Source organism: Nicotiana tabacum, chromosome 20, assembly GCF_000715075.1.
Source record: "Nicotiana tabacum cultivar K326 chromosome 20, ASM71507v2, whole genome shotgun sequence".
NCBI lineage: Eukaryota > Viridiplantae > Streptophyta > Magnoliopsida > Solanales > Solanaceae > Nicotiana > Nicotiana tabacum.
Genome location: NC_134099.1, coordinates 118,737,413 through 118,809,501, shown reverse-complemented (window position 1 = coordinate 118,809,501; position 72,089 = coordinate 118,737,413). Strand labels below are relative to the sequence as shown.

General features: G+C 37.7%; 2 protein-coding genes across 9 annotated transcripts; one reads left to right on the top strand and one right to left on the bottom strand.

Moving 5' to 3' along the window:
* The first annotated feature begins 3,664 nt into the window (after window positions 1-3,664).
* LOC107827895 (sulfate transporter 1.3) lies at window positions 3,665-17,047 on the top strand. Of its 8 annotated transcripts, none has more exons than XM_075239878.1 (14): window positions 3,665-3,977; window positions 6,306-6,659; window positions 6,749-6,797; window positions 6,884-7,091; window positions 7,177-7,351; window positions 7,450-7,515; window positions 7,602-7,715; window positions 7,811-7,927; window positions 8,014-8,140; window positions 8,417-8,703; window positions 8,796-8,986; window positions 9,073-9,158; window positions 9,249-9,351; window positions 16,751-17,047. In XM_075239878.1, the coding sequence occupies exons 2-14, from the start codon at window positions 6,330-6,332 to the stop codon at window positions 16,764-16,766; spliced, it is 1,869 nt and encodes a 622-aa protein (XP_075095979.1). In that variant the 5' UTR covers window positions 3,665-3,977; window positions 6,306-6,329; the 3' UTR covers window positions 16,767-17,047. The 8 variants fall into 8 exon arrangements, with proteins under 8 accessions (XP_075095979.1, XP_075095980.1, XP_016510605.1 ...); XM_075239879.1 differs by having other exon boundaries at window positions 7,602-7,719; window positions 7,815-7,927; XM_016655119.2 differs by lacking the exon at window positions 16,751-17,047 and adding an exon at window positions 10,678-11,175 and having other exon boundaries at window positions 9,249-9,325.
* Window positions 17,048-26,645: 9,598 nt separating this feature from the next.
* Window positions 26,646-46,770, bottom strand: LOC107793469 (acetyl-CoA carboxylase 1). The gene is made up of 32 exons (XM_075239873.1): window positions 46,497-46,770; window positions 45,466-45,850; window positions 45,024-45,230; window positions 44,779-44,940; window positions 44,541-44,633; window positions 44,342-44,437; window positions 44,006-44,179; window positions 43,688-43,781; window positions 43,413-43,600; window positions 43,274-43,324; window positions 43,156-43,195; window positions 36,890-37,014; window positions 36,688-36,804; window positions 36,506-36,580; window positions 36,360-36,416; window positions 36,060-36,164; window positions 35,787-35,873; window positions 35,511-35,702; window positions 35,254-35,442; window positions 35,003-35,113; window positions 34,826-34,912; window positions 34,525-34,701; window positions 33,852-33,929; window positions 33,638-33,760; window positions 31,684-31,953; window positions 31,244-31,587; window positions 30,784-31,021; window positions 30,311-30,660; window positions 30,019-30,232; window positions 29,428-29,604; window positions 27,196-29,343; window positions 26,646-27,102 (listed from the first exon to the last, which is right to left on the bottom strand). Exons 2-32 carry the CDS (start codon window positions 45,838-45,840, stop codon window positions 27,046-27,048), a joined length of 6,801 nt encoding a protein of 2,266 aa, XP_075095974.1. The 5' UTR covers window positions 45,841-45,850; window positions 46,497-46,770; the 3' UTR covers window positions 26,646-27,045.
* Window positions 46,771-72,089: the final 25,319 nt, after the last annotated feature.

The following is a 72,089-nucleotide window of genomic DNA, read 5'->3' as shown; positions in this document are numbered from 1 at the left end:
GAAATTAGAAAGTAAGTGGCTACAAAAAATTATTTAATAAGAGTATATGACCAATAGGCAAATGTAAGAAACAAACTCTGAAGGCTTTCATTTATATTTTTTATACTTCAAATTAATTTGCAAGTTCTTTTTTGATTTTTTATTTATTTTTGAACTTGCAAATTAAAACTTAAAGGTTTACAATAATTATAAAAAATAAGAAATAGTACATCACATGCTTTGCATCATTTTTGTAAGTTCTTCCATGTTAACATGAAGTTCTTGGTTTCCGGGATTGGTTGAATCGGAACCATAAACCATTATATCTCCAATTTCTTGGTCCTCCTCTTCGTCTACCTCGTCACGCCCTTGATTTCGTTGTTCTGATCTTATCCAATCTCTGAAGCACACTAGAATTTCCAAAGCATTGCTGACCAATGATGACGGGTATCTCCTAGCTGTTGCCTTGCTTGGCAAAATGTGCTCTCTGATGCGACTGTTGAAATCGGCACATTTAGCACGTCTCGAGCCATGGCCGAAAGAACAGGAAATTGATTTGAGTTACTCTTCCACCAACTCAGCGGTAGAAAATTCTTTGTGAGGGGCTCTGGTGACTTTTGCAAGTAGAATTGTAGTTCATCAATATTCCTGCTGCTAGTTTGTTGATGCTCTCCTAGTGTAGACCAAATCTGATAATCTTGAACACAATTATCATCATCCATAGTTGTTCCAGATGTTGAAGGATTAGTTGAAGGAATATTTGCATCTACAACCGAAGAAGCATCAACAATGTTAGCATAATAATTATATAAAGTTTGTAAATGTGTGTGTAGCTCAGAAATACAAGTGTCAATATCAGGAGTTTAAGTTGGGCCAATATCCATATAAGTATATAAAGCTCTAATTAATTGGCGATACTTTATCATTTTGACAGTAGGGTTTAAAATAACACCAATTAGGTAAATATAGGGAATTGGATAGAAATACTTTTTAAATTTATCTAGCATAGATTCAACAACAGTAGCATATCCTTCTTTCTGCTTCAAATTATGTAGTAAAAGAGAAATTTCAGCAATATAAACTAAACCATTTGAAATGGTAGGATAATAAGCTCCAGAAAACTCAAGTGTAGCCACATAAAATTTTTGTAAAAATTGTATAACATCATGAATGACTCAAGTTCTAGATGTTAACAAACGGTTAGGACCAGTACAATGAGAATTAACAACTTCAGTTATAGGCATTCTATATTTATAACAACATATTAAGAACAAATAAGTATAATTCCACCTAATAACTATTTCTTCAGGCATGAGTCTTGGTTTTAGTCCATAGTGTACACATTTTTCCTTAAATGCATTTAATCTAGCACTTCTATTATTTCCTTGAATTACACCAACAGCTCTCCTAACTAAAGTAATTTCATCTCTAAATAATTCAAGGTCACTCTTCACAATCAAGTTATAAATATGACATGCACATCTAACATGAAATATTTCAAGAATTGGTGGGTGTAGATGCAATTTTAATATTGTAATAGCAGCAGTATTATTAGAAGCATTATCAAATGACATACACAAAACTTTTTCTGCAAGATTATAAAATATAGCAACTTCATGTATAGTATTACTTATAAATGCACCAATATGACTTTGATCTTCATCATATTTAAAAGCAATAATACGTTTTTACATACAAAAATTATCATCTATCCAATGGCATGTAACAATCAAATAATCATTACCATTCACAGCACGACCAATATCAGAAGTAAGAGAAACTTTACAAGGAAGACGTGCGAACAAATAACGTACATATGTCTGATATTGTCCAAAATGCCTAAATATATCAGCTCTAGAAGTACTTCTAGGAATACCTTTAAACATAGGGTTATAAATTCTTTAAATATAAGTAGCAAGATATGGTGAAGAAGCAAAACTAAAAGGTAAACAACCTAAAACAATCATTTTAGCTAATTCTTCCCGATCTTTCTTAATATCGTATTTCCCCAATAACCCCCAGTACTCGGGTTAAGTTTTTGTTGCCCAGATTCCTCATCTATTCCTCAATCAAGAGGGTGTTTCTCTTCTATATTCCTATGAAGTTGACCCGTTCCCCCTCCTTTACCGGGTTCATGTTTATAATGTTCACTACAAATTTTACATTTTACATAATTTTTTTGATCTTCTAGTTTTTCAAAAAACATCCAACACTTACTTCTTAATTGTCGATTCTTCTAATTTGGGAGGGGTTTAAAAGAAATAAAAAAAATTGTCGATTCTTCTTAATAGGGAGAGGAGGCCTATTTGTTGCACCCCTAATATTTTGAGTTTGACTAGCATTATCAGATGTAGGTGGTGATGTTTCAAGATTATCAGGTGATTGAATATCATCTAACAAAGCATCTAATCATCATCTATACCAAAATTTTCTTGCATTCGATCATAATCTACATTTAAATTCTCAAGTGAACTTTCAGAAATATGTGTAAAGCTACTAGAAGAACCAACACCACCTCTTGTTCTTTTTGAAGTTTTCTTACTACCACCTCTACTAGTGCACGCTTTTTTGGCCGTTGTAAGTAAATTCATTGTATAAATTAAAGTAAGAAATTAAATTAGGAAATTCAAGTAAGAAATTAAATTAAGAAACTAATTAATAAAATAAGTGTACACCAAATAAGAGAAAGAGATGGAACGAGTGTACCGGGATTCCTTATGCCGCACTAATTTTGAACTTTTTATATCAAAATTCAAACTTTAATTGAAAGACCGAAACTTGATAGTTGATAATATTTGAATACTTGATAATTGATACTACACTTCACTTGAACAATTGTTATTTGTAATAATAATTTTGTAATGGCTAAACTAAATAATTGATGAAACTTGAAATAATAAATAATTGAGAATTTGAGATTTGAGAATTTAAGAACTATAATATCAAGAGAGAATTGAGAGTTTGATACTTGAGAGAGAATTAGAGTAGTAAGTGAATGAATTTGTGAGAAAAAAATGAAGAAGAAGGGGAACTATTTTAGATTTTAGGGTGGGAGGGCTATATTATTAATGGGGGGGGGGGGGAAATTGGCCATTTCTGCAATTTTTGGCCATTCCCCAACGGTCATTTCTGAATTTGACCGTTGGGAACGATCCAATTTAATTAAAAAAAAATAATTCAAACGGCAACCAGGCTGCAGCCCGGGTTTAAGCGATTTCGAGTTCAACGGGTTCGGGGCATCGTTAATCTAAACGTGAACGTACACAACCCCCCCCCCCCTTAACAACCCGTCCTAATATGAATAGTAACAGGCTGAACTGGGTTGAAGCAGATTGAAAACGGATCAGCCCAGCCCGATTAACACCCTTGAGTAAAAGTGAACGGATGGGAGAATAACTTGATAAATTAAAAAATCACTCTATTTTATAAAAATAGTGGCAAATTTTTCTGAAGAAAGTGGGCTCCAGAAAGCTCCACAGTGGAAGACCCAAAGTCCCAAACTCCAAAACCGAAGACTTTTCCAACGTAAGACTTTTCGTCAAATAAGAACAAGGTCGTCCTTTTCCCTTTTTTGTTTTTCTCCAATGAACCGGGACGCTACTACGTCAGGATCCATTAAAACTCTAGACCCCACATTCTGTGGAAATTAATTAAGTAAATCTCATACAGATGACGAATGACTTCTATGGTATGAAGTTTACTTTTTTCCCCTCACACACGTTGAATAAAATATATTAAATTAGTAGTATCTTCTTTTCCCCTTTTGACACAAACAATGCAAATAATACTACTTTCGAGCAGTCTCTCATTGTGCTTTTTCCTCCACTTTCTGAAAATGCATTTATCTGGATATCCAAACAGAGGATAGCAAATCTCCAGGTTTTCCGTTTTCCCTTCTGTCATGATTAGAGGGCAAAGTAAAATAATTAAAAAACAATTCCAGGAATAAAGTGGATACATTGAACCTGGACAGTACTTGGTTTCTTGATTCTCTTCAGGTCAGTTGTTTTTTCTTTTTTTTTCTTTTGTTTTTAGCTTCAGAATAACTGGAACTTAATTTTTGATCCCTGAAGTATGAGGACCATTGAGTGTGCGTACCTTGCTTTTTTATCTACATTTTACTTTTTGAAAGAGATTGATTCAAAATTTTAAGTTAATGATCCTATTGGAGAAAAAATACTACCAGGCATTTGTTCAAGTCTTGGTAGTGAAACCTGATATTTGTGCCACTAGAGGTAGCAGATACCTCGTGAAATTAGTCGAGATGCGCACAGGCTAGCCTCAAAACCATGGTTATGAAAAAAAGAATTTTAAGTTAATGAATTATAAAATGTGCTTACTTCCATTTTTTTTTTCGTCTGTCCAAATTTTGGTGGCCACAGAGGTACCGCTACTTGTGCTAGTAGGGTAACAAATATCCCGTGGAATTAGTCGAGATTCACTCAAGCTAGTCCGGTGATCATAGTTATGAAAAAGAATTTTAAGCTAATGAATTATAATGTGCTTACTTTCATTTTTATGTGCGAATTTAATATAGATATATGTATTAAAAAATTTGGACTATATACCAAATAAAGAGAGTTGGAGTTGAAACTAATTGATGCCTCAATAACCCAGAAAAGTGGGACACTATCCTCTTAAGGCATTATGATTTTTGATTTATTATTTGCTCTGACCAAATATGTGCTTCTTTTGTAAAAATGGACAAAAGTTATGAAACACATAACTGCACTTTTACCCTTTTGTAGTTTTTTATAAGTAGAATTATATGGGACCTAAGGCTAAGTGGATGTACGTTTTATGGTTATTTTATTAGGTGCTAATGTGGTCCACTATCAATGGTTTCTAAATAAGGCGTATGGAAGTTGGCTTTAGTCTAGCCAATGCTTGTTTGTTTTGCTAAAATTAGAATAACAAACTTTATTATATTAAGTTATTCCAATAAATTAATCTGGACTTCAATTTTTTAGTCAGTTCATGACTTCTTTTACTTAAATTAGCATTTTCATCATCCTCCGTCAAAACACATTTGATGGAAATACTTGGACAAATTCTGAGACGGTGGGAAATAGAGAGAAGTTAAAAGAGAACGAGCATAACCTTGGAAACGTACCATGAGTTTAGTGTCAAGTCCAAAATTTAGACGATGTGTTTGAGTTGTGAGAGTATGTTTTGAAATGTATATCTAAAGTTAAAAGAGAACGAGCATAACCTTGTAAATATACCATGAGTTTAGTGTCAAGTCCAAAATTTAGACGATGTGTTTGAGTTGTGAGAATATGTTTTGAAATGTATATCTAACTTTATCAGTACTTGTTTTTCGCACATGTATATAGGTTCGTTCCGCTTTTAAAATCGTTTTGAGTCTCATTTTGTGGTGCTTTATTCATCTCTACTTAGTTCTTTAACTTTTATAAAGCACTCAAGTAATTTCAACAAGACATTTTAAGTGAGCTTTGTCTACCTTCACAAGGTAGGGATAAAGTCTGCGTACACTCTACCCACAGACCCTACTTTTTGGGGTTACATTGGGTTTGTTGTTGTATTTAATGTGAGCTTTAATAGATGCCTGCATTAGAAGAGGCATGAATAAGTTCCTCAAACAGAATAAAATCAATGCCTGATAAAATCTTAAAGCCCCTTTTGAGTTGAAGAAAGTATTAGGTTCTCTTTCATGAACTTAAAACTAGAGAAACATTACAACATTTAAGGTTCTATATTCCTCCTGGTGAAAAGATATGTCCCATGTTAGGAGAATGACCTGCCTAATTCTGATAACATACCAAACTGTAGATGCTGTTACTTTGTGTTGTCAATTGTTCAAGCTTTTCATACCAGCTTTATTCAAATTATAGCGGTCATTAACAAATCGTACTTTCTTTAAATCAATGGTTATCAATGATCCATTTGTCTATTGGTGAGAATATAAAATTGTGCTGTAGCTTCTAAAACCAGAATGTGCTAAGCAAAAGCTTACTTTTTGACCACCACTAATACTCTTATAGATTGAAAAACTTTAACCTGTAGTTTCCTGATTATCTATATAATGGACAAGCACGAACTTTCTAATGTAGTACAAAGTTCAACAAGATTTGGAACTTTATTAGCACTAAAAGTCTCCCTCTGCATTGATCTAATTTGAAAGATTGGTGTAACTTCTTAATTTATCACATGGTTTCACTTCTTATTATGGCCTTGATTGTTTTACTAATGAAATCCCAATGATTGTTAATCTAATATCTTGATTTGGCTTGATTAACAAGCTTGAATTTAGTGGAGCATTTCATTTGGTGATATAACTCAGTTGTATTTCCGCTGCATTACAGGTGAATTAGCTGTTCTTATCTAGTATGGGTCATTCTAGTGTTGAGGCAGAAGAAACCAAAGAGATGGATATCAGAAGTTTTTCATCCTCGCGACACAACCAAACGCCCTATATTCACAAGGTTGGAGTCCCCCCAAAACAGGACATATTCAAGGAGTTAAAGACTACTGTGAAGGAGACGTTCTTTGCAGATGATCCACTGCGTTGCTTTAAGGATCAACCGAGGTCTAGGAAGTTTGTCCTTGGTTTACAGGCCATATTTCCAATATTAGAATGGGGTAGAAGCTATAACTTTGCTAAATTCCGAGGTGATCTTATTGCTGGTCTCACCATTGCAAGCCTTTGCATTCCTCAGGTAAAGAGAATGTGTTACTGTGCTAATGAAATCAAGATTGTAAGGATCTTTACAAATCTCTTATCAAAAACGTTCAACTGTAATGACAGGACATTGGCTATTCCAAGCTTGCAAATTTAGCTCCTCAGTACGGATTATGTGAGTTTCCAGCATGTTATTAACTTTATTTGAGTTACTAGACTATGAAAACCCCTTTTAAATATTTTCTTTGTTTGAAATCCCAGACTCCAGCTTTGTTCCGCCTCTGGTTTATGCCTTCATGGGCAGCTCGAGAGATATAGCCATAGGGCCTGTGGCTGTTGTCTCACTCTTGTTAGGTACTCTACTCCGGAATGAAATTGATCCGACTACAAATCCACATGAGTATCTGAGGCTTGCATTTACAGCTACCTTTTTTGCTGGCATTACTCAGGCTACTCTTGGGATCCTAAGGTGATTAATACAATAAGTACCAAGTTTAGGACTTGTAATCTTGTCCATTCGTTTCTTTGTTTCATTTGCTTCGCTTTCTTGGCAGATTGGGCTTCTTAATTGACTTCCTATCTCATGCTGCTGTTGTTGGATTCATGGGTGGTGCTGCCATTACAATTGCCCTTCAGCAACTTAAAGGGTTTTTAGGCATCAAGAAGTTTACTAAGAAAACAGATATCATATCTGTAATGAAATCAGTGTGGCATTCAGCCAACCATGGAGTAAGTTTTCTTGCCACTAAAGAGCATTTTACATAAGATGTGTTTTATGGATAACTTGAAATTTATTCCTTTTTGTTTTATTTTTCAAAAATTTGCAGTGGAACTGGCAGACAATTCTCATTGGAGCAACCTTTTTAACTTTCCTTTTGTTCGCCAAGTACATTGTAAGAGTCCTAAGTTCTGTGGACTAAATTATATAAGAATTTGGTAGCCTTTAATTTCCTTGGTTCTAAAGTAACTTGGCAACCAGGGTAAGAAGAACAAAAGGCTGTTCTGGGTACCTGCAATTGCGCCGTTGATTTCTGTCATTCTTTCCACCTTCTTTGTCTACATTACTCATGCTGAAAAAAAGGGAGTCGCGATTGTAAGTGCTTGTTTTAGGTGCCTCCTGCTTTCATTAAAATTTTCTTTTGGAGCATATTGATCTATTTTTAATCATTTCTATGACAACCTTACCAGGTAGGACACATTGAGAAAGGAATAAATCCTCCTTCCGTCAAGGAAATATATTTCACTGGTGACTATCTCTTAAAAGGGCTTCGGACTGGTATTGTAGCTGGCATGATTGCATTGACGGTAAGCAAATTATTAAGGGAAATGTCGAAACAGGAACCTTCACATTTTTCTAGTAAATATCGGATCTTTCACCTTCTCTTTTATAGGAAGCTGTTGCAATTGGAAGAACCTTTGCTTCAATGAAGGACTACCAGTTGGACGGAAACAAAGAGATGGTGGCGCTTGGAGCTATGAATATTGTTGGCTCAATGACATCCTGCTATGTAGCTACTGGTAAGACAAATTAATGAGCAAATGGAGTATAAGTAAAGATATAATGTGTTTTACTTTCAGCACCTACGCTTCATTTTTAATCAGCCAAAAGAATCAATGCCAAATAATCTAATTATCTTTCATCTTATACACTATCATTCCTGAATTTTTATGTTCTATTATCAGGGCAGCAAAATAATGTGAAAAGAACTCATTTTTAATATAAATATTATTCAGTTATTTTCTCTTTCATGTATAAAGGTTTGTCCAAATAGTTGATCAGTTCACCTCGTGCAGGCTCCTTCTCTCGCTCAGCAGTAAATTACATGGCTGGCTGTCAAACTGCAGTTTCCAACATTGTCATGTCTGTCGTTGTGTTCCTAACTTTGGAATTCATAACCCCTCTTTTTAAGTATACTCCGAATGCAATCCTTGCTGCCATCATCATCTCTGCTGTACTCGGCTTAATTGACTATGAAGCAGCAATTTTGATTTGGAAGATTGACAAATTTGATTTTGTCGCTTGCATGGGGGCATTTTTTGGCGTGGTTTTTGCCTCTGTTGAGATTGGTCTTTTAATCGCGGTAAGGGCATCCAGCAACTTAACTGTTTACTTGAGAAAAATTATCATCATTCAACAACCAGAGCTGATCGATAACATTTTATCATTAAATAGGTCACAATATCATTTGCTAAGATTCTCCTCCAAGTCACAAGGCCGCGAACAGCTACTCTTGGTAGGATACCCCGGACAAATGTATATAGAAACATTCAGCAATACCCCGAGGCAACAAAAGTTCCTGGTGTATTGATTGTGAGAGTAGATTCAGCTATATACTTCTCAAACTCTAACTACATAAAGGAAAGGTAGGACACTTGTCTTACTTTTAATCTGAAGTTTTTTATATTGACAAGAAATAGCTAGGAACTTAACAAACTAACTTGTTATTCAGGATATTGAGATGGTTAACGGATGAGGAAGAACAACTAAAAGCAGCTGGCCTTCCTAAAATTCAATTCCTGATTGTTGAGATGTCACGTAAGTAGAGTTTACCTTAATTTGTCGCTGAAATTAAGAGCATGTTATCCTACTTAGCGACTCCCCGTGTTTCTTCTTTTCTACTTGCAGCTGTTACTGACATTGACACCAGTGGCATCCATGCCTTGGAAGAGTTGCTCAGAAGCCTAAAAAAGAGAGGTGTTCAGGTAATGATCTTAATTAACTTCATAATGTAGAAAATGTTTGATCGCGTTTAGAGCTGTCAATATGGGTCGGGCCGGGCTAGCCCAGCCCAACCCACGTAGGCTTTAGCAATTGACGGGCTGGGCTGCGCTAGCCCACCATTTTGATGAGCCTTAAAATGGTCAGCCCACCCCAGCCTTATGTGGGCCGCGGGCCCCACGGGCCGGCCCATCATTTTTAAAAATATAATTTTATATTTTTTCTTTAAGTTCTGACCTAAAAAAATAATAAATATTTAAAAGTTGAAAAATATCTTATTGGAAAAAATTCGCAAAACTTAATAACTTTTTATATTATTCCACTATATCACAATAAATACTAAAAAAAGTAAAAGACATGACTATATTTCATTCACTAATAGTCAAAACTTAAAACAAACTATTCAAGAGAACGTTCACGATGCTTATGAGATATGCAACAAATCATCTTCATCAAACACATTTGAATCCGTTTGTGACAAGGTTATCTTCACTTTCATCTACAATTCATACGCAATATTAATTAGTTAAATATTAAAAATAACTAAAGTTTAAAGATTAATAATATTTAGATTCACATAAAAAAATATTACCAGTTTGAGTTCGGGAAAACCTGTGCAGCCAATTTCGAGCAATAACAAGTGTTTGGACATTTTCATAATAAATGCAACTTCTGTACTTTGTAAGAACATGCCACTAATGCTAAATGTTGATTCCGATGGTATAATGGTAATAAGATGCTAAGTACATCATGCACCATCATTGAAAGATCAAGATAATTTCTAGAATGGTCCTTCCAATACATGACAACATCATCTCTTGAAACTTCTCAAGATCAAGTTTTGGTTCCTCTTAGTAAAGATCCAATTCTGACTTTCCATCTCTAAAGACAGTATACTTTTTATTTTTTATATATTTTAAATAAATATTTTATTAGGCCCACGGGCCGGGCAGGCCCAGCCTCAGTCAAGTCTCACGGGCCATAGACTTACTCGGGCCGGGCTTAAAAGCCTCGTTTTTAAACGGGCTCCAAAAATTCTAGCCCAGTCTTGCTAAATCATGGGCTGTGCTTGGCGCTCTAATCGCGTTCTAGCATAATGGCTATTTGACTAAATTACTCTTTATCTTTTCCTTAAACCAGTAATTAATCACTATAAGCCTTTTTGGAGTAGTGAGGTCAAAACCAACAAGTTAATGCCTTCTTGGATTTTCAAAATGACAACTTGGAATTTTTTTTTGGTAAATCGACAGATAAGAGGACCGTAGGGAGTAGTATTTTAACCTCAACAACTACAATTTTGTGTCTAAAAACCTTACCTTGTTCATTTCTTGAATAGCTTGTTCTCTCGAACCCGGGAAGAGTGGTGATTGACAAGCTACATGCATCCAATTTTCCAAGTCAAATCGGCGAGGACAAGATATTTCTCACAGTTGCAGATGCTGTGCTAACCTGTTCACTAAAATTGCCAGAAGAAGTTTAACAATGTAAAGAATGGATGCAAAAGAAAAAATCAACCAGAACCAAAATTGAAAAGAGTACACATATAGAGTGGTAGATAAAGGGACTGGATTCTATTTTTAGCGAGTGGTGGGATCCTCAGAAAAGTGATATATGATATGATATACTAATCCCAAACAGCCAATTGCGATAAGGAGTTGTTATTTGGTTTTTAAAGTTAGTACATGTTAGCCATGCTTTTAACTTTTATGGTTAAAATACAGTCGTCCATAAGAATTCCTTGTTTTTGCTACAGGCAATTATGTACTAATTAAACTCCTCTTGTGATCATAATCTGTAAAATATATGAGATGGTTTGCTGATAACATCTACAAAACGCTGTGTTTTTAGTTTTATAGTTGCTTTTTTTGGGGTCCTGTCCTTGTATAATAGATTGTGTCAGTGTTGATTATTTTCTCTAGCAAGTAGCAGACATATCTACAAAACCAAATATGTTACGGATAACATAACTATACTAGACATAAGACATTAATATGTTTTTATTTTTTATTTTAAGTGTTTAACTTCTATATATCAGGATTCAAGTCATCTAAGGGATAATACTGTACATACTAGGCGGAATTAATTACTTGGAATTAAAACACTCTTTATCATTTAAGACATAGCCACCATATCTATCTCCTGTGTTTTTGTCTAGAATGTTGTATTATAATATTTATTGATTTTTTTACTCGGTCAATCTAAAAGTTCTTGCCCTCGTCCAGCAGCTTTGGTCTCACAAAATTATGGTGTGGGTTTTTTTGAAAGTAAAGATAAACGTGTGAATCGGAAATGGATGGAAAAAATTAGAGAAAAATAAAAATTTGAATTTTTTTTTTTTTACAAAGGAACTTTGTCCCCCATTAGGTAGGAAGAGGAAAATTGTTGTGCTTACATATAATAATACTTCTTCTAGCTCTTAAAAATTTCAGAAGAGAGCAAGCGCGATGTCATCGTAGATCAGTTTCAAATTCAAATTTATTTTTTGCGCGGGATTTTAATTTAATTATGAGTGAATTAAATTCCTTAAGTAAACATAGTTTTTTGTTGGGCTCAAAAAAATTTATTGTTTTTTTTGTTTTCACATTTTTATTTGGGAAAGTTTACTATGAAAAAAGAATTAAATTTACCCTCCGTTATATTTTTTGTACAATGAATCGAATCTCTCTTCCATTAAGGTTGTTCAAAGGTGGACATCTAATCCTACACGACATTGACATTTTGGCCACGTGGCATGCTACCTTACTACACAAACCCATTTTATTCCTCTCATTCACTTCTTCTTCCACTACTAACACCTCCTACCCATTTTATTCCTCCCATTCACTTCTTTCTTCCACTACTAACACCTCCTACTCTTTCACCATTAGTACCACCATCAACACCATCATGATCACCATTTTCACCATCTCCACCTTCACTTTCTAGACCGAACTTAGGGAAAAATATAAAAAATTGTAGCAAAATATTTTGTTAATATTTGTCATGAGTTTTTTTTAAATTTTTTTTTTTTTTTCCAAAAGGAAGAAGAATGTTTTGGTGATAAAGCGGAGATTACAAACATGCATTAAAAAAGAAATCAAGAACAAATGACAGTTCAGTTATCCAGCTACTGGATTGGTCGAATTATGCTTTTCCTTTCTTTTTTTTTCACATAGTGTTAGTACACATTTTGGCACTGGATTAATTGGGATTAACGCCGGGAGTCAAACAAGCATTTACAAATAAAGGAAAATTTTCGTTCCTATATCATAGGAAACTATATTACCAAATATGTTTATAGTTTGCATATTACCCTTCATGCTAATAGTATTTCTACAAAATATAGATCATGCATTAAATAAGGAATCATTGTAGTTGTAGGCTTCCTTATTTAGGCGCGCTAAAATTGGAGGATTAAATATTCTTGTAGATCTTCCAAATGCAAATCACGCACATTAATCTTCTTCGTCAGTTTCGTTTCAAATTTAGCGTCTCTACATCAAACGCAATTATTCTTCTATAATTCAAAAACGAATTGATTATTCTTCTACAATTCACAAATCAAAAACGACTAAATCTTCTACATCAAAGGCAATTATGTCCAAATTTCAGTAATACAAAGCAAAGGAAAAGAGAGCAACAATTCCACCATTGACAACCATTAAAAAGCTTGAAAGCTTTGAATTCAAATTTGGGTTTTCAAAAATCATTATTTGTTTGGATTGGGTATTGTTGAAAATAATTGGGAATATGATTTGGAGTTTATATCTCAATTTTGAGGGGTTTTGGTGAAGATTAGACTTGGTTTTGACTGAATTTCAAATTGAAGAAGAAGAAGAAGACGTATATTGCAGAAATTATAGAAAAATTGTAGATAAATTGAAAAAAATTGTAGACTGTTGTTTATTTATTTTTCTTTTATTCATTACCTATTGTATGAAAGTTGAACAACATTGTATAAAAATTGTATTTAAGTGGATGATTTAGTACTGTTTTGGACAAAAATATATATAAAAAATGTGAAACATACATTTCAGGGGAAACATGTCGAGTCCAAATATGTACCCAGTTTGTAAATATTTTGTAGATAAATTATAGATTATTTGTATTCTGATTGTAGATGCTTTATTTTCTATTTTCACAAATAAAAAAAGACTAAAACTTCTACAAATCTTCTGAAAAAACGCAATTATGTCAAAAATCTCAATTATGCTACAATTGAATGAGAATTGGGATATTAAAATTCAATGTACCCAGTTTGTAGATATTTTGTAGATAAATTGTAGATTATTTGTATTCTGATTGTAGATGCTTTGTTTTCTGTTTTCACAAATCAAAAACGATTAAAACTTCTACAAATCTACTACAAAAAATGCAATTATGTCGAAAATCCCAATTATGCTACAATTGAATGGGAATTGGGATATTAAAATTCAATGTACCCAGTTTGTAGATATTTTATCGATAAATTATAGATTATTTGTATTCTGATTGCAGATGCTTTGTTTTCTATTTTCATAAATCAAAAAAGACTAAAACTTCTACAAATCTTCTGCAAAAAACGCAATTATGTCGAAAATCCTGATTATTTTATAATTTTGTGATTCTCCTATATGCTCTTGTTACTCCTTACGAAACTGCTATGCTAAATATGGAATCCAAAAAAATATTTCTGCAATTTTTCTTCAAGAAAAATAAATAAACAATAGTCTACAATTTTGCTTCAATTTATCTACAATTTTCTATAATTTTTGCAATATACGTCTTCTTCTTCTTCTTCTTCTTCTTCTTCTTCTTCTTCTTCTTCTTCTTCTTCTTCTTCTTCTTCTTCTTCGAATTTCAATATGAAATTCAGCCAAAACCAAGTCTAATCTTCATCAAAACCTCCTCAAAATTGAGATATAAACTCCAAACCATATTCCCAATTATTTACAACAACACTCAATCCAAACAAATAATGATTTTTGAAAACCCAAACTTGAATTCAAAGCTTCAAAGCTTTTTAATGGTTGTCAATGGTAGAATTGCTGCTCTCTTTTCCTTTCCTCTTATATTACTGAAGGAACCCGAAATCATAACCATCAAAAGTTATTGCTGTGTATGAAACTTTGAAGATTTGGCTTCAATTTTGACTGGTTGTAGAAGAAAAAACCTTGATTTTGGACGTTAATGGTAGAGGGTTTCAATTGTTTTTCTGGATTTAGCAGAGAGTTTTAATTGTTTTTCTGGTTTTTCTTTTTTCTGGGTGTGTGATGATACATGGGTGAGGGTGTGGGGTTGGGAGAGAGAAACGTGAGGGGGGGGGCGGATTTGGAGGAATATACGGTACCATAAATGTAGGAGTGATATAAGGTACAATTAATGTACAGTTAAAAAACCTTATGGTACATAATTGGTAATTAGGTATACTAAATGTAATTATATCAAACCTTAAACATTGAGGATAATATAGTTTCCTATATGACATAGGAATGTAAAAATTCCTTACAAATACCAGACGAAGCCTAATTGAAATATGCATATTTTAATGGCTTTGAAAATTATTACAGTGATTATAAATTTTATGAAATGAATATAAAAAAATATTTTGCAACCATTGTTTATATTTTTTCCCTAAGCACGGTCTAGAGAATAAAGGGGGAGATGGTGAAAATGGTGGTGTTGATGGTGGCACTAGTTGTGAAGGAATATGAGGTGCTAGTGGTGGAAGAAGAAGTAAAAGTGAGGAATAAAATGGGTTGATGATAGTGAGGTGGCATGCCACGTGGCGAAAATGTCAGTGACACATGGAATTGAGTGTCCACCTTAGATAACCTTAACGGAGAAGAGGTATATTTGACCTAATTGTATAACAACAAGGTTGTGCTAGCAAAATGAGCCCATATTTTATCAATCACCCGTATTTTAGTGGGTTGGATGAGTGATATTTAAGTTGAATAAAATTTGGGCTTCAACCCATAGAAATATAGGTATTCATTGTAAAATATGGATTAGCCTAGTGGGTTATCTTCCAACTTCCAACTTCGTAAGTTTCTTCTGACTATAATTGACTGTGTGAGCATTATTGTTTTTTCTTCTTTTTTTTTTCCTTCTAAATATTGTAAGTGCTTTTTATGATTTTTTAGCGTTCTTGTTCTTTCTAGATGCATATTTGAATACCGAAAATAGTTTTAGAAGTAGAAGCAATTTCGTCTATTTTTTCACCCACCCCCACCCAACACCTCTCCCCACTCTAAATAGAAATACTATTAAGAGTACTTTATTTTCATGTTGTAGATAGAGAACTTTCTTTTTCATTTCAACAAAATGAGTTTTTTTTTTCATGATGTAAAAAAAATATTCTCTTTCATTTCAACAAAAAAAAAGCACTTTCTTTTCATGAAGTAGAAAAAATATTTTCTTTCATTTCAACAAAATAATATAGAAAAAGTATTTTCTTTTATTTCTTTTCATGATAGAAAAAATATATTTTATTTTATTTCAACAAAATGAGTACTTTCTTTTCATATTGTAGAAAGAGTACTTTCTTTTTCAACCAAAAAAATATTATTTTCTTTTTAATTATGGAGCACAAATTTCAACATTATCATGCGTGAAAAAGTAAAGCAATACATTAGTTCATTTGGGTTTGTTTGGTTTTTTAAAAGAATAATTAAATTCTTGAAGAAAATAAGTCTTGAAAACGTTGGGTATTTGGTGTGTGGGGGGGGGGGGGAGAGCACAGGAAATATGAGGATTTGGGGGAAGGGGGGTGAGGAGAGTAACATAAAAAATTATTTTCCTAAAAAATATTTTCTACTCTCTAACCAAATAATAAAAAAAATTGAAAAAGTTTTTCACTCACCTATCAAATAAGGAAAAATAAGTGATAAAATTTCATTTTCCATGGAACGAAACACACCTTAAGAATTTGTATTTTTGCTCTTTTTCCCTTTTTATTATTATTACTATTACTACTACTACTACTATTATATTTTTTATTTTTTTTTAGTTTTATATTGGAATGCAGACGATATATGAATAAAGTGGAAAATGCAGAGTTATTTATTAGTAATGATTATTGCTTAAGTGTATTAAACACATTTCTTCCTAGAATAAAAATTGTCATATTAAAAGTAACTTAAGTTTACAATATGATAGTCAAATTTGAATAAATTTAATGAAGAATAGTATATATTATTCCAGTTAAGATTATGTTACTAAATAATATGAGCAAAAGAAAAATCATCAAGAGCTTCTGCACATGGCTCATTCTCTCTCGCCGCAGGATAACTAACGTGCACCTACCATGGGGAAAAGGGCACGTGTGCCATCACAGGAGCTACTAATGGCTCAAGCTTCATCTTTGCTACTTCAGAGAGGACAGAAGAACAATCAAACTCCTGCTCAAACTCGTCGCAGTCCAAATTGGGGAAAATCCAATGAAACAGTAACAAGGAAAAGTGAGGCACAAAAGCAACATGCAAATGTTTGACAACAATGGGAGGAAGCCATTAATGAACCTATCAGTGAATCATCAAGCAGTGGGAAGAAATCATGGGCAGATCAAGTTAAGGAAGAGGAGAGAACAGAGAAGACGAACTCAATCTTGGACAATTTTCATATCTCTAAGATATCAAATGCTGGATTCAAACTAGAATATGTATCTCCAATTAAGCAGGGTAAGTCTATTATTGTTGAAATTGATTAAGAGGATATTGTTTTTGAAGTGGTATTTTGGAAGAATCATGTTGTTTTCTATGTTTTAGGAGCGTTTCCCCCTTTTTCGGTTATAAAGGGATATGTACAGAGTTTATGGGCAAAGCATAGTTTGAACAAAATAGTGATGCTGAAAAATATAATTGTACTTGTTAAATTTGATAGTGTTATGGGTATGAATGAAGCTTTACAGGGGGGAATATATCACTTTGACAATAAGTTGTGAAGCAATGGAACCCAGACATGGAGTTCACAAGAGAAATTATACACAGTTCCAATATGGATCAAACTTCCAGGTTTAGAATTTAAGTATTGGAGAAAAAAAGGTCTGAGTAAGATCGGAAGTCTAGTAGAAAAACCAATGATGGTGGATCAAAACACTGAGAAAAAGTTGGGACTCAGTTTTGCAAGACTTTTAGTGGAGGTGGATGTGAAGGCAGACCTTCCAGATGTTGTGAAGTTCAGGAATGAAAAAGGGGATGTGGTTAAACAAAAAGTCCTCTATGATTGGAAACCAACACTCTGTAACTATTGTAAAAAGTATGGGCACTCTGAGGATGTTTGTAGGAAAAAGAACCCTCCAAAACCTGTTGAAAAATGCAGGAGGAAAGGGTGCAGGATAACAATCAGAAGAAGAAAGAAGAGGATAAACAGGATAGAAACCAAGACAAAGAGGTAGTGCAATTTGCAAACAAGTGGAAAGAATATAGGATGGATCACACCTTTGAGGACAGCGAAAGCTCAGATAATAGGCTCTTAACAAGTTGCAAGGGCAAACTCTTTTCAGGCACTTGATAAACAAGAAACTAGTAAGGCACAAGAGCTGGTTTCAGTGGGAAAAGTGGAAGGCCAATCCATTCCTGTGTCAGGGAATGGTTAATATTCTCTCCTGGAATGTAAGGGGGCTTAATACTCCCAATAAGCAAAAGGAGACTAAACTCCTTTGCAATGATGAAAAGGTTGGAATGATAGGATTATTAGAAACAAAAATAAAGAAGGATAGAATTGAACAAATAGCAGGGAAACTATTTAGTGGATGGCAGTATATCACAACTTGGAGGCTCATTATAATGGGAGAATATGAGTTACATGGAGGCCAGACTATTACAGAGTTATTCTAAAGAGCAGCACTACACAGGGAATAACATGTGAAGTCTATTATATTCCTCTCCAGATGCAATTTGCTATCACCTTTGTGTATGCATTTAACACTAAGAAATAGAGAAAGAGCTTATGGAGTTGGTTAATTGAGCAAAACTCATATTGTAAGTTGACATGGTTAATCACAGGGGGACTTCAACTCAATTTTAAATATGGAGGACAAGATAGGGGTAATCCAATTACATGGGCAGAAGTAGTAGATTTTAATAACTGCATGGGAGAATGTGGTTTCATAGAACTACCATACCAGGGCAGTAGATATACATGGAATAATAGGCACTGTCAAAAAATAGATTCAAAAATAGATTGGACTTTCATTAATGGGGAGTGGTTAGACCTTATACCATCATGTAAATCTAAAATTCTACCTGAGGGTATAAATGACCATTGTCCTGTATATATAACTCTTTCATATGATAATCATAGGATTAAAAGATACTTTAAGTACTGCAATGCTTGGGCACAACACCCTCAGTTTAATCAGATTGTTTCATATGTATGGACAACATTTGTAGAAGGATGCAAAATGTTTCAGATTGTTAAAAAGATGAAGTTACTGAAAAGGAAGCTTAGGGAACTTAACAGTCAATACTTCAGCAATATTGAGCAAACAACTAAAGTAGACAGACAAGCATTGAAGCAGGTGTAGGAAAGGTTGCAAACTGATCCTAGTAATCTTGGTATTCAACAGGAAGAACATGAGAAATATCAGAAGTTTAAAGAATCATCCAACCTTGCTGAAATGTTTCTACAACAGAAAAGTAAAGCTACATGGTTAAGGCTGGGAGATGACAACACTGGGTACTTCTACTCAGTAATAAGACACAAAAGATTGAAGTTAGCTACTATCCAATTGAAAGATGACCAAGGGGTATGGCAGACAGAACCAGAAGCAATTGTAGACTTGTTCCTAAGCTACTATCAAGAACTGCTTGGGCAAAAGGCTAGTTCAAGAAGGAGAGCATACAAAGGCTTCATACAAAATGGTTCTTTACTGACAACAGAGTTGCAGCTGAGATTACTGCAGCCTATTGAGGAAAAGGAAGTTAAGAAGGAATTATTCTAGATTGATAGTAATAAAAGTTCAGGGCCTGATGGGTATAGCAGTGGGTTCTTTAAAGATTCTTGGCACATTCTAGGCAGGGATATTACTGATGTTATACTGGATTTCTTCAGGAATGGAAGATTGTTAAAGCAGATCAATTGCACCAACATTGCTCTAATTTCTAAGATAACTGATCCTGAGTTTGCAAGCCAGTTCAGACCAATTGCATGTTGTAATGTCTTGTACAAATATATCTTAAAGGTGATTTGCAGCAAGTTGAAAAATGCAGTAAATTACATAGTAGCAGACAATCAGTCAGCATTTGTGCAGGGTAGATCTACGATGCATAATGTGCTTATTTGCCATGATTTACTCAGGCATTATAATAGGAAGACAACACCTAGATGTCTAATGAAAATTGATCTCAGAAAAGCCTATGATATGGTCAGTTGGGAGTTCTTAGAAGAGATTCTGCTTGGCTATAGATTCCTAGAAAGATTTGGCCAATTGATTATGACTTTTGTGACTTCACCAAAGTTTTCAGTCACTGTAAATGGAGAACAACATGGGTATTTTGAGGGGCAAAGGGGACTTCAATAAGGTGATCCTATGTCACCAAAACTCTTTGTGTTGTTTATGGAGTACCTCTCCAGGACTTTAGGAAGGATGGTTGAATTGCTAGATTTCAAATACCATCCAATGTGTAAACATTTGAAGCTGAACCATCTCATTTTTGCTGATGATTTAATGGTCTTTTGCAAAGGTGAAGGGCATCAGTGAATAGAGTAAAGGAAGCACTAAAACATTTTAGTGAGGTGTTAGGTCTGAATGCAAACTTGGACAAATCTAACATATTCATGGCAGGAGTGACTGATTAAACTAAGAAGAGACTGTTGAATGTCACTGGGTTCTCAGAGGGATCTTTTCCTATCAGATATCTTGGACTACCTTTGTCACCTAAGAAGTGGAGTCTATTGGAGTGTCAATAGCTGGTAGAGAAGATCACTCATAGAATCAGTGTTACCTATGTAAAGAGGCTGTCATATGCAGGAAAGCTTCAAGTGATAACTGCACTTCTATTTTCAATATACAGATTTTGGGGTACAGTGTTTATTTTACCTCAAAGTGTATTAAGGGAAGTAGACAAAATATATAGAAATTACTTATGGGTAGTTCAAAAGACAAGAGAGGAGTTCCACTAGTTTCATGGGAGAATATATGTTGTCCTAAGAAAATGGAGGCCTAAATATCCAAGGATGCAGTAATTGGAATAAAGCTTCAGTGGGAAAACTGTTTTGGCAACTAACTCAGAGTAAGAATTCATTATGGGTCAAATGGGTGCATCGCATCTACATCAAGAATGATCCTAATGTATGTTCTCACATTGTGCCCCAAGATTGTAGTTGGTATTGAAAAAATATCACGACCCCAAACCACCCCGACCGTGAAGGCGCCTATCGCAGTACTAGGCTAGCCGATTCGACATTTATAACATAAACATGTCTTTTTCTTAATTCATTTACTAATTAGATATTATTACAAATCTTTCGTTTAAACATTTCAAGACAAGCGGATAAATATGCAAAACATCAGACACTGCCCGATCCTGGAGTCACTAGTCATGAGCCACTAAAATACAATCTGATAATGTTTTCTCAATACAAGATGAGTCTAATAAAATAAACAAATGCTAAATAGATAGGAAGGAAAAAGGCAAGGCTGCGGATGCCGTGCAACTACCTTGTTAACTCTGGAAATGCTCTGAAGGAAAGGAACAGCTCTCACTCGGATGCCCTAGCACCTGGATTTGCACACAAGGTGCAGGGAGTAACGTGAGTACGCCAACTTAGTAAGTAACAATTATAAATAAAGGCTGAGTGCAGTGACGAGCATTAATAATCAAATACATCTCATAACATAAAAACCTCAGTGGAAATAATAAGATCAAATCAGTAATTAAATTCGGAACATCTCGTATAATAAAACTCCAGTTTCAATAAAAATTGTTTAAAACATTTGTTCAACATTTTCAATAGAGGCTTAGTATAAAAGAAAAGTAAAAACAGTAATTTCATAATACAAGCCCAGCACTCACACTCAGCACTCACACTAAATAGGTACCTTATAATAACCGTTGCGGCGTCAACCCGATCCATAAATACATAGTCAATTGCGCTCATTGGGGGTGAGCAGACTCCGGAGGGGCTCCTACAGCCTAAGCACTATATCGTTGCGGCGTGCAGCCCGATACACACACACACACACACACACATATATACCTCTAGGGGTCCAAATAGTACGGCACAAGGCCCCAAACGTGGCATTCAACCCAAGTTAACAAAATCATTTTTAAAGCACATAGATATCACATTAGAGTTTATCAAAATATGCAACTCTACAGTTGCCACGGGACGGACCAAGTCACAATCCCTATTGGTGCACGCCCACATGCCCGTCACCTAGCATGTGCGTCACCTTATTTATCAAAATAGTACAAAATTTCGGGGTTTCATACCCTCAGATCTAGATTTACAATCGTTACTTACCTCAAACTGAACGCAAATCTACTTTGCAATGCCTTTGCCACTCGACTCGGTCTCAAATCGCCCCGAATCTATCTAAAAATTAGAATCATATCATCAATACATGCTAAAGGAATAAAGCCCATGCAAGAATTATCAAATTAAATCAATATTCCTGAAATTGGCCAAACCCGACCCCCGAACCCACGTCTTAGATGCCAATAAAAATCACAACACTAGAATCCTTATTCACTCACGAGTCTATACATACCAAATTTACGAAAATCCAACTTCGTTTGACCCCTCAATCGCCCAATTTTAACTCTCAAGTTCCAAGCCCTAATTCCCCAATTTTCACCCTTAAATCCCACAAATTACAAGCTTAATCTACTGAAAATCATCATAGAATCGAGTACTAAGTCAAAAAACCTTACCTCAACAAGTTTCCCCCTTGATTCCCTCTTCAAAACCATCCAAAAGCTTCAATCCCAACTTCAAAAATGGTGGAATGGGCCAAATTTCGCGAAGGGGAACTTATATAATTTCTGCCCCAGGAATTCCGCACCTGCGGACAATATCTCGCACCTGCGGTCACAGGTGCGCACCTGCGAAAATCACTTAAAGGACCGAGATCGCATCTGCGCCCAGTCACCGCACCTACGATGCCGCAAATGCGTCCAAATAACCGCATCCGCGGTTCTTCTCCTGATGGACAAAACACGCACCTGCGATCTCCTTACCGCATTGCGTCCTTGCACATGCGGTCCCCAATCCGCAGGTGGGGAAATGATAGAAGCAGCAAAATCTGCAGCAATAACTCAAAGTGAAACTTCTCGTCAACCACCCAAATCCATCCCGGGGCCCTCGAGACCTCAACCAAACATACCAACAAGTCACATATCATCATTCAAATCTATACCATCCTTCGGAACACTCAAAACAATATCGAAACACCATATCACCCTCGGATTCAAGCCTAAGGATTTTCAAACTTCCGAATTCCGCAAACGATGCCAAAACCTATCAAACCTCGTCCGAAAGACCCGAAATTTTGCACACATATCACAATGACACAACAGACCTACTCCAATTTTTGAAATTTCATTCCGACCCCGATATCGAGATTTCCACTGCCGACCGAAAAATGCTAAATTTTCAATTTCGCCAATTCAAGCCCAAATCTACCACGTACCTCCAAATAACATTCCGAATCCACTCCTAAATCCTAACACCTAACGAAGTTATCCGAACCATAAAACTTCAATTCCGAGATCATTTATCCACATGTTAACTTTCGGTTGACTTTTCCAACTAAAGCTTCTTAATTAAGAGACCAAGTGTCTCATTCCATTCCACGACCACTTCGAACCCGAACCAACCAACACGATACGACGAAATACAGCTGAACAATACATAAAGAAGCAGAAATGGAGGAAACGGAAATGTAACTCATGAAACGATCACCCGGGTCGTTACAAAAATATTGAACTCCCTTAAAGAGAAGATGCGTGAATGGTATGTACAGGGTAAATATATACTAACTCCTAAAGGGGACTATTCCCTAACAAGTAGCTATAACTCATTACTGAGAGGACAAGAGAGGATGGATAATGCGAGCCTATTTTGGAGCAAATTTACACAGCCAAAATACAGATGTATTGCTTGGCTTGCAACTAAACAAAGACCACTGACAAAAAAAAAGACTAGGGAAATGTGGATTATAGTACCAGATATGAACTGCTGCTTATGTGATGATCAAGAAGTTGAGACCAGTCAACATTTATTTGGTAATTGTCAATGGATACAGGCTATAAGAAGATCACTGCTGCAATGGACATGAGCACAATTGTATGCGGGGTATCCTAAACTGGTATTTGATCGAATTAGAAGGAAGCACTGGAAGAAACTCAAGAAGGAAGGGATGGCTGCCATATGGGGTGCAACAATCTATCATGTATGGACTGCCAGGAATAGAAAATTGTTTCAAAATGGAACTGTACATGTGGATATTATAGTTACACAACTCAAGAAAGAGATAAAAGAGAGAATAGGGATGATTAAGCTGTCAAATATAGGAAGTAGAAATAAAGGATTCATATAGAGACTATTGTGTAATTAGAGATTTGGAGTCTCAGTTTCTTTGTGAAGTTAGGAGCTCATTAGGTGTATTGATTAATTTTATTATCAATGGTAATATTCACAGTTGTTACCAAAAAAGAAAAATCATAAATTGCACTTGAAAAAATATTACACTTATATAATATGGGTTAACCCATATTCAACCCACCGATTTGACACCCAATCCATTTTTTACCCGCATAAAATATGGGCGAGTTGAAACCCAACCCATTTTTAACCTATCCAAATCCAACCCTACCTGATCATTTGCCATCACATGAATATTCTTAAGGTAAATTTGATCCTTTTCTCACGGTGGAGGGATAAATTTGAACTTTTTCCCTTTTTATTTCGAACACAGGATTAACTGGCTTGTCCCGTGGAGAATTGGCCTTAGCAATTCGTTCTACCGAAAAGTAATATTGCCAACGGGAGAAGAGAAGAACCAACAAAAGATTGTGTGGATTTCCAGAATTGTCAAAAAGACAGTGCGATAAGAAGTGAATATGCTTTGAATACATGACTTTGAATGGTTCATTGTGTTAGGAGAAGTTCCAATGGCATTAGCCCTATTACTGAAATGAACTAGTTCATCAAACTCTTCTACTGTGAGAGACAAAAGTTCTAGGGATGGAAAACGGGGAGGTGCGGGTGCTGGGTGGTTCGGGTTTAAGATTACGCAAGGCGGGCGAGTTTAAGTTGGGAATCTTACAGAAATGTTCCAAAAAAGTCTCAACTTACCAACCTCTAGTCATAAATCATAGACTGACCAAAACTAGCCAAACACAGATAAAAATTAAAAAAATAAGGTTCTTTCTCTCTAAGAATCATACACAAAGATCTCCTTCTATATTTCTAACCGTGATTAAAAATATTAGATGCAAGACAAAAAGAAAATTGCATGGATAAGGCAGCAAATAAGGTGTGTATATATATGTATACCAGATTCCAAAAATCTAAGCAAAAAAAGAATTTTTGTAATGGATATGGTTGAGATTCATTGAAAACATATATATGAGTCAATTTACAAAATTAGCAAGATTGGAGGTGATTTGGACTGAAATGGTATCAAAATTCATAGTTAAAATCGAGTTCAAAAAGTTCTTATGTGACACATGTATCAAACATGTATAACACATGTATCTCACACGCAGGTATACATGGAAATACATGTGATACACATTTGATACAAATATGATACATATCTGATACACAATGTGATATACATGTTATTTTTTCATCTTCATCTTCTACTTCGAATTTTCAATTCAAATCACCTCAAAACTCCACCAAATCATCCCAAAACTAATATTCAAGCTTCTTTAGATGTACCCAATTTATTCTAACAACACTCACTCAAAAGAAAACAAAAATTTGACTTTCTTTGGTTACAAATAACTAATTGACTAATATTAGTAATATTTTATGAATTAGCTAATTTTTATAATAAGCTATTTATAAATGGACATAATTGATATTTTTTCGTAAGTTTTCGCGCTGGGCGAGTGTGGGACGGGTTCAAGAATATTTTAAAAATTCAAAGCGGTTGCGGGACGATGGCAGTTTTGACTTTTGAGCAATACATGTATCGTACATTACGGCTCTTCATTAAAAAAAATCAACTATTTTGTACTTTTCTGTTCAAGTAAATTTCTTATAGACTTTCTCAGTGGTATTTGGCATTTATAATTTTCCCCTTGCTAATCTTTAACATTTTTTTTTTAAAAAAAAAATTTAGTTCATTTATCTCCTCCTCTTTTTCTTGCTCCTTTAAGCTTAAATTTGCAGGTCATATCTAGCTATGATCTGGACGTAGATATTACAAATCATTCAAGCTCTTTTTCTTCTTTTTTGTTTTCCTTAAATTTCTTTAATTGTTCTATAAGGACCCATCGCATGACCAACACTTTTTGACCCGTTTATTTTTGTGCAAACTTCATAGTTCTCAAAAAGAAAAGAATATCGATGCCAGCTTCTGTCGGGTAGGAGCGTTAGCAGTTTTAAAAATATATACTCCTATTTAATACCGATTAATATAATTAACTTTTTAATTAAATTACTACTTTTATGGATTATTACGCTAAAAAACATTTTCTAACAATATAATTAGTAGACATCCATAATCCAGCAGCACAACAGGAACGGCTAAGAAAAAAGAAGAAAGAAGGCTATATTGCTAATTTTTTCTTTTAAAAAAAAATCAAAGAGAAACTGCACATTAAAAATGAAAAAGGGAAGTTTTGCTTCGCGGGGCGGGTTGAAAATAAAAAAAAATTGCTATGCGGTGCAGGGCGATAAGGGTTAAGGCTAAACTCGCCCCGCCCCATTGCCATCTCTCACAAAACTGATGACTGATCAGTAATAAAACTTCATCATAAGTAATTGAGGCTCTTCCAATTAATTTATATTGGTGAAAATCTACATTCAGTAAGCTAATCAACATCTATAAGCGGCTAAGCTGGTCATGAAGTGACATTTTCTCCCCTCAGATATATATATCCTCATGGATTAGTAAAGTTCCTCATCGTTTAGCTTTGTATTTATTTAATAATCTAACAATCTAACATAATCTAGACAGCCAACTCCAACGTAATTTTTGTTTTTCAACAGTTACTTAGTGATTAACTAGGAAGAATTTTTTACTTTCAATAAATTAAACATGGGTAAGGAATACATATGCCGTCATCAAAAACTAATAATATCAGTGAATAGCACTAAATAATACTCCAGTAGTGGAAAGAGAAAAAGAAGATTGCAATTCCAAATGAGAAAAAACACTTGTACTGAATAGCAGGAGCATGAGTCACAGCTCATATTTTATTTGGACATTCAAGGCTAACCAATTGTTAGACAGGCTAAGATAACAATGCAAATATACATAAAGAGCTGCAGTAATTTCAATAAAAAGGAGCCTGCTACGTAAAGAATATTTCTGCTCAAACAAATGAAGACTACACCCTACACTCTCAAGATGCTACTATTTACACCTCGTCAAGACAAATTTAAACCACTTGTCTACCAAGCTTGTCCAACATATAATAGAGAGAACCATCATCATAGTACAGGTTGAGTGCTAACCGCTCTGCTCCTCTTAACAGGCAGATGCACTGGCCGGCAGGAAACTGTCCTAGAAGAAATGGCAGACAACAATTGCTGGCAACGTTAGTTACAAGCTGCTTCATCAATTAAGCAACTTTTTTAGATCACTGATCAATTGCTCTCTGGTTGCTGGCTCAACCTGCAGACCAAAACTTGAAGCTTGTTTCAGGCACCTTAAACAGGTAAAGATATAATAGTGGTGGAACAAAATTTTGAAAGAGTGACGGCTAACCTTCTGTAGGAGGGAAAGAAGACCCTGTGGTAGAGCACGTAAATCCAATGTCGAATCGCCAATCTTTGATAACTGAACTAGTACCTTTTGCACCCGCAACTGTTGTAATTGTTCCTCATAGTTCTTGGGGTCATTCTTCCATGAGAAAAAGGCTTCATCATCTATCCAAGAATCTACTTTGCCTCCTTTTGAATCCAAAAACCAGGTTTTCACCATATCCATAGCGGATTTGTAAGAAAGCTGGTCCCCTGCAGCATTCCTCACAGTTTTGACCAACATCTCCTCCTCCACTCTTCGAAGCAGACGTCTGTAAAAGAATGAACGAGAAGTTTCCCAATTTACTACTTCACGGATCACCCCCTTCGCTGCCATTCTTAACGAAGTATCATGCAATTCTGCAAACTTTGTAGCTATCTGCGTGTATACTGGCAAAAGCTGTGTCTCACGTGTTTTAATTTGCTGCTGTAAGGCCTCAACATTAGTGTATACTCCTGCAGTCCTGGCTTCCTGAAGCATTAACTTGAGATTTATAAGCTGTTGGTCAAGCCTACCCATGCACTCCAGTAGTTCTTTTGTTCTGAATTTAATTTCAATCATACCTTCTGGCTCAAGGACATTTCCCTTGGCTGTCCGTTCTGCGTACATTTCAATGTGGTCTGAATTGATTTTACTATCCACAACCACCCATGCCCCACCACGGAGTTCACCCATCATAGGGATGTAAACAAAAACAGGCTGTTTGTACGTTCTAAGGTTCTCAACAATGGTTGATCCTGCCTGAAGGATACCTTCAAAGAGATCCCTCTGTCCACCGGAAAAGCCCCTCCAGTTGGCAAGAATGAAAAGAGGTAACTCCTCCCTATTGAAGTCCATCAATGCTTGAGCTGTTTTAGTTGCAGAGTCAGGAAACCATACTTGCCCTGCTTGAGGGACAACCCTTTCATGAGAATCGAGCTGTCCAGGATCGGCAGGGATTACTTGCATCATAGTTTGTGTCTCAACAGCAACTATTCCTACAGGGATTCCTCCGAGTTTTGCCCTGCCTGTCACAACAGTTCTTGCCCAACCTTCCAGTGTCTCAATGAAGCTATCCTTGTCAAAAATGCCCCCCAGCCACTTTCCACTTGCATCCGTGTGGCCAGAGATGGCAGCACGTGGATCACATGCGGTCTCTGGGAAGTACTCAACAGGTCTCTGTGGAGGATCCAATGGAGTTGAAATAGGAAGTGGACCACCAGAATATGGCGGAACGAAGCTCAACCAATTTAAAATCTTTGATATCCCCTCGAGGTCATCAGAGACAGTCAGATGAACAACACCATTAGTTCCCATAATTTTAGGTCCGCCAAGTTGCATGTGGGAGCTATAAACTTCCCGGCCCAAAAGTTTGTTAAGTGCAGAATAACCAGTAAGAATAATTGGCTGATCAAGCCTCTGTATACACCGCATACCAAGACGAGCAAGATAAGCACCTATTCCAACTGTTCTCCCGGTTACATATGTCAAGGTAAATGTTTCATGGTATGCCCGAGAATAAGCACTTGCAATGGCTCCACTGCCACTTAAGTTCTCAACACCCAGGCCATCCTCTTCTCCAATAATAGTATCTATCACCCATCGAACTTCTCCATTTGACAGCTTCAATTCATGTGCCATGACAGAAGATTTGATACGTTCATGATCCTCAGGAATCAAGTATATATACTGAAAACCACGCTCGGGGTTCGATTCATCAGACCATCCAACTTTAAAGCAAGATTTTACCTCCTCAGCTGCACCAATACGAGCCCCTGAATTTGCTGCTAAATAAATAAGTGGCAGTTTCTGTGTGCAAGAAACACCAGTCACTGCTTGGAAAAATGCATCCTCGCTTGGGCCAAAAGATCCATTTATGAAGGTGACATCATTTGCTACAACAAGAATTTTCCTGCCCGTAGGGAACTCAGGAGTAGACATTTCCATAATCCATGCCACCATGCCGACGTCATTGAATCCAGGCTGGCGCTCCACAGGGACAAGAGGAGTACCCCAGCTTCCTTTTTTGTCAACAAAAGTTAACTCTGTGACTTTCAAGAGGACATTGTCCTTAGGCTTGTCTGTTCCAGGATTATGACTTGCCCAAGACTTCTCCAGTGCTGCTTTAAATGCCTGCACAAGGGAATTTTATGATATGTTGACATTGATCCAGATGGTAATAACTGGCATAATGTCTACTTTCATTCAAATGTTTACCAGTGGAAAATCATAGCAGTAAGTGGTGTCGTTCTTGCGGGCTAAAAGCCGTTTCTGGTCGAGCACAGCCAGCGGTGGATAAGGTGCTGTTACTGGCACTCCATTCAAAGGACCATGGCCAATAGCTGAATGATACACTACTCTTTGTACACCTGTATCTTCCACTTCTCGATAAATCTGAGAGTTCAATTTCGAATAGCATGATGTCAATGTTAATCACAGACTTCTATGGCAGAAACTAATACTTGAAGTTGGAATGAAACAAGTCATGAGGCATTAGTATGTCCGCCGGAATGCAGGTCCAGCAAATGGTTTAAGTCAATACAACGGAACAACTTATCTGAGTCCAAAAGTTCATGGGCTAATAGAGAACTAGACACCATTTCCATTATAAGCATGATTAACTTCAAGCTCTTTACCAGAAAAGGTAATAGAAGAAAAAAGAAAAAAGAAAGAACTAACAAAAGAAAGTAACCATTCACGGTTCAAGCGCAAAGCATCGACTGATATTTGCTCTCTAACACAACAGAAGTCAGTTTTGTATCAGATAAGCCATCAAAAAATTTCAAGTACATACTAAATTCCACTTACATGCACAATGCAGGTGTGACCTGTCACATTCGCAACCACAATCCTCCAAGCACCAGTTGCGTCTCCTGCAGATGATATCCAAAGTTTCACTTCCCACTCACAAACGCCTAACCTGTGCATCCTCACACCAACAGAAGCATTGATTTCATGAGCTAGCTCTTCTAAGATTTTCTGAACTTCCGCTTCTTTGTGCTCGTTATTTACGTCTGCCCTCCTGCAACAGAGTCATGAAGTGAGCAATGGGCCAACTTTTGTCCCTAATAGCAAGCATAAAGACAAAAAAATTACTGACTTGTGGTATGGCAACAAATCATCAAACTCTTGCTCTCGTAAAATATACAAGTACATATGAGCATGGTCAGCTTTGAGAGTTGAATTATGGAGATTAAGTTCAAGCTCTTCCAGTGCAGATATTAAGGACCTCAATATGCTCCTTGAAGTAAACGGCAAATTCAAAGAGGAATGAGCCGTTCCCTGATTTAATCCTTGATACGCTAGTAAACCATCATCTGTTGGTTGTCTTACAAGTGTTCTGAGAAACATCCTCTGGATTGGATTCTGCTTGTCTACAACAGTGTAGAGGTGCCACTGACGGTCCCGGGATGGAGTATACTTTATATTATCATAGATTTTAAGCTTTTCCTGCATTTCCGGGAAATTATGAACCTAAGATCAGCTCATGGTCCAAGAATTACAAAAATAAAGCATCAATAGTAATATAGGATATAGTTAACAGGAGAAAATGTAGTTAAACAAAATACAAACCAATTCAAGATAAATGGATAGAGGAGGCTCTAGATGACGCAGTAGAGCCTCCTCCTCATAATATAGCTTCTCTGTTGACCAGTGAAAGGAGTGCCTCATTGGCACCCTCCCTTCATCTCTTTGTATGATGCAGCTGATAACCCCTACACCTGCACTTTTAAGGCTGGCGCTCGCATCTTTGTCTCTCAGTATTTTGGCTAACTTGTAAATTCTCTCTTGAGCCTGATCTTCATCACCACTGCAAACAATGGTTTGTACCATAAGTCAGTTTCTCGCAAATCATTGGACCAGATACACATGTAAAATATTTGGCCATGCCAGATAGAGGTCTATCCTATTACTTCCTTTTAACGGGCATCTATTTATATGTGCCTCATGATTTATCCATATATCTAACTTAAAAGTTACTTTAGCAGTAGAAATTTAGCTGCGAGATCAAACATAATAACACTTTTGATACCTATCCTGAAGCAAACTCATTTGGTTGTTGATGCCCACCAATGCAATGTGCAGCATGTTACCATGACTGACTGGTTGAGTCGATCCATTCGACATCTCTGCATGCAAGTCATGCGCAGTCTCCCTTAATGCAGAATTTAATACTGTTGGCAAGAGTTGGAGAGATTTGATAATAACCATGGCTCCCCATTTTCTCTCACTGTGTTTCTCAACTAACGGTTTTACTATCACGTTGTCTCCTCCAGACCCACTCTTTCTCTCCACATGCTCTTCCATAAACTGCCATGTAGCTATTAGTCCAGATCTGTGCCACTGCATCCTCACACTCCCTTGAACGAGGTAAGGCTGGAGTAGATATCAAAAGTTAAATTAAAAAACTATACATATGTCTTAAATATAGATGCGCCGAAACAAGTAAATCAAGACTTTGAAATACAGTACCTGATAGAGTCTACGAATGTAAGTCTCCACAACCCGCCTCTGAAGGGTGTGATCACTGTGATCAAAAAGGCCTACAAGTGCATCTTCGACTGCTAACGGAGCACTCACTAGAACTTCCATCCTTTCGTTGATGGCACTTTTTCGCTTAGGAGTATCCATGCTGTCACCTTCTTCAGTGAACATCTCCAGCTCAGAAAGATTTCTGGCAATACTCGAACGTAGTTCACTCAGTTTAGTCTGTTCGAGGAGTTGACTGGACTTCAGTGCCAGCTGTAAAATGAAATCGAGAATTAGAAACTCTGTCAAGGAGTTTCAACGTAACCCACTTAACAATACAGAAACTGATAAATGATGAGAATCACAGAATGTTGTCAAACAAATTCACACTAGGTGATTTTTTAGAAGGCAAACTACATAAGTTACCCCCTGAACTATAGACCAAATCCCTGTTACACACTTTTTGCAGACGAAAATCATCTTGCACTCAACCTTTCCAGAGTGTGCCTAAGACACACTACTTTTGTTTGACAAATTTTTCAAAACATATGTAATATCATGCACCAATAAAGTCGTGACACGTGTCATTATTTTTTATTAAAACATAAAACACTTAAAATTACAACTATACCCCTTAACCATCTTCTCCATTTCATTTCTTTCTCTTCTCTGCAAATTACCCCCTTTCATCTCATCTTCCCAGACACCCCATGACCTTGAAATTACATATCTTCTCTGCCACCCTTCTCCACCTTCATCTATCTTCCATCTCCGACAAGAAGCCCATGACCTTGAAATAACATATTTCCAGCCCAACTCAACCAAAGTTGAAAGTGATACGGCCTAATTGATTTATTTGTTTTCCAACTGCTTCATCAGTTCATCTGCTTTCAGGGATTTATACATCTTGAACAGTTAAATCTTATTTCATTATCAATGACCAATTTTATTCAACCAATTTCGCTGATACCAAATCTAAAATTCATTACACAAATCAAATTACAAGCTAATTGTATTAACTGAAATTTTAGTCATTGCTCATTACTTTGAGTATTCTGTTTAAACTCAGTTTTACTAAAGAGCATTCATAAAAACTTGCTCTATTTGTCAATTTGACTTATAACTTGAAGTTGCCTTTGCTTCTGGATACCGCGAGTGCTAACAAGCACCAAAAAACTATCCATATTTTCCACTTGCCCCCCCTACAAAATCACCCACTTTCCTATCCATCATTACAGATCTGAAAAAAGAAAGCGAGAACAGAAAAATGGGAGATGAAATGGTGGAAGTTATGTGTGAAAGAGATGAAAAGGGGGGAGGCGTATGAGGAAGAAGAAGAGAAGGGAGGGGTGGGGTTCTGGTAACAATTAATTTAAAACAAAGAAAATATATAAAATTTTGACATGTGGCACTTAAACATGAATTGATTTTTTTTTTAAAGGGTTCACGCTCTTTATCTTTTTGATTATACACGTGCCTTCCATGTAATAAAAGTGGTGTGTCTTATGCACACTTTGGAAAGGTTGAGCGTGCAAGATGATTTTCGTCCGCAAAAAGTATATAACAGGGATTTGGTCCATAGTTCACTTATGTATTTTGTCTTTTCTAGAATGGTATCTAATGATGAGCCACTAAATGAACCATTAAAAGAATATAAGGATCCTTTGCATTTTCTTTTTTTTTCCCTTCCTTTTGCTTCTTCTAATGATCGGTATATTGATTGATTGATTGAGAGAGAGAGAGAGAGAGAGAGAGAGAGCAGAAGGATGTGATGAAGGATTGGGACTAGATGGTCCCCAGGGAGAGCAAGAGTCATTCCAGGAAGTTTTGACTTAATATCAAGATTGTATGTCAAAGATATGAAAAGCAAAAGATAAGGTTACTCAAGTTCCCGCAAGCACAGGACAATGCAAGTACGGATATCAATGTCTTTACAAAAGATGTATGGAATACCAACCTCGGAATAATTTGTATGGTTGAGTGCTGAGAAACGGATAAGTTTTTCCCTGTATGCTGCAGGATTGGGATATACCAGTTGCTCCATCAGACTAAGTATAAGCTTATTTTTACGCCTAACACCCTGGAAAATAACACATTAATGGTACCGCATATTTTCCAGCTTAACAACAGCAGAAGAAAGGAAAGTGAATACATTAACAATTAGCTTATACCTGATGAGAAAGCACTATGTCGACAACCTTCAAGAGATCTTTCTTATATTGAAGCCGGAGACGTTCAATCACATCAGCCTGAAAAAGGAAGGCATCAGAACTGAATAACATAACATAACCAAGAAATCAAGATATGCAATGTTACATATTGACAACATGATAAGATGGAGAACATGCAACAATAAGTAGCATTTTGATAATCCAAATGATCTTGAGGCCTTCTAGAGAGATGATTGACAATAAAATATTAGCTTCTTATGGTACATAATACAAATAAGATGAGAATGCATAAGATGATCTACAACGTAAATCATTTTAGAAAAATCATGGTATACCGTATATGAATAGAACAGGCCGCTTTGTTGGAAAGAAGTTGGGTATTGTTTACCATACCAATAATAAGAAAATTCTGTTAAAGAAAATGGAAAGGCCCCTCAAGGGATTAAGGCTGACTAAGTCGGAGGAATTAAGTTTTCTGGTACTTTACATTTCTAGTATCTCACTTTGAGTAACTCTATATCCTCATATGATATAATGGTTATAATTTTCTATAACCGTTGTTTAATTGCAGATGCTGAAGGTATATATTCCAAACTATAAAGATGCTCGAACTTAGATATCTAGTCATGCAGAGGATGATTATCACACAATAATTGTTTGCATTACAACCCACCTGGATATTGTCACTAAACAATTCTTCAACAGTTAGATACTCTTCAAAAAGGGAATGGACGATACCACGGGCATGGCTCTCTCTTCCACCCTCATAAGACTTGACGAGACTCATTAAAGGTTCAACTAATCTTTCTTGAGCTCCTTTTTCTTTTTCTGAGCAGGTTCTTAGGTGAGCCTAAAGCAAAGCAGAGAATGATAGACAAATAAATCAATGTTAGAAAAGATAGTATGTGAACGTTAAAAAGAAATAACCAAAAAAAATTAGTGTGAAGAAAAAGAAAATGTAGTAAAAGACTCACCTCAAGGACACCTCTCAGAATTCTAGCAGGGAAGTCGACAGTTTGCAAGCCCGAAATCCCCTCATATTCCTTATATTTTGCTTCCAACTGCAACAAGAATACATAAAGCGAAATAATTAGCCAGAGATCTACTAATTTCCCATAAGAGAGGAAAGAAATCATTATCCGACCATTTACCTCATATCTGAGGTCCTTCGGAAGTCGTGTTGCCAGTACGGAGAGGCATTCTTGCCACTGTAGAAATGGAAGCTCAGGACTGTCTAAGCAACTTAGCAAGTTATGAACCACCTGGATCGGAAGATTAAGTTGTGTTCATCAGAATTTATTTCATTATGTATTGGTTAAAATATTTTCTAGATAACTGTTCACAAAAAGATGTTACACAAGCAATTACATTCTACATCAACTCCAAATTATAAGTTACCTACATCATCAACATTATGGTCATATCCGGCAAGAATCATCCTTGTTGCATTAAGACTTGCGGCACATCTCTGATGAACTTTTCCAGATATGGCAGTTGGAGGTTCCAAAATAGGAAAGCTTCCACGAAAAGGCTCTGCTTTTCTTACTGCAGAAGGGTCATCTAAATCAAGTGATGCTATAAGCTCACCAGCCTACAAACAAAGTTATCTTTAAGTTGCTGCGGAGAAAAGAAATATATGCTTTATTGCTAATACAGTACCTGCATTGCTTGACCTTCAGACATCTTAAAATGGATAACTCCTGAAGCAGGTGAAAGAAGGGGCATGCACATCTTCATCACTTCAACCTCTGCATAAGGTGTGTCAGCATCAACATGACTACCGTCAGACATCAAATATCTCAGAAGTTTGCAAGGTGTCTCCGCAATTAACTTTGACGGATCGTGATCATTCTGGAACCGACGAAAGCTATATATAAGAAGGTGCCGTTTTTTAAATAAATAAAAATATATTGGGAACTGAATAATTATCGGCACCTGCAGCAAGCATGTTCTTCCATCTATTAGAAGGCGAGTTCCAGCTGCTTCCTCCTCTGCATATATAACATGACTGTTTCCATCCAGCTGCAGTGATCAAGGGAACTTAGATGTAATAATATAATTTTCGTATTTGAAAAAAGAATCAATTAGTCTTTCCCCACATTGGTTCTACAAATTCTATGCAACATAAAAGCTTATGGCTACTACAGACAATAGTGTAGTTTCTGGTAAAAGGGTATATAGAGAAGTTGCAGAGGGATTGATTATTGCCTGCATCAGTAGTCCTCCATCACGCAGAGTATGTATTTCTGCTTCGATCTCTGACTCATTCATCCTCAACCTGTAGCTTCCTGGTCCTCCCCTCACCATATTAATCTAAGAGACAAAACCGACCAATTACTAAGTTGCAAACAGTCCATGAAGCAGAATCAAAAAAGAACTGGAAACAACTTTATCACTCTTTTGTAGCGCTAGCAGGATAGTATTAGCTAATTTCCCTTTTTCTACTGATACCACGAAGACAACGTCACAACAACATGTAGAATGAAGCGAGTACAGCATCCTACTTACTGTGTACTTGCTCCCTTCAATGTTTAGTGAGACTTGAGAGCTCACAAGGGAAATATGCTGCACATAGATGGATGATGGGTTATTCCAAAAAAGAGATGGAGAAAATGTAAGATTTTGACCAGGACAAACATTCTGAGACTGAATACCTTGGGTGGGATTTGTCCTTTTTCAAGATAACCAATATATTCAGAAACCAAGGCTGCACCACTTGCAGAAGCTTTCTGAGATTGACAAGTGACAACACGGTATACTGGTATCAATTTTGCAAGTAAATTCCCAAGATAAAACCTTTAGGAATCTAACATCAGTCATGAAACGGGAAACTTACATAAAGAGCTCCTCCAACCACAGAAAGATACCAAGGAGGTCTTTCTGCTCTAACCCTCATGGCAATTCTACTGTCCAACCAGCCGGTATGTATCTTATTTTCTCTGTAATCTGAAGCCTGCAGAAAATGTGTAACTTAACGCAGAGAAATAACACTCGGATGGAGTTGGTCCTGAACTTTTTTGATTATCTGAGACTCTTACATGCAATAGATCAATTGTGTAATCAACATTTGTACGAATCTCTCCTCGGATCTGGATTTCCTTCAGTCCAAGGACCATATTTGCAATGGCCAGGGCTCTGGACTCTCCAAAAGCAAAAACATGTCCTGCGTCAAGATATAGCAATCCATAAATTCAATAGGTTAGACACAATATTTAGAGTTTTTTGCTGGGCACTCATATTTTGAAATACAAGGTATGATATCTGATAGCGTATGTGGAAACATTTTTATAAGAACTTCTAGCAATTTTCCAGCCAATGTTTGATAACACTGTCACAAATTTATAGGAAGAACCAGAATAGAGTTGGCATAAAAATGAAGCAAAGTCAGAAATAGGCTAAATGCACACTCACACATACACAGAAAAGTTGAACGTAGCAGAAATTTGATGCAAATCTGCACGGGCTGACACAAACCCAGATACAAGTTTGATATTTCTAATTAATCTTGTGTTAGATAGCAATTTCCTATTGTTAACAATTCTTCTGGAAACAGCATGAGTTTAATAGCTATGCTTTAACTAGTTCACAAATTAAAAAGAGATTGATATATGCATGCTTCACTGGTGATTATTCTTCAGTTAAGTGAAAGTAATTAAACCTGGTTTATAATGTTTTTAACTTATAGAGGTGGGAAAACTGCATAACACAGCTTGAGATGCAAAGGAACTCTTTAGTCCTAATGCATCTTCTGAGGTATGCTTTTGTCCATAAATAGAATGATGCAAAGTATTTCCCGAAAGAAGAAACGAAGGAATTCAAATGAAAAGAAAAGTTCATAATCTTTTACAAACTCGAGTCGTAACCCTGGTAGACCCAAAAAAAGAAGCAACTGCCTAATTGAAGCTGAATATTCTAGGTTGATATTAAAAAAATTTAACTAGGAAAGTGATAGAGTCCTGATTCTAAAGACATATTCTAGAAGAAAGTATCAGCGAAAGGATAAAGAATTGAATAATCTTGATGAAGTACAACTGCTGCAGTTTCTGAAATGCATATCTGATGAAACTGTCAACCAACAACTGCTCCAGCAGTTTAGTATATTCCTAGTTTTTAGTTGTCTGATCTTATCTTATTATGTGGTTCTATAAATATGTAATTAGTACTAGTTATTTAGGCATGTTCTATCAGAAGTAAAAGTACTTTATTTGGAGCCTTGTCCTCTTCGTACGGACAACTTTATAGGTGTAATTGTGTTTAAGATTCTTGCACAAACTATTGCCAATAATATTAACTTCTTTATTCTATTTCTTCTATTTTCTACTTCTAGTTACTATCAGTTTGGTATCAGAGCAGATCGATCCAAAATGGTCAATACCAGATCTTCTAATTCTCAAGAAGACGTTCCCAATGTTGAATCCCTTGCCCGACAATTATCTGTCATAGCATCAAAATTGAATTCAATTGATTCACTGGCAGCAGACATTGAAAGCCCAGACTGGTGGCACCCAACAAGAGGAAACCAGTTACCGAACCCGTCATGGAGGAAAGTCCGCTTGGCAAGAAGAGGAAGAAGATATCAATAGTCCAAGGTGGCCAAAAAATCCTTCACGGAGGCCACACACGAAGATGGAATTCCCTAGATTTGAAGGAGGTGATCCTAGAGGATGGATTTTGAAAGCAGAAAAATATTTCTGCTACTATCAAACTCCAGAAGAACATAAAATTGACATTGCAGCAATGTATCTAGAAGGCGATGTTCTTGATCTCTTCTCTTGGATTAATCGTGAGCGGACGTTGTTGTACTGGAAAGAGCTTGTGAAAGCATTGCAAGAAAATTATGGTCCTGCGGAGTTCCAAAACCCGGACGAGCATCTCTGTAGCATCCAACAAACAGGTTATGTACAGGAGTACCGTCAAGAATTTGCAAAACGTTCTTCTAGAGTCACAAACTGGCCAGATCATTGTTTGTTAGGTGTGTTCTTAAATGGGCTAAAGGAAGAACTTAAATCTGATGTTAGAATTCACAAACCCAGAACAGTTTACAGAGCAATGAGTTTGGCACTTGAATTTGAAAACAAATTAGGCCCAGTTCGCAGCAATAGAGGGCCTAATTGGACCCCAACCAGTAGACCCACTATACAAAACCCATTGCACTCTATTAAAAATGCCCAGGATAATGCTGCTTCTTCCTCTGCACATCAAAATTCACGAAGCAATGTTTCTACCAACCCATCAGCCTCCCAACCACTTCAAACACGAATATGGGATATCGAGAGGAGAAATCCCATGGCACAGGGACTTTGTTATCGTTGCCACGAGAAATTTGCACCAGGTCATAGATGCAAATCTACAAAACTATCTCTCATGGAACTTACAGGAGGAGATCAATTAGATGATGTTGATGACATCAACGCCACCAGCGGTGGTGACCCTCAAGAAGCTTTAGGACACTCAGTTGGTACTACAATGAAGCTTTAGGGTGCAATCAACCAGAGACAGGTTTTAATACTTGTGGATAGTGGTTCCACGCATAACTTTGTGGCTGAATCCATTGTAGAAGAGCATAAACTTCCAGTAGAAATTGTTCCAACATTTGGTGTGCAGATAGGGAATGGGGACATCATACGTTGCAATAAAGTTTGCCGGAATTTTCAAATTCAGTTGCAAGGCTTAACCATCATTGTAGAAGAGCATAAACTTCCAGTAAAAATTGTTCCAACATTTGGTGTGCAGATAGGGAATGGGGACATCATACGTTGCAATAAAGTTTGCCGGAATCTTCAAATTTAGTTGTCAGGCTTAGGCTTAACCATCACTTAGGATTACTACCCTTTTGCAATTAGAGGGGCTGATTTGGTATTTGGTATCAAATGGTTAGCTTCTCTTAACACTATTCAAGCTAACTGGAACGATATGTTCATAATTTTCAATTGGCAAGGGAAACGCTACAAATTGCAAGGGGTGAGATTGGCGAATTCCACTGTGGCTTCCCTCCAATCTTTTAACAAGTTATCAGAGAATCCAGGTAATCCAATTCAGACACTTTTAGATGAGTTTCAGTCTGTGTTTTCTGAACCGATCTCTCTTCCACCATTTAGAACATATTCCCATGTTATTCCTCTGTTACCAAATTCTAAACCTCCAAACATAAGACCTTATCGTTACCCACATAGCCAAAAGACTGAAATTGAGAACCAAGTTGTTGCTTTATTAGAATCCGGTTTCATTCGTCCCAGCTCAAGTCCTTTTGCTAGCCCAGTTCTGTTAGTGAAAAATAAAGATGATTCTTGGAGGTTTTGTGTGGACTACCGTAGCCTTAACAAAATCACTGTACCAGACAAATATCCCATACCCAATATTGATGAGTTACATGGACCTACTATTTTTTCAAAAATTGATCTACGTTCAGGATACCATCAAATCCGAGTCCAACCTGATGTTGTCCATAAAATTGCCTTCCGCACTCATTCAGGCCCTTACGAATTTCTTGTAATGCCTTTTGGGCTCACTAATGCACCTTCCACGTTCCAAGTTGCCATGAACGATCTTTTCAGACCATATCTTAGAAAATTCATCCTGGTTTTCTTTCACGATATTCTAATATATAGTCCTGACCCTCAAACACACCAACAACACCAGCAAACAGTCCTTCATCTTCTCTCCGTCAATTTCTTTTTTGCTAATCCAAAAAAATGTCTATTTGGACAACCCCAAGTTGGATTTTTGGGCCATGTGATTCCCTGAGATGGAGTAGCCGTGGATCCGGACAAAATATCCGTTGTTTTGGAATGGCCTGTGCCAAAAAATGTCAAGGAATTTCGTGGTTTTTTAGGTCTCACAGGGTATTACAGGCGGTTTGTTAAGAACTATGGGATCATTGCTCATCCTTTAACAGAATTGACCAAGAAAGATGCTTTTCACTGGAATGCAAAGGTAGAAGAGGTTTTTGACATCAGTTCCGGTGCTTCATCTTCCCGACTTTACTCAACAATTTACAGTTGAGTGTGATGCTTCATCTGATGGAGTAGGGGCTATTCTACTATAACAGTACCATCCCATTGCATATTTTAGTAAGGGATTCTCCTTTTCTAATCGCATTAAATCTACTTATGATCGCGAGTTATTAACTTTGGTCCTTGCATTGCAAAAATGGAAGCACTATCTTCTGGGCCGACATTTTATTGTCACCACTGACCATTGCAGCCTCAAATAACTCTTGAATCAACGGGTGACTACTGCTGAATAGCAACGATTGTTGCTTAAATTGTTGCCTTTTGATTTCACTATTGTCTATAAGTCTGGAAGTGAAAACAAAGGAGTTGATGCCTTATCCCGTCGCCCTCAACATGCTGATTTTTTTACTTTGGTAATGCCTATTCCATTAGACTTTAGTGATTTGAGAGAAACAATTGAAGTTGATCCATATACTAAGCAGATTTGAGATCAACTTTCTTCTGATCCTTCAACTCATCCAGATTTTTCGTTGTCTGCTAACCATCTTTATTACAAATCTCGGTTGGTTATTCCCGATTATCCTGAGCTCAAAGCCAAGATTTTAGCAGAGGCGCATGATTCTCCAACTGGAGGGCATGGAGGATACTTAAAAACTCTCAGAAGAGTATCTGCAAATTTTTTCTAGCCTTGTTTGAAGCATGATGTTAAGTTGTTTGTCCAGAATTGTTTGATATGCCAGCAACATAAATATGAAACATTAGCTCCAGCTGGTCTCTTACAACCTCTGCCTGTTCCTAACAGAGTCTGGGAGGATATCTCCTTAGACTTCATTGTTGGACTTTCTCCTTCTAATGGCTTTGATACTATTCTTGTCGTGGTGGACAGGTTTAGCAAATACAACCATTTTCTGGCTTTATTTCATCCCTTCACTACCGAAAGGGTGGCTGGTGTTTTCTGTAAAGAAATTGTCAGATTGCATGGTTTACCTCGCTCCATTCTTTCGGATCGTGATGTTGTTTTCTCAAGTATATTTTGGCAGGAACTTTTTCGCATTAGTCGCACGCGTCTCCGTATGGGTACTTCATATCATCCCCAATCTGATGGTCAAAAGGAGGTAGTCAATCGATGCCTTGAAACGTATTTGCGCTGTTTTGCACACGACAAGCCAAAATCATGGCTTCAGTATATACCTTGGGCTGAATACTCTTTCAATACTGGTTACCATTCTTCAGCCAATATGACCCCTTTCCAGATTGTGTATGGAAGAGAGCCACCGCCCTTGCATTCTTTTGTTCATGGGCGAAACTAAAATTGCTGACCTTGAACAGCAGCTCGTGGAGCGAGATCAGATGTTAACATTACTACGTTCCAATCTCTTGAAGGCACAATCCAGGATGAAATCTCAAGCCGATTCCAAGCGGCGTGACTTATCTTTTAATGTGGGTGATGCTGTCTTCCTTCGTCTGTAACCTTATCGGCAGAAGAGTTTAGCCAAACGTCCTAATGAGAAGCTTTCTCCTCAATATTTTGGCCCGTACAAAATTGTGCGCAAAGTCCTGTTGCTTATGAATTGCAGCTGCCTCAAACATCCAAGGTTCATCCCTTTTTTCATGTTTTGTTGCTTCGCCCTGCTCGTGGTTGTTCTGATGTTACCTCTCCACCACCCTTACCACTTTCGGGTGAATTGGAACTCATGTTGGAACCTGAAAAAGTTTTATCGCATCGTTGGGTGAAAGAATCTGGAGTGTCAACTCTGGAACTACTTATTCAATGGTATCATCGTCCTATTGAAGAGGCTAGTTGGGAAGACTATGACCTGCTTGCTGTTCAATTTCCTTCTTTCTGCCTTGAGGACAAGGCATCTTTCGGGGGGGTGCACTGATAAAGAGTCCCAATTCTAAAGACTTATTCTAGAAAAAAATATCAGCAAAAGGATAAAGAATTGAATGCTCTTGATGAAGTACAACTGCTACAGTTTCTGAAATGCATATCTGATGAAACTGTCAACCAACAACTGCTCCAGCAGTTAAGTATATTCTAGTTTTTAGTTGTCTGATCTTATCTTATTATGTGGTTCTATAAATATGTAATTAGCACTAGTTATTTAGGCATGTTCTATCAGAAGTAAAAGTACTTTATTTGGAGCCTTGTCCTCTCCATACGGACAACTTTATAGGTGTAATTGTGTTTAAGATTCTTGCACAAGCTATTGTCAATAATATTAACTTCTTTATTCTATTTCTTCTATTTTCTACTTCTGGTTACTATCAGAAAGCATCAACTTTTTCAGCTGAAAATTCAAGAAAAGTCAAAAAGAACAAGACAACTGCATAATTAAACTTCAGCTTACCAAACTGAGAATCTGAAAATTCATGAATGCCTCCACCAGACTGCAAAGAAAAAGATTTATTACGCTCGGCAAAAATTTAAGCACCCCAACATTCTATTTCCATCTAGTTTATAAGTACCTTGACAGAGAAGTACGCCCACACATTTGGTTTGCTCTTAAAACTCAGCTCCTACATTATGAAATGTAAATTAACAAATGTTCATCCTAAAAGCACAGGACTAGAAAAGGGAATTGAAACTTTCCAGAAGAAATTTTACCTGTACTTTACCACTGGTAGGCTTAAAACCGTCATCAGGATCCTCACTTGTTACACGTACAGCCACACAATGACCTTTTGGCCTTGTCGACTCAGCCTTGTCAAAATCAAATGGTGTCGCAGCAATAGATGTTTTCCTCCAAGCATCATATCCGGCACCATGTTCCATTCCATAGAATCGCCTTATTTCTAATAGAATCAATGAAGAAAGCTTAAAAATAGGAAAAGAAGAACCTGAACATCTTAAGCCGAGAAAAGTGATATCTGGTACAAAACCTGGAATTTGCCACAAAGGAATCCCCATTCCAACAGCGACTTGAGCTGCTGGCAGGTTTATTTCTGCTATCCATTCAGTAACGGGGTGTTCAACCTAATAGAATGAGAAAGATGTGATACAAAATAAAAAGGTTCAAGATCATCATGTAGGTGATCACAACCAACATCAACTTAATTCATTACTCTAAATGCTTCTTTAAACAAGCATGAAAGAATTATCACCCAAATGGAAAAAAAAGAAGCCAATGTAGATCAATGCCTTCCTCTACGTGGTGAAAAGAAATAGTGCACATTCAAGCAGATGGCAGTATCACCAACCTGTAACCGAGGGTTGAGTTCCAAGAAATAGTACTCTCCAGTGTCCATACTGTAAAGATACTCAACAGTGGCAGCTCCAATGTAATTGACACTTTTGGCCAGTCTTCTAGCAGCCTGCTCAAGTTTTTTCACTGTGTCTAGCGGAGCTACTGTAATTGGGCCCTCCTCAATTATCTAAGTTCAAGAAAATTAGACACATTAGTGATGACATTCCACTGATGTAAATGTGGCTGCCTCATGAAGGCTCTGCTAGTTGCTTCAACATTGCAAATAGAAGATAAGTGTTGTCTTTCAACTCATTACTAAACAATAATAAAAAATTATATATAAACTAACCTTTTGGTGTCGCCTTTGAACACTACAATCACGGCTGTGCAATGCTGCAACATTGCCATATTGGTCACAGAGTAATTGGACTTCTAGATGCCGACTCTAGTTATTTGAAAATCAAAAAACAATTCTAATGTTTAAAAGATACTCTCTCTCCAAAGATATGTTGAAGCATTAAGGCAGACAAGAAAGAAGATGGCTGAACCTGAGAAGCAACTTTCATTATAAATATTGGGGAGCCAGGAACTTCACCCTGAACTTGCTTGAATAGTGCCCTAACTTCATCATCATTATGAACCTGGAATGAGCAAGCAAGCCATGTACTTAGGTCGAATGAATACCTTATGTGTTCTGCTTAATTTTTCAATATTTTTTTCAAGAAGAATATATATTAAACTAATTGATTGCACTACTCGCAGCGCCTTGTTTATTAAAAGACAGACCTTTCTTATGCCTTTACCACCACCGCCCCAGGATGCCTTGATCATTGCAGGGAAACCTACATCTTGACAACTAGCAATTGCTTCTTCCGTCGTATGAACACATGCTTTAGCATATATTTCATCTGGGATAGAGACCAAAGAGCTTTCTGGAGGAACTTTGACCTGTGCCATTTACGAATTGTCCATTAAAAGCAGACTAACCACTGCGAAACCAACAGAATATAATCACAAGCATAAAGACTTACATTGGATCCACTCCATGGGAGAGTGGGTACTTCTGCTGCTTGAGCAATCAAAGATGAACCAATTTTATCTCCTAGTGCTGCCATTGACGTAGCCGGTGGCCCAAGAAATATGATCCCCTTTGCATTCAATGCATCTGGCAGTTCGGGATTTTCTGATGCATGACCCCAACCAGGCCAAACTGCATCAACATGAGTCATCTCTGCCATCTATGCAAAAGAAAGTACACCATGTATAAGTATTTACATTTTATTTTTGGCATTGTGTCCCTGGTCTTTTTACAAGAAGGTGTTAAGATGTAACAGATACAACCAGCTACACAGGCTAGACCAAGTTATCTGGAGACAAGTTGTTACCATTGGCTTGATGATCGGCTATAATTCATCTTGCATCAGGATAATGAGGTATATACATTATGACATCCTTAAAAAGATAGCTACAAACCTCTACGATGAGCTGCACATTGGCATAGTTGTTGTTATTCGTCCCACCAGGAACTTCTACAAATTGATCAGCTATTCTAATGTGCTCAGCATTTATTCTCATGTCCTCGGATGTAGCCATTGCAACCAACAAAATTGCCTTCTCTGTACCAAATGTCTCGTACGCCCACGTCCTAATACTACGTATAAACTTGACAGCTGCCATCCCATTGTTTGCAATTAAGATACTATTAATAGGCCGCTTCCCACCAAGGGCATTACAGAACTCAGCAACTTCAGCTCTAGCCATTGGAGACCTCAATGGAAGTGCACCATTGACGTGTCCATTTCCACTCTTGATCCTGATCATTGTTGGCATCCTTTGAGCTTCCGACATGTTGCAACGCCTGAAATCAAGAGGGAATGTACAATTTCAACAAGGGCTACTTTTGGCTGCAATAATAAATCATCCAACAACTATCAACTAAAACTTAATTGAGAGACAAGCGACCTACTTCTACTTCTTGACCTCCTATTTCATAATCCAGCCTTTCAAGTGACAAAACTAGATAACTTGAGCTATATCAGTATTAAAAAAAATAGTAATAAATAGTAGATTACTTAGGTTCGGAAAAAGTAAAAATGGATTAGCAACCTACCAAAGCAACTTTACATAAGACAAAAAATGCAGCATGAACTATATTATGATCATATGATTCAAAGTGAATAGCATTTCATCTCCCCTCCACCCAACCCAACCCCCCCCCCCCCCCACGCACACACAAAAAAAGATCTTTTTTATTTTCAATTGCAAGAGGGGAAGTACTCTTTCAACTAATCACATATCAACTCAAACTCAAAATATATATACTTAACAACAACAACAATAAAAACAACAACAGCACCCAAAAAAAAAAGGAAAACAGGAAACCAAAAAGAATTTTAAAAAATCAAGAATCTACAGTTGACAAATTACAAGTTAAATTCACCAGAGAGGTGCTCAGCAGTAAATTTAAACTTGTCCAGTTTGATTAAAAGAGAAAATATACATACCCGTATAGCAAATTCACACTGAAATATGAAATGGGGTGTCAAAAAATTGCAGAAAGTTTCAATCTTTTAGAGTAAGAATTAAAGAATGTGAATATTTTCAGTCTGATTGGGCCATGTGAAGCAATATGAATGGTTCAAGAATAGAGAGGAGACCACAATGTGAATGCACAAATCTGAAGTAGGAGATTGTTTTTATTTGCTCTACTGCACAGAAGAGAAGAAGAAGAAGTAATGGGGGTAGAAAATGGTGCAATTAAATTTTGGTTTTTTGTTTGGTTTGGATTAGTTGGGGAGTTCTTTAAATATGAACTCATCTTTCAATGACTCCTAGCACGTGGTACCTGCCTTTGCCACCCCACCCCATTCTCCTACCTTCAATGAAAAACTTATTTGCGTTTATATCTGATTAAACCAATTAATATACGACATTTGTTTTCTCTTCTTAATTAATTGATTTCTATATTCTTTATTAATGACTGCTAACATTAAATATAACTTAAGTTGATGGAACACTAAAAAAAAACTTTTTATTACCGCACGCTTCTTTGTTATCACTATGCCTCGTTTCTTTTTCTTTTTTTTTCTTCAGAAAAGACCTAAAAATGTCACTGAACTTTAAGAAATGGTCTATCCATATCATCCGTTAAAAAAATGCTTATTTCATGTCACTGTCGTACACATTTGGATCATCCATGCCATTATTGACTAACGGCAGTGGCATGGATGGGCCAAATAAAAATTGAGCCGTTAGTCAATAATGGCATGGATGGACCAAATGTGTAACAGCAGTGGCATGAAATGAGCATTTTTTTAACGGATGGCATGGATAGACCATTTCTTAAAGTTCAGTGGTATTTTTAGGCTTTTTCCGTTTTTTTTTTTAAAAGAAAAACCCTCCGCACGTTGAAGCTTTGATAATGTAGCATTGCACCCATGGCTTCATTTATGATCCTAGATGTGGAATTAAAGCATAAATTGATAAAGAGTTTCACTTACATATTTTAATTAATAATATAATTGATTTTATACTATCATTTATCAAGTCACATAAGTGATTTCGACTTGGATTATTGATAGAAAATGTGATTTATAATCTTGACATTAAGATAAATTGGTAAAAATTGCACGGGACGCTCTATTTGGTCGCTCCCATTTAACCTATACCCATTTTTTTTTAAATTTTTAACTTGTACCCACTTTTTAAATAATTTCAGCCCTCTTTTCTCCTCCTCCTTCTACTCCTTCGTTTTCTTCTTCTTTCTTCTTCTGCTGTTGGTGCAGATTATTTTTTAGGTAAAAAAAAAATTAAACTATTTGTGCATAGAAGTTAAAACTTTCTTTTGTACCTTTATATGATTAAAAAAGAAATTATTTTTCACAGTTCCTTTTATGAGTGGAAACTATCAAGATACCATTGTTAAGTGACGACGTCTTTGCATTTTAATAGTATTACAAACCTCATTATTTGTTCTCGCAATCAGGGATGATTAATTTGCATTTATTTACTTCTTTTTTGGGGTTGTTTTAATAAATATTATTAAGGTGAAAGTTGTTTCTTGTAAACCTAAATTGAGTATCTTAGCACATAAAAATTCTTGAGCCCAGTGCTGAGATTTTACCCCAAAGATTTTAACAAACTAGCAAGTTGTTTGATGGATGGATCCCCAGCTTATTCGAGCAGGTCCTATTCTATAGCTAGCTTCCAAATAATTTCAGCTCTAGAGCTGAAGTTTGACAGTTACAAAACAAAAACTTCAGCTCTAGAGCTGAAGTTCGTCAGTTACAAAAACAAAAAGTTCAGCTCTAGAGCTGAAGTTCACCAGTTACAAACAAAAACTTCAGCTCTAAAGCTGAAGTTCGACAGTTACAAAACAAAAATTTCAGCTCTAGAGCTGAAGCTTACAAACAAAAACTTCAGCTCTAGAGCTGAAGCTTACAAACAAAAAGCCAGTTACAAACAAAAACTCCAGCTCTAGAGCTGAAGTTTGACAGTTATAAAATAAAAACATCAGCTCTAGAGCTGAAGTTTACAAACAAAAATTTCAGCTCTAGAGCTGAAGTTCGCCAGTTACAAACAAAAACTTCAGCTCTAGAGCTGAAGTTCGACAGTTACAAAAAAAAACTTCAGCTCTAGAGCTGAACTTCAGGCCCGGCTACTAGAATGCTAAAGTTTTGCGTGATTGCCTTTGCTACTTCAGCCTCGTATGTTGAAGTTATGCAAAAAAGCGGGTGCGTTTGCAATTTTTTTTTTTGCAAAGCAGGCACAAGTTAAAATGTGGTACAAAAAGCGGGTATAGATGCAAATGAATACGACCACATGTAGAGACCACCTGATAATTTTTACAATATCAATATATACTCTTTTTAAAAAAAATCTTCAATCGATTTTATACATATACTTTCTATCTCTTCATCCATCTCTGTCATTTTGCGTTACAATTTTTTTCATAGTTAGGTTGTTCCGAAAAAAATAACACCAACTATATTTGAAATTTTTTTTCTTTAGTTTCTCACCTTAAACACATCTTTTATATCTATATCTATTTATCTATCTATACTATATTAAAAGCACGAGTCCCCTTAGTGAAATATTTTTTGCCTGTTTACCCTTTAAAAGCAGAGTTTACATTGGACAAAATTATAATTTAAAGTATATTCCTAATATTTAGGATTTTGAATCAACTTAATTTAGGTTAAAAATCTTTTTTACTTGAACTAGGTAAAAAATCCTACAATATTCAAGATATTAAAATCAGTTAAAATTTTATTTTATATCAATTCTAACCATAATTCATTCCATGTTATGTTTGCCCAATCCTAATGGACCTGTTTGGCCATAGATTTTGCCAAAATATATTTGGAATTTTTTTTGGTAAATATATGTTTGGCCATAGATTTTATCTACATTTTGGCAAATTTTCAAAACTCAAATCCCAAAATCAGCTCAAGATCTGGTTTTGGCCCAAAATATCACTATTCTATTTTTAAAAATTGCCCCAAAATTTTGTATTTTATAAAAGAGTCCACCATTTATTATTTTGTAATAATGTTGCTTCATCTTCTCGGTCATCTTATAGTGTATTATGTAGTTCATTATAAAAATGATAATTATGTACCAAATTTATTTATGTTCAGTACTACGATTTGCGATAATATAATAAATGTTATTGATAAAAGTACTATTAGGTATTTGTGATAGTTTTTAGAACTTGTGGGTATAAGTCATGTTTCATGTTTTTTCAAAAAAATAAGAAGAAATATGTTTTGAAAACATATGTCCAGACAAATTTTTATCTTCAAACCAAATTTTACCTAAATCAAATTTTTCAAAATAAAGTTTGAAATCTATGGCCAAACGCTAGTTTAGTAGTTTTCCACGATCATTCCATGTTACGTTTGCCCAATCCTAATATTTAGGAGTTTTTCACTTTATTTTTTCTTATTTGTCTTTCTTTAAAAAGTGAACCTAAACTAAATTTATGTTACTTAATTGAAACTCGAATATTTTGAATGAAACAGAATTAAACTAATGTTAAGACAATATTGAAATATCTTGTCTGGAGTCTTGTGTGACAAGAATGTACCATCGAAACTTAAAGGTAAGTTCTATAGAGCGGTGATTAAACTAGTCATATTGTATGCGGTTGAGTGTTGCCTAGTCAAGAATTCACATATCCAAAAGATGAAAGTAGCAGAAATGAGGATGTTGAGATGGATATGCGGGCACACTAGACTGGATAAGATTAGGAATGAAGATATTCGGGAGAGGGTGGGTGTGGCTCCAGTGGACGACAAGATGCAGGAAGCGTGACTTAGATGGTTCGGGCACATGCGGAGGAGAAGCCTAGATGCCCCGGTTAGGAGGTGTGAGTTGTTGGCTTTGGCAGGTACGAGTAGAGGTAGAGAGCGGCCTAAGAAGTATTGGGAAGAGGTGATCAGGCGGGACATGGCGCGACTCCAGATTTTCGAGGACATGGCTCTTGATAGGAAGGTGTGGAAGTCGAGCATTAATGGTGTATGTTAAGGGGTAGTCGATCGTTTTTCCTCTTTGCATCAGCTAGTATGGTAGTGTTTTGTCTAAGATTGCTAGTGGTTTATATTGTATTTCACACTTTTGCATAGTATTTGTGTTATTGCTTTTCTATTTATTTGTTGTCTCTTACGTTACTGATATTATTTTTTCTGGTTTCTGTTGTTGTTACAGATCTATTTCTCTTAGCCGAGGGTCTCCCAGAAATAACCTCTCTACCCCTCCGAGGTAGGGATAAAGTTTGCGTACACTATACCCTCCACAGACCACACTAGTGAGATTTTACTGAGTTGTTATTGTTGTACATTTAACCAATATCCAACAAACAAAGATATATTATTTATCTTGAATTGTTAGAAAAGGTAGTAATAAATAATGTGTAGATAGTGTTCATATTAGAAACATAATTATTTTTTTAGTATTTAGCACTTTGAAATCAACTAAAATTTAGTTATTAATTATTATTTTTTAAAGTATATATGATGTCCTAATATTTGGACCTTATATACACTATTTCCTAATATGAATAGACAATCGATCCTTCTTTGTGTACAATGATATCTATGGTTATTGCCCCATATGTTTATTTTATTTTAGTGAATGGACTTGCAACTTCTTGAATACAACGGGAAACTTCACATGGAATTATTAAAAGTATTTTAATATGTTCCTTTTCATCCATTCTTCGTTGGTATTATATTTAAACCGTATTCTACACTCAACACTTACAGAACGAATAACTTTAAAAATGTTTAAACTTTTCGGAGAAAAAGTATTTGCAAGAATTAGTAACACTAATAATTTTGTAAACGTATAGATACAAAATAAAACTATTATTACAGTTAATAATCTAAGACTTAGGATACTAAAAATTTGAATAAAATAAATTATCCCCGTTAATGTTAAGAATAATTCTAAAATTTTAAACTAATTAGCAAAATTATCACGACCCGGAATTTTCACCCTCGGGATCGTGATGATGCCTAACATTTCACTTGCTAGGTAAGCCAACGTTAGAGTGATTCTTTACCAATTTTAACCACTTTGAACAATTTAACCAATTAAATAGAAATGAAATTCATAATAAAGTACGAAATAGCGTAATAAACCAATATTCAATACAACCCGGATCTGGAGTCACAAGTACATGAGCTTCTAAAGTTTCTACAAACAAGGTTTGAAATAAGTACAACTATCTCGAATGAAAAGAACAGTAAATAGGGAGAAAGTGGAAGAGGACTTCAAGGTCTGCGGACGCCAACAGATCTACCTCGAGTCTCCAAAAGCTAATCCGAGCTGATACGCCTCACGGACAGCTGGGACCAGTATCAAAATCCGCAAAAGAAGTGTAGAGTATAGTATGAGTACAACCGACCCAATGTACTCCGTAAGTGTCGAGCCTAACCTCAACGAGGTAATGACGAGGCTATGGACACCCACATAAATAAACATGTGCAGACAATAATATACGTACAACTTAACAACAAATAAAGGCTTAGCATGTACTATTGGGAGGGGACATGTGAAAGGTGTACAAGATACGATAAATACAACAGGGAATGATAACAAGAAACAGTCAATAAGCCTTCAACCAATAAAACAAATAAACATAATGAATAAAACTGTACGACATCATCCTTCTTGATTTTACTCTCAACCTCACTATAAAACAGTAATAACTGCACGACATTACCCTTCGTGCTTTTACTCTCAATTTCATCATGAATCAATAGATACGAGACGATATCACCCTTCGTGCATTAACTCTCAAATACGGCACGACATCAACTGTTGTGCATTAACTCTCAAATATGGCACGACATTACCCTTCGTGCATTAACTCTTAAATATGACACCATCACCATTCGTTCATTAACACTCTCCCTTACCATATAATAATAAGGAGATAGAATAAACAAGGACAAACCTTACGTCAATAATGGTTCCACCATACCAAACTCAACATCAGAAACGATACTCAATTATCACAGATAGCCCATAAATGCGGAGAGAACGATCAATTTAGTAATTAACTAGTCTAAGCATATATATATAATGATCAAAGAAAGCAATAAATTACAAGAAACAAGTACCACCCATATGCTTTAACTCAACAACAACACTTAAGTACTCGGCACCTCACATATACGTTGTACCCAATATTTAAACAAGTAGCAAATAGGCAAACAAGTCCTAATCCCTCAAGTCAAGGTTAACCACGACACTTACCTCGCTCCAAAAATCAAGTCAAAGCTCAACCACAACTTTGCCTTTCAAACAAGCCTCCGAACCATCCAAATCTAGCAAATTATCAACCAAACAATTCAAAATAAGCCTTAGGAACTACCCACAATTGCAAAAGATTCAATTTATGTCATTATTGAAAAAATCAACAAAAGTTAACTCCCAGGCCGGCTTGATCCAAACTCGAAGTTTAAACCAAAACCCGAATACCTATAACGACCCGACCGATCGTTTTGAGCAAATGCGCTTCGCTCGCCAGTTCTCGAGCATGACTGTCACGACCCGGATTTCCCACTCTCGGGAGTCGTGATGTCGCCTACTAGTGAAAGCTAGGCAAGCTGATCCTTTGAGTTATTTATCTTTTTCCCATTTTAATCCTTTAATAATTAATAACCAACATTAGATAAACAGTGGAATTTAATAAGCAGAAGACTAAAATGTAATATTTTAATAAAGATGTCAATACCAATCCATACATAAACTACCCAGAACTGGTGTCACAATTCCACAGACTGTCTAGGAATACTACAAATAAAGGTCCGAAAGATTTATTACAACACTATCTCTGAAATATATAAAAGAAATAGAATAAAAGGATAGGAGGAGACGCCAAGGCCTGCGGACGCCTGCAGGACTACCTCGGATCTCCGAATGGACTGAAGACAGCAACCCAAAGCTACGGTCCGTATGCTCCAGTATCGGGATCTGCACACAGTGCAGAGTATAGTATTAGAACAACCGACCCCATGTGCTGGTAAGTGCCTAGCCTAACCTCGGTGAAGTAGTGACGAGGCTAGGACCAGACTACCAAATAAACCTGAGCAGTTAAATCATATACAACAGAAAATAAAAGCAAAACTTTACAATTAAAGATAGGAAGGGGAGATCATGCTGCGGGGGACAACAAATAGCAATAGAAACCAACAGTTAAATGTAAAGAACACTGTAACAGAATTGTCAATAAGAATCAGGAAAATCAAAGACAAGTGCACGACATCACCCTTCGTGCTTTTACTCTCGTCCTCAGCATAAAATCAATATAAATGGCACGGCATCACACTTCATGCTATAATACTCTTCCTCACCCAAACAACAATCACAAAGCAATAAGAGCAAGGAAATCAACAAATTTATAATAAAATCCCGGCAAAGGAACAATATTGCAACAATCATATCCCGCCAAGGGAAACAATATCAAAACAACAACATCTCGGCAAGGGAGACAATATCATAATCCTCTTTTCTTTTTCACATTTACTTCCCAACCCTATTCATAATTGGAGCCAATACTCTATAAGGTTCAATTACCAATTATACTTCCTCAAATCATTTTACAACTTGAGCCAATGCTCTTCAATGTTCAAATACCAATATTACTTCCACAAGCCTTGCTCAACAATAGAAATCATCACATAAGACATGAACAATACAAACGGAGTCACATTAATCATAGTATAAGACTCACGGGCATGCTTGACACCAATGTATATATACTCGTCACCATGCCTATACGTCGTACTCAATAATTAACACATAGCAAATAGGACACAACTCCTAATCTCTCAAGCTAAGGTTAGACCAAACACTTACCTCGATGCCACGAACACAATTCAAGCCTCAACTACCGCTTTACCTCTTGATTCCACCACCAATTCGCTCGTATCTAGCCACAAGTTACTTAATTATATCAATAAATGCTAAATGAATCAATTCCAATGCATGAAAATGGGTTTTCTAAAGTTTTTAAGTCAAAAATTAACCCTGGCCCACATGGTCAAAACCCGATTACCCATTCACCCACGAACCCAAATATATAATTTATTTTGAAATCGGACCTCAAATTGAGGTCCAAATCCCCAAAATTTGAAAAAACCTAAGTTCTACCCAAAACACCCAATTTCCCCCATGAAAACCCTTGATTTTAAGTTGAAATCATGTGGGAAAATGTTAAAGATTGAAGAAAACGAATTAGAAATGACTTATAATCGATTTGGAGAAGAGCTTTTCTTTGGAAAATCGCCCAAGATAGTTTATGTTTTAAAAGAGTTTGAAAAATGAAAGATTTTCGGCTAACTTATGAATTTGCAAGTCGCACATGTCGTAATTGCGACCAGAGTTCGCAACTACGAACCGTTAAGAAACCTGCTTTCCTCGCATTTGCGAACAGGGGTTTGCATTTGCGAACCCTGAGGATTCCTGTTCTCTTTGCATTTGCGATGCTGCTGTCGTATTTGCGATAAATGTAGACATGTGATTTTTGACCCTCCCCAAGATTTTTTATATTTTAGCACGTAAATATTTAATCCAGGCCTAATATAGCTATTTCAACTAATTTTTACTCTTTTACTTTATTTTATTACAAGAAAAATGAAAATTATAAAAATTGTTCCATTAATGTTTTGTTAGTCATTTTTAATCTTGAAAAAAATACCAAAAAAATAGTTTGTTTTAACGATCAGTCTTATTTTAATAGTTATTTTACTTAAGTAGAATTAATTAATAAATGAGATCGCATTTTTAATCTCGTTCGCAAGGAAAGAATAAAACTTGGGCTCGAGCAACCCATTTTTAGGCATAATTTTTAGACATAGCCCATAATTTCCAAGCCCATAATTTCTAGGCTCATAACCCTAACCTAATCCCTACCCCTATATAATAGTATCTAATCCTTAAATTGACCTAGACACTCTATTACACACAATCAGTCGTTTCTATCATTTTGAGACCTAAAAAAGAGACTAATGCCCTAAAAGACCCTAGACTATCAGCGCCGTTTTTAACCAAAGACCCCCCTCCCATCGGCGATGAAGGATCACCTCCTTCATGGAGAATGAATACAACAGAACCCTAGGAGATGCTGGAGCCATTTGTTTAGGATTTGGAAACTCTAGACCTTTCCTCTTCTTGAACAAAAGTCACAGATTCTAAGATGAACGCACACAACCATTTTTTAAGACCCTTCATCTTCTTCAAGATAAAAAAACCTAGAATCCTAGCATGAGCTTCAGCGTTTTTTTCTGAAAAATACACAAGATCCTTCAGCATTTTCTCCTCTTTTTGAACCTAGACATGAACAACAGCTTCAAACAGTTGCACCCCTGAAGAGAAGGACCTCCATCGTCACCTTCTTTTAGACGAAGATAGCCAGCCGTCCAACCCTATCTCCAAGGCGCTGCTGTTTCTGTCCAAACGACCCCCACCTCACCGGAGAACAGCAACCAACGACCTGCTCCTTCACCACCCATCTTCTTTGACTCCCTCCCGACCACCACAACAAAAAGAAGAAACTCCTCTGTTTACCTAGCAGATCTCAGCCATGAAACTAGCCATTTGAGGTTTCGTCCGTCGCTCCGATTTGGTTCGTGGTTGTTGCTCGATGTTTATGGCTGCCCTTAGTCGAGTGGAAGAGATGAGCTTTGTATCCGTCGATTTGGCTGTCAACTTTGTTTTGGGGTTGTAATCATAGATTTATTTTGAAATAAAGATCAGAGGTTTCTCCGGTATGAGGTTTGCTCTCCCTTTCATTTACTGTTATTTCTGCCCATTTCTCTCGTCTAAATAATTTAGATTTGGTGAATAATTTATGTTTTTAATCCTATGCATGATAGTCTAAATATTCAATTTATTTGGATGAAATACTTGGTGCTTTGAGCAGTTATTGCTATTTGTCAATTTTCGGACTCTAACGGAATATAGTACTACTGTTTTGCTTTTACGTGCTTTTGGGTTACACGTTTCTGATCCAAAGTTTAATTTTTGTTTTTTTATGTTTGGTGGTCTATTTTGTAAAATGCCTAGATTTCTCTAATCGTGATTTGACGAATGAACTAAATTGCATTAGTAGTGTTTCTACTTGCCTAGCTTTTACACTATACAATTTGGTGTCTCTGATCGCAAAGATCTAGCTTTTGTTTCTTTAATACGAGGCTAGGCGCGTTCTTTAACTTGATTTTCTTTTGAGTACTAAAACCCGGGGGTACATTTCATGTGGTCCGGTTCTAATTTCCAACAAGGTTAAATAGAACGTGTCGTAAACCATGAGTGCATTTTATGTGGCGTGGCTTGCGATATGTTTTAAATAACCTTGAATTAACTTTTTAAATAAATAAAAGCGATTTTAAAGTTAAAATGCACATAGGTTTAAAAGTATTTTAAAATCAAATAAAAAGGCCAATAATAACAGTTGAACGATCGTGCTAAAACCACGGAACCTGGGAATGCCTAACACCTTCTCCCGGGTTAACAAAATTCCTTACCCGGATTTCTGTGTCCGCAGACTGTAAAACAGAGTCAATCTTTTCTCGACTCGGGATTTAAACCGGTGACTTGGGACACCGCAAATTATCCCAAGTGGCGACTCTGAATTTTTAATAAAATGATCCCGTTTCGATTGTCACTTTAAGTTGGAAAAAACTCCTTTATATACCACTTTACGGGGGTGTAGGAAAAAGGAGGTGTGACAATTAATACATCGCATTTGCGACCAAGGTAGCCCGGGCCATAGTTCGCATTTGCGACACATTGTTCGCATTTGTGAGCTCGCAATGCGAGCTTGCATTCGCAATTGCAAAGCCTACAGGCCTGCAACACACCATCAATTTCCTAAGTTCAAATTTCACTCTGTGGCATATCCAAAACTCACCCGAGCCCTCGGAGCTCCAAACCAAACATGCACACTAACCTAAAAACATCATACGGACTTGATCGTGCAATCAAATCATCCAAATAACATCAACAACTATGAATTTAGCATCAAAATCAAAGAAAATCTCAAGAACTTTCAAAGTTTCAAATTTTACAACTAAGGTTTCGAATCACGTCATATGACCTTCGTTTCTTACCAAATTTTACAGGCTCAATTTAAATCACATATAAGACTTGTACTGGGCTCCGGAACCAAAATACGGGTCCGGTACCATCAAATTCCAAACACATTTCATTTCCAAAAACTCATATATATTCTAGAAAATAATTTTCTTTAAAAATTCATTTCTCGGGCTTGGGACCTCGGAATTCGATTCCGGGCATACGCCCAAGTCCCATATTTTCCTACAGACCCTCCGGGACCGTCAAATCACGGGTTCAGGTCCGTTTACCTAAAATGTCGACCGAAGTCAACTTAAATTCATTTTAGAAGCAAAATTCACCACTTTTCACATAATAGCTTTCCGGATACATGCTCGAACTGCGCACGCAAATCGAGGTGAGATAAAAAAGGAGGTTTTAAGGCCTCGGAACATAGAGTTTAATTCTAAAACATTCTCCACCTATAAAATATCCCTTCTTCCTCGAACGGACATAAGAAGGAAGTACCTGAGTCGAGGAAAAGATGGGGATAATGGCTCCGCATATCGGACTCGGACTCCTAGGTCGATGCCTCAACAGGCTGACCTCACCACTTAACACGAACAGAAGGGAAACTCTTCGATCTCAACTAACGAACATGCCGGTCTAGAATAACTACTGTCTCCTCCTCATAGGACAAGTCCTTGTCCAACTGGACAGTACTGAAATCTAACACGTGGTATGGATCGCCGTGATAATTCCGAAGCATGGACACATGAAACACTGGATGCACGACTGATAAGCGCGACGACAACGCAAGTCTGTAAGCCACATCTCCCACTCGATCAAGAATCTCAAACGTGCCAATGAACCTAGGGATAAGCTTGCCCTTCTTTCCAAATCTCATTACGCCCTTCATAGGCGACACCCGAAGCAACACTCGCTCGCCGACCATGAATTCCACATCTCGAACCTTACGGTCGGCATAACTCTTTTGCCTGGACTGAGCTGTACGAAGCCTATCCTGAATCATCCTGACCTTATCCAAGGCATCCTGTACTAGATCTGTACCCAACAACCGAGCCTCTCCTGGCTCAAACCATCCAACCGGTGACCGACATCGCGTACCATATAAAACCTCATAAGGAGCCATCTGGATACTCGACTGGTAGTTGTTGTTATAGGCAAACTCCGCTAAAGGCAAGAGCTGATCCCAGGAGCCTCCAAAGTCAATGACACAAGCTCGAAACATATCCTCCAAAATCTGAATAGTACACTCGGACTACCCGTCCATCTAAGGATGAAATGTTATGCTCAACTCAACCCGTGTGACCAACTCCCGCTGAACCGCTCTCCAAAAATATGAAGTAAACTGCGTACCTCGGTCCAAAATGATAGACACGGGCACACCGTGAAGACGAACAATCCCCCGGATATAGATCTCAGCTAACCTCTCGGAAGAATAAGAGACTGCCACAAGAATGAAATGTGCTAACTTGGTCAGCCTATCAACCATAACCCACATTGCATCGAACTTCCTCTAAGTACGTAGGAGTCTAACAACGAAGTCCATAGTGATACGCTCCCACTTCCACTCAGGAATCTCAATCTTCTGGAACAAACCACTAGGTCTCTGATGCTCGTACTTTACCTGCTGACAATTTAAACACCGAGCCATATATGCAACAATATCCTTCTTTATCCTCCTCCACCAATAATGTTGCCGCAAATCCTGATACATCTTAGCGGCGCCCGGATGAATAGAGTACCGGGAACTATGGGCCTTCTCTAAAATCAACTCTTGGATATCATCCACATTTGGCACACAAACTCGACCCTACAGCCTCAAAAACCCATCATCTCCTAAAGTAACCTACTTGGCACCACTGTGCTGTACCGTGTCTCTAAGGATACACAACTGAAGATCATCATATTGCTGATCTTGGATACGCTCCAATAAAGAAGAACGAGCAACTATGCAAGCTAATACATGGCTTGGCTCAGAAACATCTAACCTCACGAACTGATTGGCTAAATCCTGAACAACCAAAGCAAGCGGTCTCTCACCGACTGGAATATACGCAAGACTGCCCATACTGGCTGACTTCCTACTTATCATAGTCTTTCAATAGCTCCAACCACCTTCTCTGCCTCAAATTTAGCACCTTCTGCTTGAACAAATACTGTAGACTCTTGTGATCCGTGAACACCTCACATGCCACGCCATATAGATAATGCCTCCAAATCTTCAACGCATGAACAATGGCTGCTAACTCCAAATCATGAACAAGATAGTTCTTCTCATGAATCTTCAACTGACACGAAGCATAAGCAATTACCTTGCCAGCCTGCATCAACACCGCACCAAGTCCAATACGAGATGTGTCACAATAAATTGTATATGGCCATGAACCTGTGGGCAAAACCAACACTGGTGTCGTAGTCAAAGCTGTCTCGAGCTTCTGAAAGCTTGCCTCACACTCGTCCGACCACCTGAACTGGGCACCCTTCTAGGTCAACCTGGTCATCAGGGCCACAATAGATGAAAACCCTTCCACGAACCGACGATAATAGCCTGCCAAACCCAATAAACTCTGAATCTTTGTAGCTGATGCAAGTCTAGGCCAGTTCTTCACTGCCTCTATTTTCTTCGGATCTACCTGAATATCCTCTGCTGATATAACATAACCCAAGAATGTAACAGAACTCAACTAGAACTCACACTTCGAAAACTTAGCATGCAACTGACTATCTCTCAAAGTTTGAAGAACCGCTCTCAGATGCTACTCATGCTCATCCCAGCTGCAGGAATAGATCAAAATATCATCAATGATGACTATCCTGAACGAATCCAAGTAAGGCTTGAACACTCGGTTCATCAAATCCATAAAAGTTGCGGGGGCATTTGTTAGCTCGAATGACATCACCAAGAACTCATAATGCTTGTACCGAGTGTGGAAAGCTATCTTAGGGACATCGGATGCCCTAATTCTCAACTGATGGTAGCCAAATTTCAAGTCAATCTTCAAAAATACCTTGAAACCCTGAAGCTGATCAAACAAATCATCAATCCTCGGCAATGGATACTTATTCCTGATTGTAACCTTGTTCAATTACCGGTAATCTATACACATTCTCATCGATCCGTCCTTCTTCTTAACAAATAACTCCGGCACACCCCAAGGCGAGACACTAGGTCTAATAAAGCCTTTATCGATCAAGTCTTGCAACTGCTCCTTCAATTCTTTCAACTCAGGCGGGGCCATACGATACGACGGAATAGAAATAGGTTGAGTGCCCAGAGCCAAATCAATGCAGAAGTCAATATCCCGGTCGAGTGGCAAGCCCAGCAAGTCTGAAGGAAAAACCTTAGAAAACTCACGAACAACAGGCGCATAATCAATAGAAGGAACCTCGATACTAGAATCACGAACATATGCTAAATAAGCCAAACACCCCTTCTTGACCATACACCGAGCCTTCATATATGAGATAACACTATGGGTAGAATGACCAGGAGTCCCTCTCCACTCTAAACGAGGTAAGCTCGGCAAGGCTAAGGTTACAGTCTTGGCATGACAGTTCAAGATAGCGTGGTACGGTGATAACCAGTCCATCCTCAATATGACATCAAAATCAACCATATCCAAAAGTAACAAATCTACACGAGTGTCAAGACCCCCGATCACAACTATACATGAACAATGGACATGATCTACCACAATAGAATCACCCACCGGTGTAGACACATATACAGGAGCACTCAAAGAATCACTAGGCATGATCAGATACGGTGCAAAATAAGATGACACATAGGAGTACGTAGATCCTGGATCAAATAGAACTGAAGCATCTATACTACAAACCAGAACAGTACCTGCGATAACTATATCGGAAGCCTCAGCCTCAAGCCTGGCTGGAAGAGCAAAACATCGGCGCTAGGCCCCACCACTCTGAACTACATCTCTAGGACGACCTGCTACAGGCTGGCCTCCACCTCTAGCGGTCTGACCTCCACCTCTAATACCTCTACCTCCACCTCTAGCTGGCTGAGCGGGTTGTGGAATACTCGGTGCCTGAACCATGGCACGTGAACCTTAATGCTGAGAGCTGCTCGATGGTCGAGGGAAAAATCTAGCAATATACCCCATACCACCACAAGTATAACAAGCCTTCGGCTGTTGAGACTGCTGACCCTAACGACTTGAATGATCACCCCAAAAACTCTGGAGCAGCGGTGCACTGATAGGAGCTGGTAGTGCACTATAGGACTGTTGAATAGAATATTGCATATGAGAACCACAACCACTTGAAGCACCGTGAGAAACCTAAAGTTCTGACTGAAAATGCCTAAGAGGATGGCCTCTGCCATACGATTCCCTGCCTCCAGATGAGGCACCACTGAATCTGCCTGAATGTCGAGGACTCTTGTCAGACCCCTGACCACCCCTTTGTGATAGAACCATCTCAACTCTCCTGACCACATTGGCCGCATCCTGGAAGGAAATCTCGCTCCCCATCTCCTTAGCCATCTGAAGTCAAATAGGCTGAATGAGTCCCTCAATGAACCTCCCCTCTCTCTCTCTCTCTCAGTGGGAAGTACAAGAAGAGCATGACAGGCCAAATTAATAAACTTGGTCTCATACTGAGTAACAGTCATAGAACCCTGCTGGAGACGCTCAAACTGCCTCTGATAGATCTCTCTTTGAGTGACAGGAAGAAACTTCTCCAGAAATAGCTAAGAAAACTTATCCTAAGTCAAAGCTGGCGACCCAACTGGTCTAGCCAAACAATAATCTCTCCACCAAGTCTTGGCGGATCCAGACAAGCGAAAAGTAGCAAAGTCGACCCCATTGGTCTCCACTATACCCATGTTCCTGAGAACCTCATGACAATTGTCTAAATAATCCTAGGGATCCTCAGATGATGCACCGCTGAAAGTGGTAGTGAAGAGCTTGGTGAACCTTTCCAATCTCCATAAGGCATCAACAACCATAACTGCTCCTTTAACAATTAATAACCAACATTAGATAAACAATAAAATTTAATAAGTGGAAAACTGAAATGTAATATTTTAATAAAGATGACAATACCAATCCATACATAAACTACCCAGAACTGGTGTCACAGTTCCACATATTGTCTAAGAATACTATAAATAAAGGTCCGAAAGATTTATTACAACACTGTCTCTAAAATATGTAAAAGAAATAGAATAAAAGGATAGGAGGAGACGTCAAGGCCTGCGAGCGCTTGCAAGACTACCTCGGATCTCCGAATGGGCTGAAGGCAGCAACCCAAAGCTACGATCTGTATGCTCCAGTACCGGGATCTACACACAGTGCAGAGTGTAGTATTAGAACAACTAACCCCATGTACTAGTAAGTCCCTAGCCTAACCTCGGCAAAGTAGTGACGAGGCTAGGACCAGACTACCAAATAAACCTGTGTAGTTAAATCATATACAACGGAAAATAAAAGCAAAACTTTACAATTAAAGATAGGAAGGGGAGATCATGCTGCGGGGGACAACAAATAGCAATAGAAACCAACAATTAAATTTAAAGAACACTGTAACACAATTGTCAATAAGAATCAGGAAAATCAAAGACAAGTGCACGGCATCACCCTTTATGTTTTTACTCTCGTCCTCACCATAAATCAATATAAATGGCACGACATCGCCCTTCGTTTAACACTCTTCCTCACCTAAACAACAATCACAAAGCAATAACGGCAAGGAAATCAACAAATTTACAATAAAATCATGGCAAGGGAACAATAGTGCAACAATCATATCCCGGCAAGGGAAACAATATCAAAACAACAACATCCTGGCAAGGGAGACAATACCATAATCCTCTTTTCTTTTTCACATTTACTTCTCAACCCTATTCGCAATTGGAGCTAATGCTCTATAAGGTTCAATTACCAATTATACTTCCTCATATCATTTTACAACTTGAGCCAATGCTCTTCAATGTTAAAATACCAATATTACTTCCACAAGCCTTGCTCAACAATAGAAATCATCACATAAGACATGAACAATACAAACGGAGTCACATTAATCATAGTATAAGACTCACGGGCATGCTTGACACCAATGTATAGATACTCGTCACCATGCCTATACGTCGTACTCAACAATTAACACATAGCAAATGGGACATAACTCATAATCCCTCAAGCTAAGGTTAGACCAAACACTTACCTCGATGCCACAAACATAATTCAAGCCTCAACTACCGCTTTACCTCTTGATTCCACCACCAATTCGCTCGTATCTAGCCACAAGTTACTTAACTATATCAATAAATGTTAAATGAATCAATTCCAATGCATGAAAATGGGTTTTCTAAAGTTTTTAAGTCAAAAATTAACCCTGGCCCACATGGTCAAAACCCAAGGTTCGAACCAAAACCCGATTACCCATTCACCCACGAACCCAAATATATAATTTTTTTAAAATTGGACACTAAATCGAGGTCCAAATCCCCAAAATTCGAAAAACCTAAGTTCTACCCAAAACACCCAATTTTCCCCACGAAAACCCTTGATTTTGAGTTGAAATCATGTGGAAAGATGTTAAAAATTGAATAAAACAAGTTAGAAATGACTTACAATCGATTTGGAGAAGAACTTTTCTTTGGAAAATCGCCCAAGAGAGTTTATGTTTTGAAAGAGTTTGAAAAATAAAAGATTTTTGGCTAGGTTATGAATTTGCGGGTCGCAGATGTCGCAATTATGACTAGGGTTTGCAATTGCGAACCCTTAAGAAGCCTGCTTTCCTCGCATTTGCGAACAGGGGTTTGCAGAACCCTGAGGATTCCTGTTCTCTTCGCATTTGTGATGCTGCTGTTGCATTTGCAATATCGCATTTGCAATAAATACATCGCATTTGCGACCAAGCCAGCCCAGGCCATAGTTCGCATTTGCGACACATTGTTCGCATTTGCGAAGCCTGCAGGCCTGCAACACACCAGCAATTTCCTAAGTCCAAATTTTACTCCGTGGTCTATCCAAAACTCACCCGAGCACTCGGGGCTCCAAACCAAACATGCACACTAACCTAAAAATATCATACGGACTTGCTCGTGCAATCAAATCATCCGAATAACATCAACAACTATGAATTTAGCATCAAAATCAAAGAAAATCTCAAGAACTTTCAAAGTTTCAAATTTTACAACTAAGGTTCTGAATCATGTCATATAACCTCCATTTCTTACCAAATTTTACAGGCTCAACTTAAATCACATATAAGACATATACCGGGCTTCGAAACCAAAATACGGGCCCGATACCATCAAATTCAAACGTATTTCATTTTCAAAAACTCATATATATTCCAAAAAATATTAAAAATTCATTTCGCGGGCTTAGGACCTCGGAATTCAATTCCGGACATACGCCCAAATCCCATATTTTTCTACGGACCCTCCGAGACCGTCAAATCATGGGTCCGGGCCCGTTTACCCAAAATGTTGACCAAAGTCAACTTAATTTCATTTTAGAAGCAAAATTCACCACTTTTCACAGATTTTCACATAATGGCTTTCCGAATACATGCCCGGACTGCGCATGTAAATCAAGGTGAGACAAAAAGGGAGGTTTTAATGCTTCGGAACACAAAATTTAGTTCTAAAACAAATGATGACCTTTTGGGTCATCATAATGACTAGCCCTGTATGATGTATTACGACTTATGTAAATTGTCGATTTTAGTTTTTAGGATAATCGGAATAGATTTGGTAGAACAATTCTCAGTTTGAAACTTTAAATTTGAAAGGTTTAACCAAGTTTTGACTTCTTAGTATTCGATCTCGAATTTAGATTTTTATGATTTGGTTAGCTTTGTCAGGTGATTTTGGACTTAGGAGTGCATCCGAAATGGAATTTGGAGATCTAAGATTTAGGCTTGAATTTGTGAAATTGGAATTTGGCATTTTCCAATCGGTAGTGGAATTTTTGATATCGGGGTTGGAATGGAATTCCGGAAGTTGGAGTAGGTTCATAATGCCATTGTGACGTGTTTGCAAAATTTCAGGTCATTCGGACGAGGTTTGATGAACCTTTTGATCGAATTCGAAATTCAGAATTTTTGGAATCCTTTAGACTTAAATCCGCGGGTGATTTGATGTTTTGATTTTATTTTGAGTGTTCCGAAGGTTGAAACAAGTTTGAATAATGTTATGGGATATGTTGACATATTTGGTTGAGGTCCCGAGGGCCTTGGTTTAGTTTTGGGTGGTTAACGGATCAATTATTGGTTTTGAAAGTTGGCAGAATTTGCTGGTGTTTTTGTTGCAGAAAACCCTTCTTCACGTTCGTGATAGTCCCTCATGTTTGCGAAAGGTTGTTGAGTGAGGCTGCAGGTTTATTCTTCGCGTTCACGATGAAGGTCCTGCGTTCGTGAAGGCTCAGGAGATCAAGCTACGCATTCGTGACCAGGGGATCACGTTCATGTAGGGTCGAGCTATGTGGTCTTCGCGTTCGCGGGTGGGCCCTCGCGTTCGCAAAAAAGAGAATTTTGGTCAAAGAAGCTTTGTGTTTCGCGAACGCAAGGGTACTATTGCGTTCGCGATGGAGAAAAATATTTGGGCAGAATATTAAGTTCTAAATACGAGGGTTTTGGTCCATAATTTTAAAATTTCATTAGAGAGCTCGGGAGAAGGCGATTTTGGAGGGGATTTTTAGAGGATTGATTAGGATACGTGTTCTTCACTTAATTTTGGTTAAAGTCCATGATTGTATCTTGATTTTTATCATATAAATTGGAAATTTGGGGTGAAAATTGGGGAAAAAGTTGAAGAGAATTGGAGAGATGATTTTGGGGATTTGAATGCGCATTTGATGTCGGATTTTGATGATTTTGTATGTATAGACTCGTGAGAGGATAAAGATTCTATTGATGTGATTTTTATCAGATTCCGAGACGTGGGCCCGGAGGTCGAGTTTAGCCAATTTCGGGATTTTTGATGTAACTTGGTTATTTTCGAGTGGACTTTGTTCTTTTAGCATATTTTGATGGTATGAATATGATTTTGGTTAGATTTGGAGCAATTGGAGGCCGATTCGAGGGGCAAAGGCATCGTGGGCTAGAGTTTGGACCGGATTGAGGTAAGTAATAATTGTAAATACTGTCCTGAGGGTATGAAACCCCGGATTTTACATCATTGTGCTAAATTGAGGGGATGCACACGCTAGATGATGAGCGTGGGGTCGTGCACCATTGGGGATTGTGACTTGGTTCATCCCGTACGACTGTTAAGTCATGTATTTGATTGGAAACTGTTTGATATTATTGTGTTTTAGAAAGTATTGCTATGTTTTGGGCGGAATGCCATATTTGGGCCTCGTGCCAACTGTTTTGGACCCTTATGGGGCTTTTTACTACTATTCCTCACTTTTTTGACTTAATAATTGTACTCAGTCATGCTGTATTTTACTGATTTCATAACTCAGCCTTATTTACTCAATTTTGATACTATAAATGATATTTTGGGCTGAACACCCTGTTTTACTGATAGTCCGAATGGCTTGTGAGGTTGATGACTGAGAGAGGATGAGGACCTGATTGTGAGGTTGATGACTGAGAGAGGCCGGGGGCCTGATTGTGAGGTTGATGACTGAGAGAGGCTGAGGGCATGGTTGTGAGGATTATATATTTATGGATCGGGATGCACGCCGCAGCGATATATGGATCGGACTACATGCCCCAACGATATGTTAGGTCGGGCTGCACACCGCATCGATATAGCGCTTGGGCTGTAGGAGTTCCTCCGGAGTCTGCACACCCCCAATGAGCGCGCAATCGATTTTATATATGGATCGAGCTGCATGCCGAAGCGATATATGGATCGGGCTGCACGCCGTAGTGGTTATGATGTGGTACCTATTGAGCGTGAGTGCTGAGCGTGAGCGCTGATTGATGAGAATTGAGTCATGAATGACTGAGAAGCTGCCCGATGGGCTATATATATATACACATATACGAGTGATGCTTTGCTTAAGGGGATTGTTTATGAAATTACTATTTTTTACTCCTCCTTAAAGTGAGTTTCTATTGAATATGTTGATTAAATTAATGATTTCACTCATCTTTATACTGAACCTCTATTGAAAATGTTAAATAAATTTTTTAAATAATTTTTATTTAAACCGGAGTTTTTACGAGGTGTTGGAATTTAATCATTGATTTGGCTTTGTTACTTCTACTGAGATTTTTAAGCTATGAGATGTTTATGAATTTCTGTTTGCCCGAGGAACTTTATACGAACTATGTTTTGCTCGAGGGGCCGATTATGATTTTCATCACTTTCACTATAAATTGCATTGAACCTCTACTGAAACTGTTAGAAAGACCTTTTTCATAGGATTTTACTGAAATTGGAGTTTAACGAGATGATTTGAATTGTATCCTATTTTGGAAACATACTATACCCACTGTGATGCTATGACGTTGTTTACGCAATTTCTTACGGCTCAATATTTATTTACTTTTATTACGATGTGATGACCCAACCAGTCGTCTCATGAGTTACAACTCCGTTTTCCCCATTTCTGCTTTTTTATGCTTTATTTATCCGTGTTTTGTGATATCGAGTTGATCGGATCAAATCCAGAAGGAATTTGGTAAGGTTTGAGACACTTAGTCTCTTTTAATGGATCTTAAGTTGGAAAAGTCAACCGGACGTTGCATTATGTGTTAGAGGGCTCAGAAGTGAATTCCTATGGTTCGGTTAGCTTTGGGAGGTGATTTGTGACTTAGGAGTGTGATCGGAATGAGTTTTGGAGGATCGGAGTAGATTTAGGCTTGAATTGGCGAAATTGATATTTTGGCGATTTTCGGCTGGTAGGCGAGATTTTGATATAGGGGTCGGAATGGAATTCTGAGAGTTGCAATAGTTCTACTTAATCAAAATTCCAGGTCATTCAGACATGGTTTGGTTGAGTTTTTGATCAAAAGCGTAATTCAGAAGATTTTAGAAAGTTTGGCTTGAATCCGATGTGTTTTGGGTGATTTGATGTTGTTTGAGGTGTTTTGATGATTGGAACAAGTTTTAATAAGGTTTTAGGATATGTTGGTGCCTTTGATTGAGGTCCCGGGGGCCTCGGGTGAGTTTCGGGTGGTCAATCGGATCATTTTGAAGTTGGAAAAATTGCAGAAGTTGTAGGTTCAGCTGTTGTAGGCTTTTACTCTTCGCGTTCGCGAGTGGACCCTCGCGTTCGCGAAGAGTCAGTGGGGGTCAGTGGAAGTTTAGCCTTCACGTTCGCGAGGGAGGCTCCACATTTGCGAAGGGCTGGAGGCTCGTGCATCGCATTCGCGAGATGTAAGTCGCGTTCGCGTAGGGTCTTTTTGGTCAGCTGGTCTGAGGTCGTTTTTGTACATTGCGAACGCGGAGGTGTATCCGCGATCGCGCAGAGTCAGTGGCTTGGGCATCGCGTTCGCAAGGCTTTTGATGCGTTCGCGTAGAGTAAAATTTGGAAGCTAAGTTTTTGTGCTTCGCGATCGCGAAGGTTCTCCCGCGATCGCGATGAAAGAAATAATGCTTGGGCAGAATGTTTTTAAACTCGTCTTGTCCGCGAGGATTGGGTTTATTTCCTCCATAGTTGGTCATTTTGGGAGATTTTTGAAGGAGATTGAAGAGGGATTCAAGGGGAATCGTTGGGAGGTAAGATTCTCGGACTAAAAACTCGATTATTATGTGAATTCCACCTAGAAAATCATGGAACTTAAGTTAAAAATTGAAGAACTAGGGCTTGGAAATTGGACTTTTGATTGGGGATTTGAAGGACCATTTGGGGTCGGATTTGAGAACTTTTGATATGTATGAACTCGTGGGAAGATAAGGAACCTACTGGTGTAAAAATTTCCAAATTTCGAGATGTGGGCCCGGGGGTCGGGTTTTGGTAATTTCAGGATTTGTGCCATTTATTGATTGTTTTCGCTTGGGCTTCGTTCCCTTAGCATATTTTGACGTCCTCGTTCTGATTTTGGATAGATTCGATGCGTGTAGAGGCCAATTCTAGGGGCAAAGGCGTCGCGAGCTAGAGATTTAGCCGATTCGAGGTGAGTAATGATTGTAAATGATGTTCTGAGGGTTTGAAACCCCGGATTGCAGATCGTAGTGCTATGAGGTGAGACACATGCTTGATGATGAGCGTGGGGTCGTTCACTATTGGGGATTGTGACTTGGTCCGGCCCGATTGATGATTTTACCGCGTATTTGATTGAAAACTATTTGCTATCATTGTTATTTGGGTTGAATGCCGTATTTGGTCCTAGTGCCAACTATTTGAACCCTTCGGGGATTTATATTGATATCTTCCTCACTGTTTTGACTTTATACTTGAACTCAGTCATGTTATTTTCCACTGTTTTACTACTCAACCATGTTTACTTATTTTAATACTTAAATGATATTTTAAACGATGTTTGGGCTGAGAAACACTGTTTTACTATTGCTCGAGGGGCTTGTGATGATTTTTGACTGAGTAAGGCCGATGGCCTATATTGTGAGGAAACACTGATACTGATTGGAGGCCGAGGGCCTGAGATATATACGCCACGAGGTGTCTTGATTGATATGAGGCCAAGGGCCTGAGATATGTATGCCACGAGGTGGCTTGATTGATATGAGGCCGAGGGCCTAGTTTGATACCACGAGATGACTTGTTATTGCACTTGGGCCGTAAGGGGCCCCTCCAGGAGTCTGCATGCCCCCAGTGAGCGCGGGTACCCATTGTGATGTGAGATTGAGCCCCAGGGGCTGGTATTGTTCTGAGATGTTTCCCGAGGGGCAGATTTGCTGATACCGTGCCCGAGGGGCAAACTTCTATTTATTTACTTTACCTTAATTACCCGTCAATTACTTATTTGCTTGTTGAAATAAGTTTTACTTAATTTTTCACTGGTTTACTGCTTTTTAATGATTTTTACTGCTTCATTATAGAATGTCGTGTGCCTTACGTGTTTTCTTACTTTCAATCGTTATTTACATTTGTTATTCACTGAGTTGGAGTACTCACTAAGAGGAGCTGTATAGGGAGTTTGAGTGGTTGCGTTAGGGAGAGATGACTGTGATGCAGTACGAGATGAGGTTCTTCGAGTTAGCTCGTCATGCTATTTGGATGGTTTCGACAGATAGAGAGAGGATTAGGAGGTTTGTTGATGGCCTCACTTATCAACTTCGTATTCTCAAGACCAGGGAAAGGATGATGGGTGCTACTTTCGAGGAGGTTGTGGATATCACTCGTGAGATTGAGTTTATTCGTCGCCAGGAGCGAGAGGAGAGGGAGGCCAAGAGGCCTCGACGATCTGGTAGTTACAGTGGTGCTCCTTCGAAGGGTCAGTTTTAGCATGGTAGAGGACATCCATTCAGGCACGCTCAGCCAGCTCGCCTAGGTTATCGTGGGGCATTATCGGGTCATAGTTCTCACAGTCCTCATCAGGGCCAGTCATCACTTAGTGCCCTTCCAGCTCAGATCTCATCTCATGCTCCATATGTTCAGGGCTCTTCTATGCCGAGTGCATCTGCTAGTCACTCCGGTGCGAGGGGTTCCCTTCAGTCCCCTTCTCTAGCACTTGGGAGTTGTTATGAGTGTGGTGAGATGGGCCACATGTGGAGGCATTGTCCTCGTCGTGTTGCTAGTTCGTCCCAGCAGAGGGGTCAGTCATCGGCTTCAGCGCCAGTTTCTTCACCACCACCCGCTCAGCCAGCTAGGGTTAGAGGTCAGTCAGCCTGGAGTCACCCCAGAGGGAGAGGTCGATTAGGGGGCGGTCAGGCCCTTCCTATGCACTCCCAAGCAGACCCGATGCTATTGCTTCAGATGTTGTCATTACAGGTATTCTTTCAGTCTGCCACAGAGATGCCTCTGTATTATTTGATCCTGGTTCCACCTTTTCTTACGTGTCCTCGTATTTTTCTCGTTAATTGGGTATGCCCTGTGAGTTTCTTTCTTTACCTGTTCATGTATCTACCCCGGTTGGCGATACTGTTGTTGTAGACCGTGTGTACCGGTTGTGTGTGGTGAGTATTGGGGGTCTAGAGACTCGAGTTGATCTATTATTATTGAGCATGGTGAATTTTGATGTCATTTTTGGGCATGGATTAGTTATCTCCGTGTCATGCTATTCTGGACTGTCATGCTAAGACAGTCACATTGGCTATGCCGGGTGTGCCACAGATTTAGTGTCAAGATGTGACTGATTATGTTCCCAGTAGAGTGATCTCATTCTTGAAAGCCCAGCGTATGGTTGGGAATGGTTGTCTTTCATGTCTAGCGTTTGTGAGGGATGTCGGAGCTGAGGCTCCCAGTATTGATTCTGTCCTAATTGTGAGGGATTTTCCAGATGTGTTTCTTGCAGACATGCCGGACATGCCACCAGACAGGGATATTAATTTTGGTATTGACCTGGTGCCGGGCACTCAGCCCATTTTTATTCTGCCGTATCGTATGGCACCAGCGAAGTTGAAGGAATTAAAAGAACAACTTCAGGAACTCCTTGATAAAGGGTTCATTTGGCCT

Coding starts and splice junctions, on each gene's coding strand:
- LOC107827895 (XM_016655119.2), top strand. CDS start 6,330: ATGGGTCATTCTAGTGTTGAGGCAGAAGAAACCAAAGAGATGGATATC. Junction 8,141..8,416: donor ATCCTGCTATGTAGCTACTG/GTAAGACAAATT, acceptor CACCTCGTGCAG/GCTCCTTCTCTCGCTCAGCA. Junction 8,704..8,795: donor AGATTGGTCTTTTAATCGCG/GTAAGGGCATCC, acceptor ATCATTAAATAG/GTCACAATATCATTTGCTAA.
- LOC107793469 (XM_075239873.1), bottom strand. CDS start 45,840: ATGTCGGAAGCTCAAAGGATGCCAACAATGATCAGGATCAAGAGTGGA. Junction 34,702..34,825: donor TTCTGAGAGGTGTCCTTGAG/GTGAGTCTTTTA, acceptor GCTTTGCTTTAG/GCTCACCTAAGAACCTGCTC. Junction 30,661..30,783: donor TATCCATTTATCTTGAATTG/GTTTGTATTTTG, acceptor CCGGAAATGCAG/GAAAAGCTTAAAATCTATGA.